Raw genomic sequence first — 72,089 nt, 5'->3', positions numbered from 1 at the left:
TGTTATAAAACCACTATATAAAAATACCTCCACTAAAAGGAACCTCCATATCTACAAATAAAACATTCACCTCAATAGAAGACTTGTCCAACTCCATCTTCACAAAAAATGTCTCCACCTCTAAAGAAGATTACACCACCTCTATAGGAATTGTGAAAAAAGAAGCAAGTTGTGGATACCATGCCCCTCTCTTGATTAGTGTTGGTGTAAATAAGTATTTACTATTTACACTTACTTAAGTTTACTTAGGTTAATGCATTATTTTATTATTTATTTGTTAGTCACCTAGGAGTATGTGTACTCTTGTGAGTTTTCATGTTGACAACACAGGAGTTAGCACTCTAATTATGCACATGGTGTCTACAACACAGAAATTAGCACACTAATTAAGTACATGGTGTCTACAACATCTCCACTTGAGATACACCTTGTCATTCTTATCCTCTCATCTACAATGAAGCATAAGACATTTGCTTAGTTGTCATGCTTATCTTATCTCCTAGCACCTTCTAGATGCATCTTGGAGGCCTTTATATGTAGGCACTCCTAGTGTGTATGTACATAGAACATTGAACAGCAATAAATCAATTTTGAATATTGTTATTCTGATCATAACTTTGGTCTACAATTGTGTTTGTGCTTGAGTTCCTAGATCTTGGGTAAATTTTTTCCTAAGGAAAATTTTTACATGGTATTAGAGCTATACCAAATTCTTACAATTAGCAACACACTACTAAAAACCACAGTGTTGGGAAAGACTTGCAAGCTAGTTCTAAGTCTTAATAAAAAACAAGGGTCAAAAGTGTGCCCTTAAAAACTATCAACAATCACCTAGACATAAAGAGAAATGAAGCCACCACCCCAACTCATTTAAATGGATGGTCAAACACAAAGCCAAAGGAACCAAAAGTCCACCAACATCATATCAAAGAAAAAGAAAAAAGTCATACTTAGGCTAAAAGAAGCCTATTGTCCAATCTAACTCTCTAGGTTGAAAAGTTATCTTCCTGGTATAAACACCAACCCCAACATAAAGGACATTAACAAAAAAAAATAAGAGAATGACCCCATTTGTTGGTTATCACCACACTTCTTTTCTAGTAGAGGTCACAGAGAGATCATTCTCTCTATCAGACACACCATCTCCAACACAGGAAATGCAAGAAGAAATATGGAGGACATTACTCCCATAGTAGAAATCCACCACCATAATAGCCAAACCTACAAGAAAGGACCAATAAAAAATAACCCACAAAGAAACAATGTCACTATATTAGTTTAAAACATCCTTCTCCCACAAAGAAAAAAAGGACTCACAAAGACAAAAGGGAATCCAAACAACACACAACAAGGAGAAGGTCATCCACCAATAAAAAAAAAATAGACCCAATTCAAGGTCAAACAAATGAGTTCAATCGACAATTACAAAGAAGAAACATGAGGTGTGCATCGAATAGTGACCCAAAAAAGTTAGACGTGTTACCTTCCAACTTCTCCAAACATGCACTACAAGAAACAATAGACTTTTGACAAACACAAAGGGCCACACAAGACCAATCAAGGGTCTTGGTGAATTACTTAACAGGGGATCCAAACAATACAACCCTCCTGGCATTACAAGGACTGCCAACTTAACAATAAATCACAGTGAAGGAAAACTCCCCAAAAAAGAAAACCCCAATCAAGAGACAATACCCACTTATGAGTCAAAAGTAGAAAACTCCCACGACGAGCATGTGGCATGGGAGACCATAAAAAACTAGTTAAAAAGAGCATGCATCCAGAGACAAAAAGATAAACTGTTTGTAGGGAACAACAATCCCAAACTGAACCAAACGAACAACAAGCGAAGTATATGAAGTCATAGGAATGAGGAAGACCTCATCACAAAAATTCCCTGAGACCACAAAAGGGAGTAACACGTTGTCATAGCCACTAGGATTGTCATCTTCATATGCCCCCTCACTCTCACAACTCTCAAATTTGAAAATCTCCGCCTGCTCATAGCAACTATATTGAATTTAGTTGAATATTTGTTACCTAATCAAATATAACAATAATTACAATAACTAATACCACATATAATTATACATGTAATAATTGATCTATATTATAATAATGATAATAGACATATAGTAATGACTTCTTATAATATTAGTTATCCTTAACACCTATTATTATTCATCTTAATGATTCTACTATTTATTATGAATTACTATAAATTTATAATGATAAGTATTAATTATATTTAATGTATAAATAATTAATATATTGTAATTATTTCATTAACATGTATAAAATATGGTACATTATTATTTATTATTTATTATATTTACATTTCTAATATAATATTATATAGAAAATCGTGATCTTCTCATTCTTATATAAACTAATTAAAACAATAACTAACTTTTTTATGTTTCAAATTTGCAATTGTATGTATATGTTAAATTGTTATTACAAAAATTTAAATAATTTTATCACCCACAAAATATAATTGTATATATTTGTTGAATAATTATAATAAATATAAATGAATTATAATCCACATATCGGACAAAATGAAATAATGTAATGAATATAAAAAAATTCAAGCATTACAGAGTTGGTCAATCTATTTTGTTTTTTTTCCTCATTGGTAGATACTTTGAAAGCACATTCAACTTAGGACACTTAATTATTCCCAAACATTCAATATTTACAGAGTCAATATTGATACCCCTTATGTTCCTCAATTTACACCAATAATTACTTGATAGGCTTTTAATGTGGAATTGCCCTTGTACTTTTTATTGAAAAAATTGTCTCACATCGTGAAACTACTTTAGAATCTTCAAAATAACCTTTAGGAAACGGTGAAACCATTTTGTTGCAGTTAAAAAATTTGTTTATGTTAAGAAAATGATGTTCAACATTATATGTTTATAATTTTAATTAATTTTTTGACAATAAAAAATAAAACAATCTCGTTATTTATTTTTTATTAAGTAAAATAATCATAATTAATTAATTTTTTTACATATTTCTAATTTTAATTAATATTTTGACAATAAAACTCCAAAAAAAATCCTTTTTTAATCAAGTAAAACAATTGTTACTAATCATCTTTTTTATTATAAAAATGATATATATAAATAAATCATAATCAAGGAAAAAGAAATTATTAAATAGAATAAACATTGCTAATTTTATTTTTTTCTAAATTTAATTGATATTCAGACCAAAAATAAAGAAAATATTTTTCTATATTAATTATAGAGAGTTCAAAAAAGGATTTTACAATGAAAATGGGAGGCTAAGCCTCAAACCAAAAGAATATGAGTAAACAATTACATTAAGAGTAAAAAAATAAAATAGTCAAAAAAGATACTACGAACAACTAATGCAAGAGGTCAACGTATGACTAAGCCCAAGTTATCCATCCTTGAGGGCCCTCCATCCAAACAACGGTCATCATGTTCTGGATTTGATCAAGCATGACAATTTTCTCATCAGAAGCATTCTTCTTCTTTTTTATTTCTTTGTTCATCTTTTTTACGATGTCTTCAAAAACAACATAGTTATCCACAGTCTTGCGCCAATCACAACCATCCTTCATCTCGAAAATGAACATGGCATCGTACCCCACTTTTGGTAATCTCTTCATCATCTCACAATCTATCATCATGGTAATCATAACCTGCAATTTTTTTATAATACATGAGTCTTCTAAAAGACTCAGTAAAAAACCTAGGATTGTGTTGATACTTATCTTCATTTCTGATTTTCCAAATCTACCATAAAATAATAGATGAAAGAATACTCCATAAAAGATCCATCTGGCCATTTCCACATTACAAGAAGATGGAAGATTTTTACAAGCTTTGACTATCATATTATAAGTCTTCTTTTGAGATTGAGGAAGGCTGAAAGTGGAACTGAGAGTCTCCTAAGTTATAAGTTTATCATGCTCAAATGGACTTATAAGTTGGGTGATTCTCAACCCAACCCAAATCCCAGTAGAGCAACATTGTGAGAGGGCAAGGGGCTTGCCTCGAAGACAAAGGTTCCACCAGATGGAACTCTCCCCATACAAAAGGTTATGATCATGGAAGGCCCTGGAGGAGATGTGAATTATGACGTGCTCCCATGCCTTCCAAATAGATTTAAAAATAGTAGACCCCTACATAGAAATAGAGAAATTTCCCTCAATAATATGCCCAAGTGGGAGATCTTTCCAAGAGTTAGCTTATCTTGGGAAGCCACATTGAATTTTGTTCCTAACCAGGACCTTCCATGGTTCAGAACCTTCAAGGGAGTGAAATATCCATTTAGCAGCAATGGAGATCCGTTGAATTTTGAGATCTTTCATCCCCAACCCTCCCAAATGTTTATTAATGTGACACCAATCCCACTTAACAGAATGCATTTTTTTATTACCTCTTTCATTAGACCAAAGGAAGTTCCTAATGGCCTTTTCAATTTCTAAGATTTGATAATTACTAAACATCCAGGCAGAGGAATAATATATATTGTAAGAGGAGAGAATCTTCTAGCAAACTTGGACCCTACCCACAGAGATAGAGATCTATTATGCCACTTGTTTAATTTCTTATTAATCTTGTCTTTGATCCAAAACCACATCTCTTTTAAGGAAGGCTCCATAGGAAATGGTATATCAAGATACCAGACAATTTTCGGATGTCCTTCCCATGGATAATCAAACTTTCTAATCCATCTTGGTGGTTGGTTATTTCATCCAAGCAGAATAGACTTGGAATAGGATAACAAGGCACCAGAAATTGAGCAGAAGAACTTTAGCTTATTATGCAGGTTATTAAAGTTAGTTTCATTGAGCTCAAAGAATAGAGTAGTATCATCAGTAAATTGGCAATGAATGAGGTCAAAATATTTAGGTAAGGTGATGCCTTTAATAGAAGGAGAGAGAGAATTATCTCTCAAGATATAAGACAAAGCATCAGAAGCAATAACAAATAGGGTAGGTGCCAATGGGTACCCCTGCCTGATAGATCTGCTAAGTTGAATGGGAGCCAAGAGGGAGCCATTAATGTCAATTTGATTAGTAGCATCCTTGAGTAACATCATAATCATGTTGCAAAAGGAAGTGGGAAATCCAAAAGCCTCAAGCATCATTGAGATAAAATCTCATTCAACTTGTTTATAGGCTTTTTCAAAATCCAAAAGGAACATAGCAGAGTCTTGGTTGGAGTGCCTAGCCCAATCCATGGCTTCCCTACTAGTAACAAGGTTCTCAAGAATATATTTGCCTTAAATGAACCTCGTCTGAGTGGAAAAAATAAACTTAAGAAGAATCCCTTCAAGTTTAATGGCAAGAATCTTAGCTAGAATTTTGTAATAAACATTAAGGAGAGTGATGGGCCTCTAGTTTTTATGAGAGCCTTATCACCATCTTTAGGAATTGACTTTTTGATACTTTTTGTTAATGGAGTCCCCTAAAGAGCATTTATTTAACACTTCAGAGTAGATATCAAGGAGATCATTACAAATCCAACTAATGTTGTCTTTATAGAATTTGATGGGTAGGCCATCGGAACCAGGGGCTTTATCATCTTTTAAGAAAATGATGGCTTTCTGGATCTCATCAAGATTTATGTCTTTGCTAAGAATATCCATGTCATAACTATTAATTCTATTAGGTATGATATTTTTGCGCTTATCCCTAAGAGTTTTGTCTTCATTAGTATCTTCAGAAGTAAACAGATCTTGGTAAAATAATGAGAAAGTCATATTAATATCTTTAGGATTGACAACCTCTTGGTCATTCACCAAAAGCCTATCAATTGACTCTTTAATATGCTTATGCCTAAGTAGATTGAAGAAGAACTTGGACCCCCCAATCTCTGTGTTGGAGCCAATGGGCTTGAGATCTAATACTAGCCCCTTTTGTTTTGATTTTTTGATGACTTCTGAGCTTATCCCTAACCTTATAAAGTTGAAGAACAAGATTATGATCAAAAGGGTTGGACTAGATGTTATTTTCAGCCACAAGCAAATCAGCAAAAAATTTATTTTCGATGAATCTAAAGTCCTTAGCATTCTTCCTACCAATGGTTTGAAGGAAGTTCTGCCAGGCAGCAAGATTATGGTTCCATTTGGTAATGTGAGAGTGGAGAGTAGGATCATTTTTATTGGAAAGTCTTATGAGATTAATAGCAGCAAGAATGTCATATCCCTTAACAGACTAGTGTTAAGCATGAACTTAGGGTTGCATAGTTTTCCTTGAATAGGTTGGTTATTAATCCTAATGCAAATCAAAATTGGGTGGTGATCTAAGAGAGAAATAGGAGTAATAGTAACATAATTGCCTTGAAGGTTAGGGATAAAAGAAAAAATTAGTTAGAATTAGCATAGAATTTTCCAATCTGGAGTGGATTCTGGAGGCATCATTCTAGCAGTTACACCAGGTATATAATAAATCAAAATTAGATGATTTCCCCTCACTAAGAGGATCAAAGAGAGATTTAAGATGTTTCAAATGATTCCAATGAACTTTTTCCATATCTCTCCAAGTGAAGGGATTGCCACCACTTTTGTCAAACTAAGACTCGATCATGTTAAAATCACCCTCAAAGATCCAAGGGATGTCATGAAGGGTCATATGCCAAGACCACAAATCAGCCCCCTCTTTAAAACCATTAGAAGCATACATAGAACAAATACCAAAAGTAAAGCCCTAATGGTTAAAAGTAATCCAGATGGCCCTGTTGCAAGGAGAGATACCATGCCCCGAGATCATGTTTTCCCATTTAGGGTTGATAAGGATACCCACTCCATCGCTACCTCTAGGATGATTAGTATAAAATTTGATCACATCTTTCCAAATGTATTCCAAATTAACATCTAAGAAGAAGCTAGTAGATTTAAGCTCTTGTAGCATAAGCACATCAATGAAATTCACAATTTTAAGAAAATTTTAACAATTTGTTTCTATCTAGGGATTCGAGAGCCCTAATATTTTGCACCCTTGAAGAAGCAAAATGGCTCGCAAGACATGTAGCTGGTAAAAAAAAGAAAACCTTGTTATTTATTTTCTATGAAGTAAAACTAGTATAGATATCTTAAATAAATATATCTAAAGAAATGTCGATAGATATCCACTATAAATTGATTAAAATTTAGTTTATTGCAAAAAAAAAAATTATATTTAACTAACTCTATTTATTTTATTTTTTGCGCTAACTTAAGCTTTTTATTTTAATTTCTAAATAAATTTGATATTTATATCTCTAAAGATTATAATTTTAATAAATATTTTGTGTGGTGTTTATTAATTAATTTTTAAAATTGTACTATGTTTATAATTCAATTTAAGATTTGGCATGTAGATGGTTGTCAAATTTAACCTAAAAAATCAAAGTTAACATTAACACACTCACACCATCCCACTCCACCCTTTTTGTCATTGTAGAATGCCTATCAACATTAATAATCATTACTAAATTTTTTATTTATTAAAATTTGACAAAAGCAAAAAAATAAAAAATATAAATTAAGTGAAAAAATATAAATAAATTATAATCAATAGATTTTTTTATTCACAATAATAAAAATTCTAAATCTCTAAAATAATTAATAAAAAAGATATGTATAAATAAAAGAAAGTATTAAATAAAATGATAGTATAAAAAAGTTTGTATATTTTTTTGCGAATAAAACAGACTTGTATTAATTGAGAAAATTGTAAAACTTCTAGATAAAATGATAATATAACAAGTTTATTTATTCTTAATTTTGATTTTTTTACCAATAAAAAATAAAATTACCTACTTTTTTATAAGTAAAATATTCATTATAAATATTTTTTTATTAATTAAATAATAATAATATGTTTAAGTTAATAAAATAGAAAAATTAAAATTACGATAATAATATCTTCACATTTTTAAAAAAATTATAATAATATCTTCAAAGCGTTTATATACTAATTTTTTAAAAATATATATTAAAAATTAAATATCTTTTTTCAATATCTTTTATTTCATAATAAAATAAATATCTATTTAATTAATTTAAAAACACCTCCACAAATAGGCTCTATAGAAATGACAAATTTTGCGAAAAAATCAATTCTTTTGAGAAAAGCAGGATTTAATAAAAATCCTTATCACCACTCACAAGCGAACAATATCGTACACTATAAATACCCTAAGATGGCATTGAAACCTCAAGCGAAAAAAATAGAGATATCCAACGCTCTCAGAACAAAAAATAGCTTTGAAGCACTAGCAACAAAACCAAAAGAAAGATGATGCACCAAACCAACAGAAAAGATGAATACATTCGAAACCCTAGTTCAACTTCATGAAATTTGTAACTCAGCCATCGTCGTTAACCAGCCGAACACCAAATATTGAAATGAAGGCAATTGGCAGAGGATAACAAATCATGGGGTAAAGGAAAAAGGCTCTATCCTACTCACTTCAAACCAAGGCATTAACAACAAAGCAGTAGAAGTGTGTTTGAAGAATCAAGAAGCTTTTTTAAGCCAAACCAAGTACACTAAAGCGGGAGAAAACTAGGCAAAAATACCCAAATAGGAGGCACCCGAAAATCTTGTTTGACCCCTTGTATGGCTCCACGACCTGCAAAGGTTTCGGAGGCTAAGAATGTTCCTATAGGCAATTTGAAGCCTAATCCCACTCAGCTTGAAGATCTAGCTAAAAGGTTGAATAAATTACCAGCTAGCTTCACCAAACCCTTAGTTTACATCCCTCCGCATAATAAAAAACAACTAATCTTAAGCAAGCAAGATAAATCTAGAAACTATCATCCAAAAGAAATTAACACTAATGACACTATCATTATTAGTAATGAAATTAGTGAGCCAAAATGGCACGAATGCTTTGATCTAGGAGCATATGCGATCTAGAACAGGCCGAAAAAATACAAAGCTAAACTAGTAAGGAATCTAGCAAAGATATGTGGTGCCCAGGTAAGTATCATCACCTCTCTTGATAATCATTCCTTGTATATTAAATGTCAAAATCATAGATCTAGGAATGACTTGATAAGAATATCTAATTTTTTTTATAAAGGATATCAAGTTAAATTCATAGCATGGATGCCGAATTTTAATGATAGCAGCAATCAGAAAACATTAGTAGAAAAATGGTTAGAATGCGTAAACTTTCCTCGAAAATTAAATGACATTAACATCATTAAAAGGATACAGCATTCTCTAGGAAATCTTATAGGTATTGAAGCAAACTTCAAAAACTCTAGTAAGATCATATTTTTCTGAACTGAAATTGAAAAAAATCATAACTAATAGATCAATTTATATTTTAACCTTCACACATTACGAAGGAGAAATAAATGGAGTAATTGGAGGAAACTTCATAATAGATAACACCAAGAACAATCTGAAAGAATCCCTAAGGAACATTAGTAAATGGGAGAAAAAGGCAGAGGACAGCAAGAAGAAAGGAAATTGAATTAACAAAGAATGTCCAAATATTCAAGCAAGGGGGATGAAAGAAACAAAGCAAGAAGAACAAAGGATAAATACAAGGAAAACAAAGAATTCAAAAAGTGAACTAAAGAAATTATGGATAACCAACTTGCATTAGCAAAATTCTAAAAACGTGAAGACTGCAGAAAAGAAAAGGAAAATCTAGAAGAAATGGTACTCAATATAAAAAATTTGAATATGCTGACTCATGAGGTCTTGCTCCTTCAAAATGATTTAGAAGATCAAATTATAATAGTAGAATGTAATCACACAAAGCACACAAGAAAGACTAATAAGGACCTAGATGCAAAAAAGATTATAGAAGAAGTAAGAGAAATAGAAATTAAAGAGACAGATAGAGAGATAAATAAAGAGTAGAGTATACTAGAAAGCAACCTGGATCTAGAAGTAGACAAGAGCAATAGTGGGGAATCAAATAGACACATAACAAAGGGAAAGAATCAAACAGACATGGAAGAGGAAAATACAAATAACCAAAAACAGATCTTAAACATTCCAATAGCAGATTCAAGTCAATGGAGCAATGTGACCATCAAGAAAAAGCAAAGAAAAAGAGCTACAAATCTAGCAAACACCAGCTAATGGAAAGGATATATTTGATCTGAATGAGGAAAAGGATAGTAGTACGAAAAAAGAACTAACTAAGAAACCTTGGATCCCATTGGAGATAGAAACCATCATTAAAGAAGCATAATTAATAGACAGCCAATTCTGTATTCAAAAAGAAGATCAGGATAATCAGCGAGGGAGCAACCATATTTGGCAAGAATTTAGAATTCTAGAAGAGAGAATCCATATGCACAAAGAAGAAGAAAACTTAGGCAATGGTGACGAAGGTAAGAACATACAAGAAGAAGAAACTTCATTAGAAAATCAGATGATTAGAGAGTTACTAATTGAGGAAGAACAAAGAATAGAGGAATTAGATGTCACAGTTAAAACCATAGAGTAGACAAAGTTGGAAAATCTGGGAATATCTATCAATCAGGAACATCTAAAAACACCAAATTGTGGAAAACAAAAACCTAAAAGAGGAAGGAAATCACTAAAAGAACTAAGGGAGGTAGTAGGACAAGTAAAGGAGAAAACAAAGATAAGTGAAATCCCACAAGAAGGGAAGCAGAAGATCCTTCCCAAGGACCAATGAGAATAACAACCTAGAATGCTAGGGGTCTAAATGCCCCTAGCAAAAAATGCTTACTAAATCGTAACCCTACATTATTTGAATCAGAAGTCATATTAATTCAAGGAACAAAACTTTTTTTTTTAAAAGGAAATAAGTTAGGACTAAAGTTAGGTCCATGGAACTCAAAACTTAAAGAGTTAAATGAAGCCTCAAGAGAATTGGGAATAATCTGGAATCCTTGAAAGATAGATTTGAAGATAATGTCCACAAATACTAATTGGATGGGATGCAGAGCTTCAAGATTATATTGGAATAACCTTCAAATTATATTGATAAATGTATATATGGGCCTATCCAAACAATAGATAAAATGGTAGTATGGAATGAGATCAACACCTTTATAGTAAATCAACAGAATGAAGATTTTATCCTTAGAGGAGATTTCAATGCAACAATAAAAAGAGAAGAAGAATATGGGGGTCTTTAGACAACCTCATAGGAAATAATAGATTTCAGAGAATGGGTAGGAAAAAATCATTAATAGATATTCCAACCAAGAATGGAATCTTCAATTGGAATAATATAAGGAAGGACTTCAGCTACAAAGTAGAGAGGTTGGACAGATTCTTCTTCAAAGGAGATCTAAGTAGCATAGACATGGAGATCAAGGCAAAGATTCTGCCACTAGCAGGTTCGGATCACTTTCCTATAAAACTAGATATCATTAAACTATCCAAACCTATGAAAAACCCATTTAAATTCAAAAAAATGTGGTTCCTAGATAAAAATTTCATGGAAATTGTTAAAAACTGGTGGCAAGGATAAAAAAATGTTTTGCTTTGTGTCTAAATTAAAAATGATCAAAGAATTTTTTTTAAAGGAAAAAATCACAATTTAACAATATATTTAAAGAAAAACTTGATAGAGAAGAAAAACTAGATAAATTGAATCAAGAAGTCATAAAATACGAAATGAACAATGAGAAATATATACGAGAAAAAGAACTAATATCTAAACAAGAAGATATTCTTGTGAAAGAGGAAGTGTTTTGGAAACAAAATCCTAGGGAGAAATGGTTGGTAGGAGACTAAAATATAAAATATTTCCACTCCAGCACCATTCAACATAGAGCAATAAATAAAATTTTGAGTATTAAAAATAAAGAGGGAAATATGGAAGATAACCTAGCCAAAATTGCATAAATTTTTTTAGATTGTTTTTTAAATATCTTAAATAACTATGAATCCTCAAGTCGAGTAGCTCAAGAGGAGATGTTGAAAGCAGTCCCCAAAATTATCATAGAAGAAGATAATAATGCCCTCAACAAACCCTTCTCACTCAATGAAATCAAAACAACTCTTTTAATATTAATCCTAACAAATCACCAAGACCGAACGGATTCTAGGCATTTTTTTTCAAAAATGTTGGGAAATTATAGGGGAAGACTTATGAAAAGCAATTGAAGCAACTAGAAACGGAGGATCATTACTAACAGAAATTAATCACACATTCTTAACTTTAATTCCAAAAAAAAAAAAAAAATGTTGAGGAACCAAGAGATTTCAGACCAATAGCTCTTTGCAATAAGATCTATAAAATATTATCTACATCTTTAGCAAATTGTTTAAAAGGTTTTTTCCCCAAACTTATATTGGAAGAGCAAACAAGGTTTGTCCCGAGGAGATCCATTCTAGATGGCATTTCAATTATCCTAGAAACTATTCATTCCACATCAAAGAATAAGGAGGCATGCATGTTGATGAAACTAGACATACAAAAAGCAAACGATAAGGTAGATTGGAGATTCCTATGCAAAAACTTAGAAGCATTTGGATTTTTGAATCAATGGATTAACATCATATATCAATGTATCTCAACTCTGAAAATATCACTGTTTTAGATTAAGATAAAAGCAAGTTTTGAAGGGGCCCCGAAACCCTTTACATCAAAAAGAAAGATAAACCATTAAGCACAACCAGGTTTTAAAAGGACCTGAAACTAGCTAAACAACTAAACCAAGTTTTACAGGGACCTGAGACCAACAGATGTGACCAGAAAAATTAACCATAAAAAGACTGGAACCTAGAAAGACAACAGACTGGAGCAAAGCAACCTAAAAAGCCTCCCAAACCAATATCCAGCAAACCATTAACGCAACCAATTCACCATCACAGAGAAACTAGTTAGCATAAGGGAACATAAGATTTTCCTTTTGATTTGAAGTTTCCCTTACACGACCGAAGGGTCATATCTAAGGGGGGAGTAGAAGGCTTAGTCTTCTTCCTTTTAACTGCAATCCAACCATCCTCAATTTTCGCTGCCTCGGCCACCCAAGCCTCAGAGGACAAAGACCCATGGAACCCAGGGGACGTAGAAGCCATAACAAACTCCCTGTGAGAATCAGACGATGTCTGGCCCCTAGGAGGATCATCTGAAGCAGGGAAGAGACCAAAGCATCCTCCTCAACCACCAGCTCAGAATGATCGCTATCCTCAGCCACAAAATCCGCAGGAGCATCCAAAGAATGATTCACCAAAGCAACCTCCTCAACCACTAGCTCAAAATGATCGCTAACCTCAACCTCAGAATCTGTAGGAGTTTCCAAGGATTGTTTCACCGTGTAGTGCTCAAAGGAGGCCCTTGACCACCAAGAAGGTGATTGCCTAGATTTGGATTTCCCAGCAACACAATGAGCAGCAATGTGACCCGTCAAGTGGTATTTCCTGCAACGAAAAGGGATACCCTCGAAATCCAACATTTGTGTCCAAGAACCCCTCAGAGAATCCAAGAAAATCACCTCAGGAAGGCCCTTAGAAACATCCAAGTCAACAAGGAAGTGTGCACAGGTCAAGTGGAGAATACCCGAAGTGTCAGCATCCATATATAAGAAATCCCCAATAGCATTCCCAATAGTTTCAAAAATTGAATCATGCCAAAGATGTATCGGAAGATTAGGGAGCCGGACCCAAATAGGGAACTTATTAAAGGATTCCAAGAGTGGATTAAAATCCATATACCACGGTTTGGCCATAAGTGGATATCTGCCCTGCCAAGAGAAATTATTGTGACATAAAATAATCTTCCTGTCATTGGTACTTTGAAACTTAGCTGTAAAAAAATATTTTGCACATGGGAAGATGTGGACATTATTATCTATTAGTGGCATCTAGTTCTTCGAAATCTAGTCATGTAGATCAGCAAGAGAGGGCCAATAGCCACAGAAGTGAAAATTTGTAGCAAAAGAAGAAAGCCCTTTTACCGTATGGAAAATGTCTTCACCTGATTTTGGATCAAGAGAAACCCTAATAGGCTTTAAAGCACTTACAAGAGAAACTTGAGAGGGCCCAGATAAGATGGCTTAAGGGAAAGCACCATGTAACCCGACTTCAAAGGCAGCCATGTCAGCAAAAGTCCTTCCCCCAGAACCAAGAGAGCTTGAACCAAGAGCAGGAGATCCAGAAGCCAAACGAGGGGCAGACAGAACCCTACCCTCATCCGCAAAAGAAGCCCCACCCACAGATGGAACTGAGAGAATGGGAGCATCTCTAGCAGCCACCGGATGAATGCTGGAATAGGAAGGAAAACAAGGAGACGTAAAAGAACCATCACAGGCGCCTTCCACCATGGTCACAGATGCAAACAACGCATCTTGAAAATGCGCTTGGGCGGGAGAGCCTAAAAATGTCACTGTTAATCAAAGGTACACCAAAAGGTTTCTTCAGTATTTCAAGGGGGATTCGACAAGGTGACCCTATTTCACCTTTCCTCTTCATTATTATGGCAGAAACCTTCAAGAGAACTATCAAAATAGCTCAAATAGAGGAAAATATTAAAGGAATTAAGGTCACAGAGAATATCAATAATACTAGTCATCAACAGTTTGCAAATGACACTATCCTAGCTGGAATAAGGTCTAAAAAAGAAGCAGAAAATTTTTTTAAATTTATTTTAAATTACACAAAAGCCTCGGAACAAAAAATTAATGTAGAAAAAATAGAAATCTTCTTCCTTAATACACCATTAGAAAGCGAAGATTATATCTGCAATGAATTACGGTATAAGAAAGGAACCTTTCCATACAAGTACTTAGGAATATATCTAGAAAAATGAGCTAAAAAGAATCAAGGCTAGGAGAAGATCCTAGAAAGAATAGATAATCATATGGAAGCATGGAAAGGAAAATGGTTAACCAAAGCTAGGAGAACTACTAAAATCAAAACAATTCTTTCAGCATTACCCGCTTACCATTTATCATGTCTTCAATTGCTTAAGGACATCAATAAAAAAATTAGAAACAAAACTAAGAAACTTCTTCTGGAAAGGTACATAGGATAAAAAGAAGGCAGCTCTAATTTGATAGGACAAGATTTGTAGGCCTAAAGAAGCAAGGGGATTAGGAGTCAAAAACATAGGATGGTTGAATGAAGTGTTAGGAGCCAAACAAGTCTGGTGGATGTATCAAGAAAGAGACAGCAAATGGGCTAGAATAATGTATAGCAAATATTTGAATGTAGCAAACTGCACATCTCTTCTGAGAACTAGGAACCCTCCTAAAGGATCAATAGCTTGGAATTTCATGCTAGAGTGTCGCCCATTGATTTCAAATTTTGTAACTTCGGATATAGGTAGAGGTGATAAAGCCCTTTTCTAGGGAGATTCTTGGAACGGTCACCCTCCTAGATCAATCAGATGTCTCTATTAATTCTATAAAATCTACTAACTTCATAATGGAGAACTAAGGTAGCGAATTATATCCAAAATGATCCTTTTCATGAAGAAGCTCCATGGAGATGGAAATCCCTAGAGAATGTGGGTCTATTACCGAAAGAGCAAAAGAAATTAGAAACTATCCGTAGAGAGCACCCAATCAACTTCCATAACAGGGAAGAAAAGCTAATTTGGGCGGTCTCCAAAGACAAAACATTTAAGGTAAAGGAAGGATACAATATGATAATCAATTCGCAAAGATGGGAAGCAAGAAGCATGCCATTAAGTCTCTGCTGGGATCCAGCAAGATTACCTAAAGCATGTATTTTCCTAAGGGCAATGTCACAAAATCGAATCCTAATTGTTGATAGATTTAGGAAAATGGGATTTGAAGGCCCATCTAGATGCACACTATGTAAAGAAAATTTTGAAACTGTTGAACATCTCTTTTACCAATGTAAATATGCCAAGGAGTGTTCGGAGTGGATTAAATTGAAACTTAATTGGATAACCCCACTCCTAGGGGATTGGCAAGACCACTTGACAGTGTGGCCTAAAGAACCTAATTACAAAGTGTATGGAAAAATTTGGAATATCAGCCCTGCTATTCTAGTGTGGGAGATCTGGAGAGAAAGAAATAGACAAATTTTTAATAACAAAGAACTTAATGCTTCATCTCTTCTCAACAAAATTGAAACAAGCATCACGGAAGTTATGAAAATAACCTTAGAAAGACTACAAGATAAGAAGGCTCATTCTCAAAGTGGGATACAGAAATTAAAAAGAACTAGCAACATTTGATCAGTCCTCCTCTCACTTATAAAAAAAAAAGAACAACACAGCCAGAAGCGAATGTAGGTGGGAACCCCGACCTAAAGGATGGAAGAAACTTAATTTTGATGGAGCCTCAAGAGGAAACCTGAGGATGGCAGGAATTGGATGTATAATTAGGGAAGATTCTGGGAACTAGATTATGAAGAGAGCTAAACCCCTAGGCATAGCAACTAACAACATCACGGAATTAGAAGCCTTACGTGAAGGTTTAAAACTTAGTATTAAATTAAAAATCAATAAGATTATTATAGGAGAATCTCAAATTATATTAAATGCACTTAGGAAAAGGAAAACTCCTAATTAGGTCTTGAATTCTGAACTAGAGAATATACTTAATCTAATGGATAAGTTTGAAGAAGTCAGATTTAACCATATTTACAGAGAAGGTAACTCAAAAGTCGACCAATTGGCTAATAAAGAAATAGATGGTGAGAATATTCTTGAATTAGCCAATGTCTTAGATAATGTAGCTTATCATTAATCTTTTCTCCTTTTAACCCCTCCCCCTTTGGCACTTGGAAGTATGATTTAATTATCTCATGAAATTTTAATAATGTTTTATACTCATCAATTTGAGTAGCTATGACAAATAGGCAAAACATAGTAATAATAAAACAAATGATGTGTTTTTCTCACAACCCACAATGATCTTCAGATGTCGTCATCGCTCACTTCTCTCTAGATCTTTCCATAGCTCTGAGAGTATTTATAACTCGGCTCTATGTCATTTCTTCACTGTGTTTGCTTTGGGGAGCTTAGACATTGGTAGGTTGGGATAGATTGACTTGTCCATCTCTAATAACATCAAGCATCATCCTTCGTCTTTCTTCTGCGCCTCGTTCCAAACCTAGGTCCCACTATGCAAGTGGCCTTGTAGTTTTCCTCACTGCATCTGCACCTTGCACTTGGCATGATCTCAAGGGCTTCCCCTGATAGAAAAATGTTTTCCCAGGGACCCCAGAATGGTGACATGTGTCACCTTTCCGGTTGTCTTTCCCTATTTATCACCAAAACTTTGAGAAGCTTCCGGATTGGTGATGTGTGTCACCCTTCCAAGAGCTTCCCCTTGATTATGTCTTTTGGCTCCATGGTTCCCCAGATTGGTGACATTTGTCACCATTCTAAGAATTTTTTCTCCAATGCAACCTTGGCAGTCAAGGAGCTCTATAATGGTGACATGTGTCACTATTCCAGGAGCTTGTCTTTTGGTAGGCTTCGGGTCCTTAAGGTGTCCCGAGATGGTGACATGTGTCACCATTTCGGGCGCATGTCTCTGATGCTTCCCTGCAGGGTTTAGGTGCCCCGGAATGGTGATAGGTGTCATTGTTCCAGGTGCTTTCGAGTGTCATATAGGTTCCCATTTAATCTCAGCCTTGTAGGTTCAATATTTCTTTCAACAATACTTATAAGACATCAATAAAAATGTGAACTAGATTTATTAAATATGAATTAAAAATAAAGTGTTATATTTCTAAGACTAATGCTAACATTTCACTTTAGCTATGTGATGAATGAGTTACAGGGAAACAAAGATAGCAAGACAATTGGCAGGAATAAAGATTTGGTAGAAATTAAAAAGAAAAAATCAATCTTTGTCCTCAAATTCAAACTTAAGATGGTATGCCATCAATATAATTTGTAAAAGGAGGAATGCCTCCTTAAAGTTCCTTTTAGGGCATCTATAATATATACAGGACTTTGGTCCCCGACTATCCAAAGGTTTTCTTAGCCACGTTCTTTATTCTCTAGTGCTTGTAGTTGAACAGGGAAAAACTTTTGTAAATTATTTCTGATAATATAATATATGAGCATTTGTCTTTTACCAATAAAAAAAACACCTGCATAAAAATTAACAATAAAAATATTCCTAAATTTTTTTAATTATAAATAAAATAAATTTGTATTAATTTAAAAATAATTTTTTTTATTTTTAAAAATAAAATACAAAAAATCTAATTATCTATTTTTTATTAATTAAAGAATCAATACAAATTAATTTTTATATTAAAAATATCAAAATTGAAATAAATAATAATAAGATTCCTAAATCTCTAATATAATAAAATTTTAAATAAAATAGGCAAGGGCCTACAATGCATTGGTAAATTTTGAGTCTCTCATGGGGAGATCTTGGTTTTAAATCTACTTGAGATTAACATATAATAGTAATTAATCTTAACAATAATAATAAATGAATCATAAAAAATCTAGGCTTTGACCGATTATCCATCTAAAAAATTATTATTATTAAATAACATAAATTTAGATTAATTGAAAATTATTATTTTAATTTTAATTTTCAAAATTGAAATAAACAATAATAAGATTCCTACATCTCAAGAATAATAAATTGTTGAATAAGATATATTTGTAGTAATTGAAAAAATTAATTAATTTTAATTTTGACAATAAAACTAACAAAAAGTTGTTATCTACATTTTCATAATTAATATAAATTGTCTTTTTCATTAAAAATACCAAAATTAAAATAAGCAATAATAAGACTCCTAGATCTATAGAATAATAAATAAAAAAGAAAGAATTTCTTCTTCTATTTTGAGTTTTAAAATTTGTCTAAAAAATAATCCATAATTTTTCTCATATATTTAACTTCTCACTATAAATATATGGACAAAGTATTTGAAAGAACCACAAACTTGAGGAGACTCGCACAAAGGTATTTGACATTCATATGAATGAGGTTTTAATTCAATTTTCAATTGTCATTGTTTTGGTAGTTGTCTATTTTGTATTTAGTGTCAAGTATCAATTGATCATTTAATATACTAAGCATTGTCTTTGCTGATTTTTCTATAGAAAGGGTTTGCATTTATTATTTCAAAGTAGATGAGGTACATACATAGAAGAGGTATATATTTCTCAATCAATCTTTAGAGTAAATGTTTGTTTTATCATTTTGTTATTTCAATGAGGTTGTCTACGTGTTAGGGAACATTTATCTGTCTATTATCTAATGCTCTCTAATTTCAAAATTTTCAACTCTCATTTTGTGTATTCTTTTGATATTCTATTATTTTCAATTCTGCTAATCGAGTGTCTGGTAATGTTTTCAAGTGTTCTTGAAGGTCTTTAATAGCTGTTGGCATATTGGCATCTACCTTTGTTTGGATGAAGACTACTACCAAAGCTTGGATATGGTGGCATGTCATAAGATTGAGAATAAAATGTCCCACTGCCCTTGCATGCAACTACACCTGACATTGTAAGCACAAATAAGACCAATGAACAATAAATACAAAAAAGCATTGATGTGCACAAACAGAACAACACTTTTATCTTTAGAACAACAAAAACACTTACTAACATTACAAATCATTCACTGGAAAACTCTTCCAACCAACCATTATATATGGTCATACAAGGAATAGTGAGATCTAGGAAATCCTATCTCATCAATTGCAGAAACACACTACAAAATCAAGGACAAAAAGAACTAAACCCACTCCTTGTTCTTGCTCCAACAAGAATAGCTGCATTTAATATACAAGCCTCAATAGTACATGCAACCTCTCCAAGCACAACCATTTTAACAACTCTATAAGAAGAGATGAAAAATATACTACACATTCTCGTCAATGAGATGAGCTTCACTGGGCAAAAAAAAAACAAACAAACTTCCATTTATAACAAATATCTATCTGTCCACTAAATACAACCTAGTGTGTGTTCCTTTCTATCTAGACGGAATGGCCTAAACATCACACACTAAGCTTAATTCCTAGACCATAAGTGTAAAATAGTCAAAGTTGACCTTTTTTGTACCCAAAGCTTAATTGTTCCCTATCTGGACAGGCTCGGACTTTCTCAAAAGTAGATGACATAAGGAATCTCCACAACATTTAATCCTATTTATTTTCGTTAATATAGCAGTTTGACTTTTTTCTTTTATTTTTCTTTAATTTTTCTTTCGCCTTTTTTCTCCTTGCATGTTTCGAGGAAAGGACTAAACCTCCCTCCATCATCCTAAAGTTCAGTGCCTGTGTAATTTTAGTCAACATATTATTCAGCATTCATTTTCACATGGTATAGAGGGAAAATTTGAGCTCGCCTGCACTATGATCAATTTAATTCACTCTAGCAAAGGCTCACATTTCATTAGGCACACAGCAATCAAATTCTATGCACTCTGCTCCTCTCTCTATTCTTTAAAATAACTAGTTAGAGCTTGAATTGGAATAACTCGTTAGAGCTTGAACTGGAACTAATGGCATTTTATTCAACATCTAACCAGAAAATTCAGAAATACAATGCATTCTCTGGAATAGAACCTGCTAGAGAACGAAGGAAGGTCTCTGAATCTTTGAGATTGTTTGATGTATTCATCAATCACAGAGGCACTGGCGTCAAATAAACTTCGGCAATTGAGCTTTACAATTCTCTCGGGAAATTGCGAATACATGCATTTCTTGATTCCCAAGAGAAGGAACTTGAGGATTTGTTTCCTTCTACCGTTGAGACTGCCATCCAATCTGCTAAGGTTCACATAGCCATTTTTTCAAAAAGATATGTTGAATCACGATGGTGCCTGGCTGAGCTGGTTCTTATTTTAGAAACTAAGGCCAAAATTATTCCTGCGTTTTATTAAGTGGAGCCACGGGAACTCCGCCACATTGAAAATAGAGTATATGCTGATGCATTCACGAAATATGAAGAAATTGGGAGGTAACTCGAGAAGCTTAGCCAGTGGAAAGAAGCCCTTCAAACTCTTTCATTTATAGCTGGAGAAATATTCCACGGGTAATCTTTTTGTTGTTTTGGTGGTTCTAATGTATCTAATTCTGTTTTCCCTTCAAATCTAGTTTACTATTTTTTACTTTCTCATGGAATTCTGCTTTCATTTTATAAAATTTCGAGGACAGCAATCTCATAGTAGCGGAAATACAGAGGAAACAATGTTTACATGTTGCAAAATATCCAGTAGGGCTTAATAATCTTGTGGAATAGATACGAGTACATGCTGGAAGAAAGAAAAAATAGGCCAAATCTTGGCATGGGTGGCCTGGGGAAGACAACTCTTCCAAAGAGTTGTTTAACCGAAAACATTCAAACTATTCAAAAGCAAGTTTCTTGCTTGATGTGCAAGAAGCCTTCGTGAGAAACATCTGCCTTCTTTGCAAAGCCATCTTGTCAAAGATCCCTTCCACAAAGAACAAATTTTTAGAAGTATAGAGGAAGGAACAAGCTATCTCAGTGATAGTCTACAGAGGACCTTCTTTTTAAACTTCCCAACAGTTGTAGATGACATTGATCATGTGGAGCAGTTAGATGCTCTATTGATTATGGATAATCTTAAATAAATCAGGTAATAGTCAAATTATTGTTACAATGCATGATGTTGGGAGTGGTTATATCAGCAGGGATTACTGTCGGTTATCCTTTAAAAGGAATGGACAGAAACCATGGGATACAACTCTTTTGCTGGCATGCACTTGATCAACCATTTCCATGTGCTGGGTATGAGGTACTGGTTGACCAATTTGTAATCGTGTGTGGAGGGTTACCTCTTTCTCTTCGGGTTTTGGGCCAGCTTGTTCATGGTAGATCTCATAGATATCAGGAGTTAAAATTGATTAAAGCTAGAGAGACACTGCCTCAAGATGTAAAACAAAGATTGAGAATAAGTTTCGATGCATTGGATGAAGGAAAACAGGTTTTCATGGATATTGCTTGTTTCTTTTTAGGAAAATCGAAGCACATAGTCGAAAGAATATTGTTGGAATCAGGATGGGATGCTCAAAATGCACTGGAAACACTAAAAGATAAATGTCTTGTATAAGAGAGACAAATATTCTTTGTTTTCTCGTAAAGAAGGGGACGTTGTATTGAGTATGCACGACCACCTGAGTGACTTGGGAAGAGATATGACACTTGAGCACTGCTCCCCTCCTCGCATGTGTCGTCCTCTAGCTTTGGAATCTTTGGTCTACTTGTTAGCCCTCTAAATTTGTCTTAAGTAGTATACTTTAGTTGTTGCCACATAAATTGAATAATGCACTGCTTGCTTTTGTCTAAGCAGGAATTCATGGGCTTGGAAACTATCCTTGCCAAAACCAATGTCAGGCTTTTCCATTCCATTTTCAACGATTCCACGGACTGTCATTTTACATTCTTTTTAGGCCAATCAGATAGTTGTGTTGAAACATCAGCCTCCTTACTATGACTCGAGCTTGAGCACTATGCCACAGAACAGCCAAGCTTCCCTTCATGGATTCCTCTTCAAAATTTGCTGTGTTTGAAAATATTTAGGGGACAATTCAAAACATTGTGGGACGACCACAAGCAGATATGTTAATCTTTGAAGTCAAAAATGAAATCTTTAGTAAGACTATATAGTGAAATCAGAATGTATTATGTTATGGTTGTATCCTGTCTTTTTTTTTTCTTTTAACATTGAGAGCTTTATAAACACATTTTTTGAATTTCAGTTGTCCTCATGTCTTTGAAAGACTTTCCTGAGTTGATAGGAATACCAGATATATAATTTGCTCTTAGATGCCCAAAGAATGCTAATCCAAGGAGTTGACAAGCCTCTCCAGAGTCCAGACTAAGGAGTGAGGTGGAAATTGAGATTAGCTCTAGTGAGAAGTTATAGAACAACATCTGTGAGTTTGTCTATAGAAACTAAGACCCAACTGTTTTTTGAATTAATTGAAAACCAAAATTAAAGAAAAATAATTTATTACTAATAGTGATGATATATATTTATCATCATAGTAAACCACATTGATATACGGAGAATCCAATTTTTTATCCTTACAAATAGCAAGAGGAAATGCCTTTTTAAAGAGCTTGCAATTCTTGAGAACTACAAAAAAGCTAAAAAACTCATCTTTACCTGCACTTTTGTTAGTGTAAATAAAACAATTTAACACGATAAAATTAGATCTTTAATGCATCTTAAGAAACAATAGAACTAAATGTGATCCTAAAATACAGTTCCAATTCCGTTCATGCAGATTTTTCCTTATCAGCATCAATCATCAACTAGCTGCAAAGATATACAGAGTGTATCAGGGAGTGGTGATCTTATCAACTTAGAGAGCTGGTTATAAAAAACTGTCATGAGCTTGAGGAGCTTCCAAGTACTTGCAGACTGAACCACTTGGAGAATATTAAGATTGACCCTTGTATCAAGATACAGAACATTACGCTGCCAACAACACTCATCAGTCTGTCTGTACAAAGGTGCACAAATTTGAAAAGAGTAGTAGGATGCAGAGATCTTATCAAACTTACAAAGCTGATTATTAGAAATTGTCCTGAGCTTGAGGTGTTGCCAAGTCTTTCCAGACTGAACTCCATGGAGAAGATTGAGATTGACTCTTGTGATAACTTACAGAACATTACACTGCCAACAACACTCGGCAGTTTGTCTATACAACAACGTTGTGAAGATTTGCAAAGAGTGGGAATATCCAGTGGTCTTATGAATCTTAGAGAACTGATTATTAGAAACTGTCCTGATCTTGAGGAGTTGCAAAGCCTTTTCAGACTGTGAACTACATGGATAAAATTGACATTGACTCTTGTGACAACCTACAGAGCATTACACTGCAAATACACTCATCAATTTATCTATACAAAGTTGTACGGATTTGCGGAGAGTAATAGGATGCAGTGATCTTATCAAACTTACAAAGCTGACCATCAATAAGAATCCCAAGCTTGAGGAGTTGCCAAGTTTCTCCCCAGCGAGCTGGAGTTAGAATATTGAGATTGGCTCTTGTGAAAGTTACAGAAGATTACACTGCTAGCAACACTCGTCAGTCTGTCTGTCTAAGTTGCAATGATTTCCAAAAGCTAATAGGATCCAGCGATCTTATCAAACTTACAGAGCTGATTATTAAAGAGTGTCCTCAGCGTCAGGAGTTACTGGTTCTTTCCAAACTGAGCTGCATGAAGAATTTTAAGATCGAGTCTTGTAACAAGCTACAGAAAATTACGCTGCCAAATACACTCATCAGTTTGTCTCTACAAAGTTGCAGAGGTTAGCAAAGAGTATCAGGATTGGTGACCTCAAACTTAAAGACCTGATTGTCACTGAGTGTCCTGAGCTTGCAGAGTTGCCAAGTATCTTCAGATACCTGGAGAAGATTGATATTGACGCTTGTGACAAGCTGGAGAGAATATCAGGTATGGAAGAGTTGGGCGCATTACAATGGATGCAACTCAATCATTGCAGCAATATGGTAATACGAAATTGTATTCATAAGTTGAAGGTAATGATTTCAATACTCCGTTTTAACATGCAATTATAAGTATTCTTTTGAAATTTAAATAGTAGTAGTTTTACTTCACTTTTGTGTGATGTCCCCAAAGTGGGCCCCTAACGGAAGGTGACGTAAGTCTGTCTGTGCGGTTTGTCGCTACCACGTGTTTGGGGTCCTCGCCAGTGAGGCTATCCTGGGGTTGCCCCCTTAACGCAAGGAGGTGCCGTTTACTAATAGTTTGGGCTTTTGGTGCAACAGTTACTAACTTGGTATCAGAGCCGAAGGTCTCGAGGTCGAGACCCGCGGAGCGTGGTGGGTTGTGATGTCCCCAGAGTGGGCCCCTAACGGAAGGTGACATAGGTCTGTCCGTGCGGTTTGTTGCTACCACGTGTTTGGGGTCCTCGCCAGTGAGGCTATCCTAGGGTTGTTCCCTTAACGCAGGGAGGTGCCGTTTACTAATAGTCCGGGCTTTTGGTGCAATGGTTACTAACTTCCTGTAATGTCCCTATTTTTGGAGGAGTTAATTATTAACTTAATAAAGTGATATATTTTATAAAGTCATTAAATAAAACAATCTTCTAGAGGTTGCCGGAAGGAGCAGCGAAATAATTAAAAAAGAGGCCGACCTATCGGGGAAAAAAGAATAAATAGGCATTGAGGGCTCATTGCCTATCATCGAGATTTATTATTTCTTTTTGCTACTGTGCGTTGTGGAGCCTCGGGTTTCTGCAAGTAGTCACAATTGACCATTGAGAACGAAAACTCTCAATTGGTACGCAATTTTGAGGGTGTGAAAGATCACCTGAATTATTGCAGCTATGGGAAGGATATTTCAGTCCTTTCACTTGTGCTTCATTGCTGGTTTGGAGTTTCAAGTGGAGTTGCACTATCACCATATCATCTTCAGCAGTCAGTCTCCAATATCTGACCAATCCAGGTTCTTCATTTCAATTTGTAGTTGTAACAAATTCTCAATTGTATACAGCCAATTAGGGTTTGTCTGTAATGTGCCATGTCATAATGTTTCAGTGCTGAAAATTGCATATCATATGTAAAAACATTTTGGTGATCATTGAATGAATATATTGGCACTATTTTACATCAGTTATTTAAGCAGAAAAATTTCTTAATTCAGCAATATACTTTCAGCAATGTATTAAATTTAGGGTTTTTTAGTGGCCTATTGCTAAGGGTCATTACAGTGGTATCAGAGCAAGTTTCCTGCCAGCCTAATAGGGTTTATCTAGCCAATTTACACAAGGAACCAGCATAACTAAGAATATGGCTAAGAGACATTCTCAAAGCCCATCCAAAAGTGTGCGAGATGATGAGACTTTACAGCATCAGGAGAGGCTTCTACAGTCAATAGAGGCAAGTACATAGGCAATGATGGTTATGATGCAACATTTGATTGGGAAAAATAGGAGAGATAATCATAATAATGATCAAGATGACAGAAGCATAGCAGGATCACAACATAGGACACGGTCTGGAACAGCTGATAGACCCACACGTCCTACATTTAGAGAAGAAACTCCAGCACACACACCTAATGCTATGGTAACAGATATTGTAGATGAACTCCGACAAGCGAGGAATGAGTGGGATTCATTACCAGAATATGTACAGGATGGATGGACATTTGACAGGTACCTGAACTATAGAGTTGCCAGGCAGAAGCAAGTAGATAAACACAGTGAGTTGCAACAGGTTACCAAGAAGTTGGTATTACCCACATTTGATGGCAATGGCAAAATGACTGCTCATGCTTGGATTCATAAGGTGGATACTTTCCTATCTCTGAAGACTATGACAGAATTTGAAGCACTCAAGTATGCCACTTTACACTTAGATGGGGCAGTACATGATTGGTGGACACATGGCATGATCACATTGCAACACAATCAGGTAACCACTTATCAGGAGTTTGTGGATAGATTGATAGAAAGGTTTGATAAAAAAAAATTTGAAGTTTATTTCCGAGAGTTAGCCCAGTTGAGACAATCGGGAGGCTTAGAACAATTTATCAACAACTTCCAGAAGCTTGCAGTGATGGTGCTTGACATTTCAGAAAGGAGGCTAGTCATTTTATTCACAGAGGGATTAACTGAACCACTCAAGGGGTGGGTAAAGGCCTTTGATCCTCCTACATTACAGGAAGCCATGAAGAAAACCCGCAGTATGGAGCTGCAGGAAGCCATGAAGAAAGCCCGCAGTATGGAACTTGCAGCTCCAGCAAACTGGTTAAGTTCAAAGGGTTCTTCATCATTGAGAGATAACAAAGGGGAATTCAACAAGGGTAAAGAGAAGGTTAGTGACTCAAAAGGCAAGCTAGCTACACCTTGGGATAAGGAAACACTTAATGACTTGCGCAGGAAAAAGCTATGCCTCTTTTACAAAGGTCCCTATGAGTTTGGTAATGATTGTCCTATGAGGCCTAAGGGAAAGGCTAATCGGGCGATGTGGGCTTATTACGAAGGTTCAGATTCAGACATCTTAGAGCACCATGATGAGGATCCTGATGAGGCAGAGGGTGAACAAGAGGTAGATAGTGCTGAGAAAAAAGAGGCTCCAGAGATACATTTACAGGAGGCACATCTGTCTAGTATTCAAAGAGAGGGATCTTTCAGATTTCGGGGAGTCTTGGCAGGACATAAGGTTATTACTCTATTGGATACAGGTGCCACGCATAATTTCATTGATGCACGATTTGTGAAGAGGTGTGGACTCATTACTGAGGAGTTTGAGGGACTGAGAGTCAAGGTAGTCGATGGATATACTCTTCATTGTGATAGGATGGTGCGAGATCTACCTTTGCGCCTAAACAACTATGAGTTTAAGGCGAACTATCATGTGGTCAACATGGGTGACATGGACATAGTACTTGGTATGCAATAGCTACATTCTTTGAAGGAGGTCGCCCTGAGATTGGAGGATATAGAGATACGATTCGTGGTGGATGGTAGGACTCATGTGTTGAAGGCTATCCGTAATGGTGATGTCAGGACTATCTCATTTAGGCGGTTGGAGAGATTAGCCAGGCATAATAATATAGAGTAGGCGGCAATATGCGCCTTGATGCCTACCCAGGAAGAGCAGCATAAGACTGAATATTATCCAGATATTCAGAAATTGAGAATCAAGTATGAGAAGGATTTTAGCGAGATTCCACCAAGTAGGCCACCAAACAGAGGCATTGAGCACATTATTGAGCTGGAGGAAGGCGCTAAGCCTATCATGATCACACCATGCTGGCACCCAAAACGACTCAAAGATGAGATCGAGAGGACCATCAAAGAGTTTCTAGCAATGGGACACATCAAACCAAGTAAGTCACCTTTTGCATCTTATGTTGTTTTGGTAAAAAAGAAGGATGGTACTCTACGAATGTGTATTGATTACAGGGTGTTGAATAAGAGAACTATAAAGAATAGGTATCCCATCCCACGCATTGATGAGTTGATAGACGAATTGCATGGGGCTTGTTATTTCACAAAAATTGATTTGAGATCAGGCTATCACCAGATTAGAGTTCGAGAGCAGGATATTGAGAAAATTGCTTTCAGGTGTCATTATGGGCACTTTGAGTTTGTAGTCATGCCTTTTGGTTTGACTAATGCACCTGCCACTTTTCAATCCACTATGAACAAGGTCTTCCACCATCAGTTGAGGAAATTTGTGCTGGTATTCTTCGATGATATTTTGATCTATAGCAAGACATGGCAGGAACATTTAGAGCACTTGGAGACAGTATTGAACATTTTACAGAGGGAGTCCTTGTATGCCAAGGAGTCCAAATGTGATTTGGGGATGACAGAATTGTTGTATTTTGGACACATCATTAGTGCCGAAGGAGTGCGAATGGATCCTAAAAAGATCTGTGCTATTGTTGATTGGCCACCACCAGAGAACCTTACACAGTTAAGAGGGTTCCTTGGTCTATGTGCATTCTATCACAAGTTTTTCAGTGGCTACTCACGACATGCAGCGCCCATGACAATTTGCTGAAGAAAGGGGCATTTGTGTGGACTTGGGAGGCACAGGAGTGTTTTATGTGGTTCAAGGAAATAATGACTAGATGCCCAGTATTAGCACTGCCTGATTTCATGAAGCCATTTGAACTTCAATGTGATGCTTTTGGAGAGGGAGTTGGTGTTGTACTCATGCAGGACAAGCATCCTATAGCGTATGAGAGTAGGAAACTCAGAGGGCTTGAGAGATCATTCAACATATATGATAAGGAGATGTTGGCCATCATGCATGCCTTGGCCAAATTCAGACAGTATCTTGTGAGCAGCAAATTTTGTATTAAAACTGATCATAATAGTTTGAGGCACCTTTTAGGACAGCAGGACCTGAATGATCGTCAAGAGAAGTGGGTGAGTAAGTTACAAGCATATGATTTTGATATCACATATGTTAAGGGGATACAGAATATTGTTGCAGATGCTTTATCTCGTAGGCCACACCTTACTATGATTCAGATATTAGAGGATTGGCGACACTTGATTGTAGCAGAATATGCCAAAGACATGTAGGCCTCTGCTATAGTGGAGGGAACAACAATCGACACCAGATACACTCTCATAGAGGATTTGATCATTTACAAGAACAAGATTTACTTAGTCCCAGGATTGAAAGTGAAGCAGTTGATTTTGAGAGCATTCCATAATTCACCTACAGCAGGCCATCCTGGGTATTTCAAGACTTACAGGTTAGTACAAGAACGGTTCACTTGGAAGGGACTTAAGGCTAATGTTTTGCAGTATGTGCGTGAGTGTCATGTTTGCCAGCAGAATAAACAAGAGCACACTTATCCAGCAGGGCTCCTATAGCCACTTTCTATTCCTGACAGGAAGTGGGAGTGCATCTCTATGGATTTTATCACGGGCTTGCCCAGGGCCCAGGGGCGCAATTGTATTTATGTGGTGGTGGATAAGCTAACAAAATATGCTCACTTCTTCCCTATCGCTACTACATACTCAGCAACTCAAGTGGCAGAGGTCTTCTTTAGAGAGGTTTTTAGATTACATGGTTTGCCTCAGAGCATTGTGAGTGACAGGGACAGCCGCTTCATGAGTCACTTTTGCCAGGAGATATTTCGATTATGTGGCACTGAGCTTACACCTAGCACCAATTATCACCCACAGACCGATGGTCAAACGGAGATTGTAAACAAATGGGTGGAAGGGTATTTGAGGAATTATGTGGCAGATCAACAATGAGCTTGAGTCAAATGGATATATCTCTGTGAGTATTGTTACAATACTACATATCATATGACTATACAAATGACACCCTTCATGGCACTTTATGGTTATGAGGCACCTAGTTTCTTAGATTTGTTGTTGGGAGACAGTCGAGTACCCCGTGCAGGTGAACTATTACAAGAAAGTAAGGATATAGTTGCTACTCTCAGAGACAACATTGCTAGAGCTCAAAACCAGCAAAAGCAATATGCAGACAAGAAGAGGACTGAGCGTAGCTTCGAGGTAAATGAGATGGTTTACCTCATGTTGCAGCCATATAAGCAGTCCACTCTCAAGAAGAGTGGTGCAAAGAAACTCAAGCCACGCTATTATGGACCATTTAGGATCATCAGGCGAGTGGGTGAGGTGGCTTATGAGTTGGAGCTTCCCATAGATAGTAGAGTGCACAATGTGTTTCATGTATCACGCCTCAAAAAGGCGTTGGGTCAGAATGTGATGCCTTCTACAGTATTACCTCCCTTGGATAATGAGGGGAAACTGATCTTAGTGCCAGAATCCATTTTGGATAGTAGAGAGAAGCAGCTTCGCAGGAGAGTAATCAGAGAGTATCTAGTTAAGTGGAAAGATTTACCTGTTGAAGATGCTACTTGGGAGGGAGAAATGATTTTGCAGCATCTAGCATTAAGATTGCTTGAGGCCAAGCAATTTTAGGAGGGGTGGACCTGTAATGTCCCTATTTTTGGAGGAGTTTATTATTTACTTAATAAAGTGATATATTTTATAAAGTCATTAAATAAAACAATCTTCTGGAGGTTGCTGGAAGGAGCAGAGAAATAATTAAAAAAGAGGCCAACCTATCAGGGAAAAAAGAATAAATAGGCACTGAGGGCTCATTGCCTATCATCGAGATTTATTATTTCTTTTTGCTGATGTGCGTTGTGGAGCCTAGGGTTTCTGCAAGTAGTCACAATTGGCCATTGAGAACGAAAACTCTCAATTGGTACGCAATTTTGAGGGTGTGAAAGATCACCTGAATTATTGCAGCTGTGAGAAGGATATTTCAGTCCTTTCACTTGTGCTTAATTGTTGGTTTGGAGTTTCAAGTGGAGTTGCACTTTCACCATATCATCTTCAGCAGTCAATCTCCAGCATCTGATCAATCCAGGTTCTTCATTTCAGTTTGTAGTTGTAACAAGTTCTCAATTGTATACAGCCAGTTAGGGTTTGTCTGTAATGTGCCATGTTATAATGTTTCAGTGCTGAAAATTGCATATCATATGTAAAAACATTGATTATTGAATGAATATATTAGCACTACTTTACATCAGTTATTTAAGCAGAAAAAATTCTTAATTCAGCAATATACTTTCAGCAATGTATTAAATTTAGGGTTTTTTAGTGGCCTATTGGAAAGGGTCATTACATTTTGACCTTCAGTTTTATTGTCATTTTTTCTTACAAGATAATCTATATTTTTCCTTTTGATGGAGGATTTTTCATATTCAAATTTGTTTTAGCTGTCCATTTGTCAAATTCGCCTAGGGCACAATAACAGCCTCATATGTTATGATGTTGGAGCCTTGCATTTATCAAGGACTTGATCATTAAGAGATTTTCAGTAATGTCCCCTTTTTGGGACATTAGAAAACTTAAGGACACATTTATATGATATTAAAATTGACTATGAAAGCATGACTCAAAATATAAAAGGGTCAATTTAATATTATAAAATGGACTAAAAAGGAGGAGAGATAAGACGAAAAGCCAAGAGGGGAGTCGAAGAGTCACAGCTATGAGGATAAAAGGAGAAGAGACTCTTTCATTTGGCATGCTTGACTTATGATTCAGATTTCAGTTCTCTCTTGCGAGAGTTATTCAAGAAAGCTTCAACTTTCAGCCAGTGTGAGAATGTAGCCCCTTGTACCGGTAGACAATGGACGCAAACCCATTGTCCGTGGAGACATCACTTCAAATGTCTCTTATGCGCTTACATGTTCTTCTCTTAGTGTTCCAATCTGACTATAAAACTGTGTTTAAGATTGGATTCTGAATGTTGGTTATTGTATTGCTGTTGTCTAATGTAATAACATGCTTTTGATGAATTTTATGAGAGTTGTCTAGTTTTATATTGTGGGTCTGTAATGCATTTCATATGCTTGAATCTTGTGTATCTTTTGAGAAAGAACAATTCAATATCTATTGGAAAATCGACTGTTTCTTTTGTTGTTTCGTAATATATCTGCCTATGTTTAGATGTTGATTATATGTTGAGAAAGAAAAATCGGGTATCTGTTTGGGATATTTCAGTGGTATCAGAGCATCGAACTACCAACCTATGGGGTTAAGAAATAAATATACAAGCTCTGAGTTTGGTAAAATCTCATCAAACCGACATATTTGTAAGGAGCTGGTTTGATTCAGAAATATCACTAAAGAATTTAAGATTGTTTTTATCTAAGGTTTGGTACTCTAAAGATTACTCTCAAAACTTTAAAGGAGTAAATGAAGTTGACAATGCTGGATAGATTTTCTACAGATAGTTTTACATTTAGAATTCATACAGGGATGTTTCTACATCCAGGGTTTTCCCATATTTATAGAGCCAGTATTCCTTGTGAGGTTACATCAGATTCAATTGATTGGCAGTAGTTGTGCACGATTTTCTATTAAACAACTAGAAAGCAGTATGGTGCCCTTTGAAGACTTACGGCTGACAGCAGAGCATAAGCAGTTGTAGTGAATGGTTTCCTAAACGGAGTCTTATTCAGGGTGGGTAATAAGTAATAGCATGTTAGTATCAGTATAAATCTCCTTGGATTTGGCAAATAGACAGGATACAGGCAGTCGAGGGACAAGCTCTTGGGTCCAAAACATGGGTGTTTGGATACAAGCTCAGTGGACGGCAATTGAAGCTAGTTGTTCAAGGAACCGTCAGCATAGTGCCATTATAACAACAGGTAATCTCTAGGTCTCATCTACAGTTGCGTTAAATACCAATCGAGTGACATGGTTATCTTCTCATAGACTCAGGTAGAAATCCAAGGTTACTAACAAGGTTGGAGACTGCATTTTCGTGGTCTATGTTCAGTGGTAGGAGTAGGGAAATCAACTACACCCAGTCAACAATATCTGAACTGAACATATAGAAGATATCAACAAGCGTAGAAGAGATATATTCGAATGGAGAAGGATAGATGACTGCTTAACAAAACCATTATCGAATTGGCCATGAGAAGTTATAGTGACGAATTGGAATAGTCGAGCTTGGGCGAGATAAGATTCTAAGAATTCGGAACTGTTGCATGCCTAAACTGTAGGCGAGTGGTTCTAGAAACAAATTTTAGTTGCCAAGCGCAATAGTAGGTCACCAAAATCAAAATCACGAGTCAAGGAGCACACTAGTTGTAATGCCTGAGTAGAGCAGAGAAACTGTTACCATGGGAATCGTGAAAAGAATACTACCTTTCTATTCGAACAACATCTTGTATTCCAGGCGAATTAGGGGAATAGTCTTGAATAGAAGGAAACATAATAGCTCTAACGGTAAGAATATTTGGTAACGAGTTGTTTGGTAACCGTTATGGTATGTAGAAGAAATGTCGCTGAAAAATACGCTTGTCATTAAGAATTTGCAGAAGGCAAACATTGAGTCTGTATACGTGGATGGATAAAGATGCATTAGGGAAATACTGAGAAGTTAAGTATTGAACATCTATAGGAGATTCAAGGGTGTTGATGTACCAGCCAGTGTGGTAAAGAGTGCTCCAAGTTTTTGTATTGTTTGACATATCAAAAGGAAAGCTCACTTCAGTTCGCTCAGCTTCTTCCACATTATCCACAAGTGGCAACACCAAAGATGCTTACAAGGACCTCAGTATACCAAGTGAAATCAATATCAATGGCAAAGTTCACTTCACATGAAGTGATTTATCTTCAACGAGGCGACAATGAGAAAGCGAAAGAAATATATTTTAAAGAATTTGATCCACAATGCCATCAACTCTCTGACAACAGCAATGTTGACAGGCTTCGAGACTTTATAAAGCACGATTATGTGGAAAAGGTATACGGCTGACAGAGGTGGTGATAAACCGCCGTAAGGAAAAATGGGTGATAGAGATGATGCCTATGAAAATAGGCGACCTAATTCATACAAGGAAAACTCTCGTAGTCCTCCTTATGAGGATCAATATGCAGAGCATCGTTATAGTAATCAATGATCGAGGTCAGTACAATGATAGAGGATATGACAATAGAAGAAATAGTTACAATGAAAAAAGAAGTCTAGAGCAATATGAATCAAATAGAAGCAGGAATGATGGAAGTTATTAGGACAATCGACAATATGATGATACTTACAAGACAAGTCCAGGACAGGATACTCGGCGATATCATGATAACTATAGGAAAACTCTAAAAAACTTTGACAGTATGGGTGATAGAAAGAAATTTGAAGACCATCATTATCCTGATGCACCTGATAGACATCGACCTGAGGAGCGATCACCAAATTACCAGAGGGATTTCAGCCCACCTCCTATTCAACCTATAAGGGATATTTTGGGTGAAAATGGTATTGCTTCACAAATGGCTTTTCACAAGATTACAGATCAACATCACCACTTACTAGATCCAAGTAATGGTGCTTGGACACCATACTCTGTTGAAGGTTAAAGCGTTACAATGTCTAGTCAATTTGCAGCAAGTGTCAATTTCGTTGAACAGTGTATACCACCTTAGAATGTATTGTCTTCTGCCTTAGCACTTGGTACTGAACGAATTGTAATGAATTCCCTTCAATCATAGTTTGATACCCAAATTCTGGGCCCTTATCCTCATTTCCAAAATGATTGTATTGGACAAATTCATAATGAGTATCTGCACCAGTATGTTGAAGATCAATGTGTTGAGCTCTGTGTTAGTCAAGCTAGTTGGAATGTAGTTTATCATGAAGGATTGGAGGATCTCTCCTTCACTAAATATGGTGGAAAATGGTCTTCTTTAATTCAGCACGAGACATGTAATATAGAGAAAATGCAACACCCTAAAACAAAACTAGAAAAGAAAGCAGCCTCCTTAAAATTGGAGAATATTTGGGAAAAGAATGAAGATACTTCACCCATCACGTCTAGTGTTCAGAAAATCGAAAACCAAAAATGGTATTACAAAACAGAGGTACTTGATATGTATGTTGATGACAAAAAACTCCCTCCAAAGATTCAAAAAGAATTAGCTTTCAGTGATTTCATGAATTTCCATCCAAAACTCCAAAATAAGACCGAAATGGCAAAAAGAAAGTATTTTGTATTAGCTCAAGATCTCCTTGCAAAAGACCAGTGCAAAGATGTGTGTGAAGAATTTCTAGCAGACCAAAATCATCTAATAGAGGATCTTGAAAAAGAAGAGCAGTCAACCACTATTGATTTGCAGCCATCTCGTGATCACGTAGAAGATGTTACACAAGATACAAGTTTCTACGTTGGTGAATTGGACGTTAGCTTTGACAAGCAAGTTGATGAGGTCGGTTGCACACGAGATAATAGCAAGTAGGAATCTTTGTATGATGAACCATATATTTCTGACACTCGTGACATGAATTTAGGCGAACAATCTAAGATGACACTACAAGACAATGAACCACTTCAACATGATAATAATGAAATGCATAGCTTAAAGAACCAGCTTAAGGTTAGTGAAGACACGGTTGTGGTATCTTTGGTACGTTATGACAGCACTCACAAGATGGTTGAAAATCTTTATAGGAAGGCTCAAAGGAAGTGTTAGGAGATTGACCCATTGCTAATTTGCAGGTGGTCAAACAGCTTTTGAAACTATGAAACCAGATTATTTATGTTTGTTTTCCGACAGGGATTATATTCTTAATGTTGTTGAAATATATGTGGATCAATCGAATAGAGAAAGGGATGAGATTAAGGACTCAACAGGAAGCTTAAGTATGCTCGTGAGACATTGGATGATACTCAGTTTTCACTTCAGGAAGCAGAAAATCAGATCAAGATCCCGAACCATTTTTGGGAACATGAGGATAAAGAGAGGCAGGAGTTTTTCCACGTAGTAATTGATGAACTTGATAGCATTCAGCAAACGTATGACTTGGATAGCTGCCCCAAACGATCAAGTACCAAAACTTCAAATCACATTCAACTTGTAGACAACCCTTTGTTTGAAGTAGATGTTGACTGGACTTCTAATAATCCTCTTTTTGGGATAAATGAGGGAACTCCTTTTGATTGCCATGAAGAGGATGATTCTGATTGCAAGATATGGAATCCTGGTATGGTTCCTAGCAGTGAATCTTGGTCACAGGATGGGAGTAGTGATTTGACTACTAACGCTTATCATTGGATCAGTCCAAATATGGTTTCCTATTTCATCCCATACAGGAGTTAGATGGATTTCCTACATCAGCCATTGGATAGATCTTGGTGGAGTATTGATGAGAGTTATGTTTCAATCACAAGGAACGGTTTTTTAGCTTCACTCTTATTCATAGTACCTATATACCCAGAGGTTCTCCAGATTGATGATGATAGTATGGTATTTGATGCTCTCATGGTGTTATTTTCAATATTTGAGCAGCTTGTTTCTTACATCATCCATTTAGGTCTAGGTGTCACCATCTACTGGGTTATGCATAGCTCATTGATACATTTCTATCTTATCATATCAGCTGGTTACGACAATGGGGGTTTGGGATCTAAGTGTTGATCATTTGTATCTATGGCTTGTTGAGGACTTTCTTGTAGTTCTATTCAGTTTGAAGCTGGATGCAATGATGATCAGAGTTGTACAATTTACAGGTGCAGCGATATTTATAGACTTAAATGGGATCCAAGGAGCCAGTTAATGGATGAACTGCAGACTGACACCTTGCTTCACAATGTGGCAGGACTTGTTTTCATATTGGACTACACCTATAGAGTCATATAGGATCCTGGTACTGATTGCTTGAGGACAAGCAATCTCGAGGAGGGAAGATTTGTAATGTCCCCTTTTTTGGACATTAGAAAACTTAAAGGACACATTTATATGATATTAAAATTGACTATGAAAGCATGACTCAAAATATAAAAGGGTCAATTTAATATCATAAAGTGAGTTAAAAAGGACAAGGAGAGATAAAGTCGAAAATCCAGGAGGGGAGTCGAAGAGAGGAGAAGAGACTCTTTCAATTGGCATGCTTGATTTATGATTCAGATTTCAATTCTCTCTTGTGAGAGTTATTCAAGAAAGCTTCAGCTTTCAGCCAATATAAGGGCGTAGCCCCTCGTACCAGTAGGCAGTGGATGCAAACCTATTGTCTGTGGAGATGTCACTTCAGATGTCTCGTATGTGCTTATAGGTTCTTCTCTTAGTGTTCCAATCTGACTATAAAACTGTGTTTAAGATTGGATTCTGAATGTTGGTTATTGTATTGCTGTTGTATAATGCAATAACATGTTTTTGATGAAATTTATGAGAGTTGTATGGTTTTATATTGTGGGTCTGTAATGCATTTTTATATGGTTGAATCCTGAGTATCATTTTGAGAAAGAAGATTTAATTTCTATTGAAAAATCAACTGGTTTTTTTGCCGTTTCGTAATATATCTGCCTATGTTTAAATGTTGATTATATGTTGAGAAAGAAAAATAGGATCATATCCGTTTGGAATATTTCATTTTCAACTACTAACAAACCAAGAACCCATTAACATAGTATATACTTTCATTAACCAATGTTTTAAATGAATGTAACTGAAAAGAATTTACCATGGATGAACTGAACTTTTTTTGGCTTTTATTTCAGAGTATGCCATGGAAACTGAACGTGATTGGAAGAGCAGTGGATGGAGCCGAATCAAGTTTAAACAAATATCTGTTTTCTGAAGCTCGTATTGACGCCTATGCAGTCACTGATATTCTTACTCAAAATGATATTCTTACTCAAAAGGAGGCTGGAATGGACAAAGAGGATTGGCACAAAACATGGGAAGTAATGAGGGCAGCTGTTATTAGATGCTATGTGGTTGTGGTTGATGGCTCTAATTCAGTAGAGGGTATAAATAACAACCTTAAACTCTTTTGTAACAAGGAAAATATCTATGAGACCTGGCCTCAGGTAGGTGAAGGAGAATGGATATTTACAATGCTAAAAAGTGATGATTTCAAAGATGATGATTATATAACTTTTTATGTGGAATATATTTTAATTAGCCAAGGAATACTGAAGAAAGCGTTTCGAGTAGAGGTGATGAAAGGTGAAGAGTGGAAAGGTTTGGATGTGTTGCATATGATCATTGATAGGCTACATCAATAAGGGGTTTTAAATAGAAGTTAAGAAAGGTACAGAGAGTTGAAGAGCTAAAAAGAGTGGGTGTGTTATATACAATTGCTGATAAGCTACCTCCTCTTCTCATTTATGTGCATCAAATGTTTAAGCATGAAAAGGGAAGGCCAAAAAATGCAGTGACAGCAATCCAGAAAGCCCAAGATTCTGCAACCATGTAAAGGATGTGTCACTGTTTTCATATGGAAGATTAAGGCCTAGCGCCAAAAAGAGTCTTGATCCTCTTTCTGGAGATTAGTGAGGCCCGAAACAAGTGCCAGTAATTCGAAGGGGACAATTGAGTACAAAAAAAGGTTTATCAGATGAGGCATTTATAGTTTCTGTTATGGTCAATGGAGTATAGATTATTACAAATAGTATATGAAATCCAGAATTTGCAGTAAATTAGTAGCTTTTTTGTTTACCACCCTAATGTCTTGAGAACTAGCTTCCAAGAATTGTTTGTAATCTCAAAACTTGTTTTTTTTTACAGACATTATAACATGTGCTATGATATTTTGACTTCTGAAGGTTAACCACAAAAGATACCTTTTTGGGTGGGATACTCAATGCCAGCCCCTAAGCCAATCTGAAAATCATTTTAATTTGCTGACCTCACAGATCAATATTATGCCTTCTCTTGCTTCATAGTGCAAGCAGGCCCTCTGGCAATCTGGAGAGCCATCTCAAATGCCAAACATACAGCAACCAAAAATATTCACCCAACACTTGCACTAAAAAATGAGCAATTTATCAGATGTTCTCTCTTAATTGTTTTTACATTCCGACTAAAAAAATCTTTCATCATCTAATTAATATCTTTTTCCTTAGGAAAGGAAGGGGAAAAAAGGATAGATATCCAGATTCAGTTTTATTCATGTGGTGCACCCAATGAAAATGCAAAGTAAGACACATAATATCAACATGTGCGATGCTCATCTTTGAATGGATGTTGATAAGGGGAACAGGTTAAAGGTTAAAGGTTCATGGAGAAATGTTGTGGCAATTCCTAAGACATCTCTTGTCTATCCCTAATTTAATGCTGTACGGTATGCCAATCTAAATGTCAAAATAAGAGTCAATTTTAGTTACATGGTGAACCCCAATAAAATGCTGGAATGTGAAACCCATAATAATAACATGTGAAACGCTTCTCTTTGAATTGTTATTGGGAAGAAGAACAGGTCAAATGATCCAAGATAACCAGGGAATGTTATGGCAATTTCTAAAACATGTATTCTTTAATCCTGCCATAATGATGAATAATATGCCCAAGTATCAAAATAATGAGAAGTATTAATTCACAGGTATCTGACAAAAGTGAATATCATATAAGGGGAAACACTATACTGGATATGACATTAAATCCTCAGTGGCAACAACCAAGCTTCCAATTGTAATCCATGGAAATGTCAACTTTCAAGCACATATCTAAATGTGAGATTTATTCTCAACCCCTGGATTTTCATTCTTTTGGGAACTGAATGTTCCCAGTCTCTCTGGGTGTAACCTTTCATTGCAAAAAGCGAGCCATGCTTTAGCATAAAGGAGTAATGATCTTCTGAATGTTTTGACTGAACAACTCTCTGTCCTGCTTTCAATTTATCAAATATGTTAGTAGATACTGACAAAGCTGAGTCATAATCTCTCTTTACGCTTGAGGAAGGTTCTGATCCAACTGAAATAAGGTTTGGTCTAGCTTTCACAAGTTTCAGTTCACTAGCATTTGTGTTTATTTTTTCTGTGTTATGAATACTTTTGTTTAATGCATTTATACCCTCCCCTCTTGACATCTTTGTTTTCTTCCTCCTCATTAAAAATTCACGCTCTGTGCCAAGTGTTACAGATGCTATTGTTGGAGTGGGACCATACAAGGGCTCATTATCAGAGTGCCAACCAACATAGTCGCTCCCATGTTTGTACCGATTCAACAACAAACTATTAAAAGTAGTCCCTGGAAGTGCTTCATGAACCTGCACATGAAAATTGCTAATAAATGAACATAATTTTGTAGATTTAAGTAATTCACAAATCTATACATGAAAATTGATGACAAAAAGCTCGCCACTATTTGGGCATGAAAATCCATCATAAACTTCTTACTCACAAAATGCATGCAACACACTTCCACCAGTGCCGTTTCACATACATCCATATCACAATTTGGACATCAAAATCAATCCCAAACTTCTTACACATAGCATAAAAGCAATCCACCTCCACCAATGCCATTTCACAAACATCTATGAGACAAATAAAAATGTAAAACTCCATGGAAATCACAATTTAACCAATGCCTCTACTGTGAAAACAGGATTCATGACAAACACATAACAGCAATGAACTTTAAAATATGAAAAAGGTATCGGTTAACTTACAGCTTTTAGTATATTTTTAATTGGAGGATAATCATCCCATGAATGAATTTCAGGCTCATATCCACTGTATTTGTATACTGGCAAGCCATCTTTGGCTATATAGCATGTTTCTCTTGGCTGCAGAGAGAAAAGCCAAACTATAAGAAAACACGTAGGGATATATGTGAGAGATGTTTATTGGTGTACATTGTAAATCAATCTTGTAAAGATTCCATTAAAAGCAGGCTGAATTATGTCTCATGGCATGTGGAAATTAGTACCTAATTGATATCAAGCACTACATGCAAATAATAAATAAGCCCAACCCTACACAAAAAACAAACAATTTCAACTATAAACAGAACTGCAGTATAGAGATTGTTAAGACACACACTTGCAAATTATAACCAAAACGAAATGCAAATGAGTTCAATTACAAACCTGGTTGTGAAACTCAAGAATGCACTTCTAGGTTCCATTTTAAAGGGTAAAAATTCAATAAAATATTAAAAAGAACACACTTGAAATTACTGATATTTCATCAATTTGGTATTAAAACAATTTGTGAAGTTGCAGGTTTCAGTAAAATAAACTACTTGTTCCTCCTTTTCATATTCTCATTTTGAATGCATGCTGCTGATAGCAGAAAAAAAAAATTTAGCCAATTAAATTAATTTCTGATTTGCATACCTGTGCAAGTTCATGTTTACAAGGCAGACAGTGACAAGCAAGAAATGTTATGCTTACATGTAACTTGTCAAAACCGCATTACATAAGCACAAATGAAATTAAACTAAGCATCTAACAAGCCACGACTCTTATTACATCATCCTTGGTTTGAGAGGGCTTCACATCGCTAGATTGACAGTGTCAAGTCGGGAATATTTCAAACGCAAAACGAGGATTTGAAACATGGAAGAGAAAATTCAGAGCCAAGACCTATGACTATGAATAAAGTTTGTTGAAAGCAAAAATGAACATAAATGATGGCTTGGCATTTTACTCCGAACTCGACGTCTTCCTAAACTCAAACAACAGTTTGAAAACTCCATTATAGAGCTCAGCATTTTGTAAACTCGCACTTCCATTAATGGTGATTTCTCATTTTATTTGTTATATTACAATTCTTTGTAATATGGAATACCAAATAAAAAGGCCACATATGTTTTTCGGGCTTTTGAGTTTGCTTTACACATATAACTGCATGCAAAGGCATATACAACAATGCCCAAAAGGTCCAATAGCATATCTTTCGGGGTATTTTGAATGTTTTACAAACAAAACACTTGTATTATAACATGCAACAGCCTTTCAAAGGCCAGACCAAAGACATTTTGGGTTTTAATAATAAATTACATAAAACAGGACATGTAATGACCCTTAGAAGCCTTGACTTAATACCTTTTAAGTGCACTTCAGAATTTTTAGAATGTGTTGCACAATATATCAATTGTAACCTTCCAATTAGATTTGAAAAAATCAGAATCCTAAAGGAAAAAATTAGGACTAAAAGAAAAACATATAAAAACTTATTGAAAACAAAAGAAATGAAAATAGAAAAACACTATCCTTCAAAAACAAAATGAATCAAAAACAAAAATGTTTCCAAAAACATACTTTTAGTGTTTATACCGTAGTAAAACGGAGACGCATCCCCCTCCCTATTTGCCCCACATCCCGGAGACAGGAACACACCGGGGACTTGGGGACTTTGTCACCCCATCCCCAGTGGTGCCACCAATTTCCGCCACCTCCGCCGAGGATGAGAGATGTCACAGTGTTTACTATTTGCTGATTCGACTATTTATGTTCAATGTTTGATGTTCCAATTCAATGCAATGTTCAAGTATTTACTCTTTTACATCTTTGTATCTTATATTGCAATACATATTTTCATAACTAGCATTTTAAGTACCATATGTATAGTATATACATCTCCCCTTGTCCCACGCCACCGTGCCCCCGCCATCCCCTTGCCGTCACCAAATTAAGGCCCCTTTTTCGCCCCATCCCAGAAACTTGTCCCCCCGTTCCACCATTCCCTTGTCCCCCAGGGCGATGTAACTATGGCTTATACAAAGTACTAAGAGTATATAACCATGCTTTTAATCGAATTTTCAATAAGTTTTATAGGGTTGATCATTAATTTCTCCAAAACAAAAATAATGACAACACAAACAATGATGCTGAAGATGCAACATTAAGAAAATGACATAAAATATGCTAAAATCTAAACCACAAGAATATCAAAGGGGACTCAACCACTGTTATAAATACAATGACATCTAGAGTGGCACCCAGCCTGAATTCATAACTTGGAATGTTGAAATCTGCAGCCTGCGCTTGGGAATCTAGAACCGCACTCTTAACTCATGTATTCAAAAAAGCTAACTGTGCAGAGGACTTTCTAAGTGACTCGAAAAGAAAATTGAAAGATCCCACACAATGGGGAGATTTGGAAAAACGGTCAAAATAGAGTCCTCAAACAGACTGGAAGGGCACAAAAGAACATAACACCAATATCAAGCTTATAGAATCGCTATATTGTTGTTTTTAGGAGGATTGTTTGCAGATGTAGTAACATTGCCTTCTTGGTATTTGTTTTTTAAATGCAACATTCTCTTATATTTATATGAAAGTGAGTTAAGTATAGACATGTCCCTTCGTGGGACATGTTTGCTCATTAACATAATCACAATCTTATAGTTATTTATAATTTTATATATATGATATCTCAAATATATTTTTTATTTATATATATATTTGCTACAATTTATCTCAGAGAAGCTAAAAATACATTAACACTCCCTCTTAACTAGGGAGGATAAACACATGACATATATTACACCATTAGTAATATTAGGAATGACAAATTTTAAGGATAATTTTGATCATAAGATATCCACCATTTGATATCAAGAGTATTGGTCTTGCAAAATATGAACATATGATATTCACCAAATACACTAAGTAACATTTTGATATTACATTTGATATCATGAGTATTGCTCTTCTAGAATATCAACACATGATATTCACGAAGTACTCAAATAAGGTTTGTTATCACCTTTGATATCATGAGTATTGGTCTTCTAGAATATCACCACATGATATTCACCAAATACTCTTTTGAGTAATGGTTTTACAGAATGTTGAGATGCAAGATATTCACCAAGTACTGTGATTAATGGCCTCTAGAACATCAAGTCGCATGATATTCACCAATACTCTGTGTAATGGCCCTCCAGAACATCAATTTGCATAACATTCACCATGTACTAAAAAAACAAATTATAAGGTATGTGCACACACATTCTCATAATGTTTGTCATATAAACATCCACCATGCAAAGTATAATCTATCATGATCTGCATAGACATTGTAAGATATCTTCATAATAGAAAATTAAATTATTGTAAGATTGTCACCTTTCATTAACTTCTGCAAATACAAGTGACATCATTTGGAAGCCATCACCTCCTCATGATGTACACAAGGGGTAGGCCCTTTAGAATCACATAGTCACGAGGTATATTCATGAATCATAGTCCTCTTGACAGCTACAATTTATTGATCACTGGATAATCCATCTCAACGTGGTTTACTCCCTTTGAATCTATATGACCAAGATCACTAAAAGTTGATTGAACAATATCCCCTATATGCTCCCTCTATTTCAAGGTTGCCTCTAAAGGAATGTCAGGCTCCCTCTAAATCTCAATCAATGTTCCTTATCTTGAATTAACATTCCTAAAGAAGAAAAGATCAAGGCACATAGCTCTTATAGTATGTATAGAAACACAATAAATAAGAGATTAAGTACAAAAGTAAATAAAGGTAGTTCTCATGATATAACAATCAAAAGATATGTATCTCAATTAATATCGTTGATGTAGATTACTCCAATGAGGGTCCATATAGTTCTTGGACTTGAATCTCCAAGATTTTAATCAATGGTTGACTGTAAGTCACATACTTTGATGAAAAACACTGCCCATGGAATTTTAGTGCCATCTATGGTAAAAGACTCCTCCCCTTTATCGATTTCATATATATATTCTCATTATAAGACCATGGGGAGGATATTTCAATCACTTGTATCATATTTCTTAATTCTTCAATATAGATTTATATTGATACATCGTAATTATATCCCATGATTTGGGATTTCCGATATACCCAAGATCCCTATAAACATAAAAATTCCATTATTAGGCTATCTGCCTTTCCCAATACGACCGAGAGTAATTAACTTTGTCTTATCCGATACACATGAGAGTACTTCCTATCTTCCCATTTGACCAACTAAGAAGACTCCTCCCCTTCGTAGAACAATCGTTGTTCGATCAAATCATCTTCCCTTCTGTTAGATTGTGCTATCATATCCTACTATCGCATAAGTCTTCCAATCACTACCACTTCCTTATTGCATTCTAGGTCAATCCACTTCCAATTGACTTTTTCATCTTCTGTCCTGAGCAAAAATCCTGATCTCTTCTAATATGTCGTGTGCTTTTAACATTATCGAGCATCCACCTTCCTTATATTGGTCACAACTTATCTCCTTACGTAAGCGCTTTAAATCATTCATTCCTTGAATCTGCTTTGTTTTCCTTTCGGTACTAGCCCGTAACCGTCCTTGGGATTGCTCTTCGACACATGTGCCTCCCTAGTGGTTGGTCAATGGTCCTTATCCTGTGCCATATCTGCATTTACAATCGTTATGTTAATCTTTCCTTTGTAAGTTTTTTGACATGTCATTTATTATTTTTATTCCTATCGTAGATTTGTTGACTTGTTTGTCCAAATGAATCCATTCTTCGAGTTGTCCATTTCAGATATGATATGTTCAATTCTATATATCTGCGATTTTTTTCCTCCACCTTTGCACTTCATAGATCATCTTATGATCTTTGATTAAACTCTAAAAAGATCCGATACTAAACTGAAATATGACTCCCTTAGATATAGTTTGAAGGCAATGATGGGGCCCATGCGTATCGATCTCATAAAAATGTGCCAAAATTGTTTTCCCAATGTCCTCAAAGCTCAAAAGGAGTTGACTTTCTATATGAAGCCTCAATGAAGCTCATCCATGATCTTTCATAGTTTTGCATATATGTGTTTGATCTATTTCAATATCTCCAAGGCTCAGAACTTCATGCTAACAATTTTTTAGAAGGGGTATGATAACCGAAAACTCATTCTAATCTAGATGATTACCACATGGACAACAAAGTTAGAAGTAACAACTCAAGAGATACCCGTTATGATTGATATTTTTGTGACTAAAAAATTGTGTAATGTATGACCATATGTTAGTGATATTTTTCAACTATATTGCAATCATTTCCTGTGTTGTTCCTATAAATAATTCTCAAAACTTTTATAGTCAAGTTATAAATACCCCTCTACTTATTACACAGTCCATGCAGATCTTGGTCTTTCTCGGGAACTTAGGAAGGAAACAATTCTGGCCAAATGAGCCCAAGTAATTCAGTTCTACACAACTCTGCAAGGGCTACATTCAAGAACAATGTGGTCTTCTCACTAACCATCCTAAAATCTCTTATCCCAGGAATTCGCAGCTGCTCTGATACCATGTTGTTTTTAGGAGGATCACTTGCAAATGTAGGAACATTGCCTTTTGGTATGTGTTTTTCAAATGCAACATCCTCTTATATTTATATGAAAGTGAGTAAAGAATAGACGCATCCCTTCATGGGACATGTCCGTTTCATTAACATAATCATAATCTTATAACTATTTATATATTTAATATCTCTAATATATTATTTATTTATTTATTTATATTTGCTACAGTTTATTTCAGAGAAGCTACAAAACATTATCATTTATATTTGAATGGACTTCTTTTATAAAATGGTTCACAAAGCATCACCTCCTTGTGGAAACTCAATAGAAAGAAAAGAAGATCGTAGAGATTACCATAGTAGTGTCATAAGAATGTTTCAATCCCGGCATAAATTGAAAAATGCAAGACCATATGTTTCTTATGAATCTCTCTCTAAGTTCAAATAAGGAGAGCTACCCCCTCAAGTAGTAGTTTGCCAAAAAACAAAAAAGGAATATCGTTTTTTAACTTCCAATATGATTAAAGATGAAAGATAAATAAAACTTAAATTTACATTAAATATTAAGACAAAGAACAAACTATACAAACTTCAGCAAAGAGGCAATTGCCTCTCCCAAACAACACTCATGGTGGAGACAGTTGGCAACTAGTCGAAGGCAAGAAGAAAAATTGTCAAGGAAAACCCCAAGGAATGGAGCAAATCAATCTAGATGTAGCTTTAGGAGCCAATTGGATTCTATTATGGAAAAGCCAATGGATCATGTTGGCTAAGGAGAAATTGAGGCAGCAAGAAGCCATTAGGGCTTCCGAACAAAGGATGCATCAAGAAAATTTTAACAAAAGAAGACAACAGAATAAAGGCATACTCACAAATAGGATATTTTTCCCAAATTTTCTCGCAAATAATTTTCATGAAATAGCATATAGCTTTTGCAATTAAAACCTGCAAAATAAACCAAATAACCAATAAATATTCATTAAAATACCTCAAAATACGTTATTGCATTATACATCAACAATACAATAACCATATATCAAAAATCCAATTTTGAATACAGTTACACAATCAAACTAGAGAGAAAATATAAAATGCACCTGTAATCCCAAATGTGAATTCTGATGCAAATCCACCACAAATGATGAATTGGAGCTATGTCCAATCCACACAGAAGATATTGTAGGTTTTCGTCCTCAAGCTTCAACAAGAGGAGGCTAGAAGCTTCCCAAGGTTTTCCAAAGAGAAACCAGAAAATCAATCTCAAATCCAAGCATGCCCAAAAACGAAAAAGACTTCCTCTTTTAATGCTCAACAATGACTCTTCAGATTCTCATTCTTTCGTCTTATTTCCCCCTTGTCACCTTTTCCCCTCTTTAATTAAAAGAGACTTTTTAACTAGTTTTAATTTAACTCCAAAGTCACTTTTAATTATTTTATAGGATGGACTTGTAATTTTCCAATGTCCCTGAAAAAGAGACATTAAAGTCCTCCCTCCTCAAGATTGCTTGTCCTCAAGCAATCAGTACCGGGATCCCATATAAATCTGTAGGTAGCTTTAAAGCCCATTATGAGAAAACATTTTGGCACATTGCGAAGCAAGGTGTCCAAATGCAACTCATCCATCAACCAGATCCTTGGTCCCATGTCAATCTATAAAGTATTGTTGCATCTGTAGGATGCGTGACTCTAATCATAAATTTGTGACTGTGAAGCATCACAACATAATCCACAAAAATTGTAAAAAATATATCCTATTAATACCTAGATCCCAAACCAACCTATCAGCATGATCCTAGGTGTAGGAATTGATGATTGATGAACCTCCAACCTCCTGAATTAGTCAGTTGAATGAATGGAGGCCAAACACACTGCCCACTACCAAGGAAGTCAGCCCATCATGTCTTGAGATCAAAGAGCCAAAAAACGTGGCGATTCATGCAAATTTGATGATTCGGCAATTCGAGCAAGCCCAAGCGATTTTTTTGACTTGGCAACTCATCTTAGCGATTTTGTCAAAGATCACCAAAAATTGACAAAATTAACCCCACAAATTGTTAATATGGTAAAAAATTACCAATTTTTTTAATGTATATGAAGGATTTATTGTTCATGTTCCTTCTTTATATATGTTAGGCTTTATCTTCTATTTGATGATATTATAATGTATTTAAGTAATATTCAATAAAGGGTGCATGAAATAAGCTTTGTATCATTACAATTCCAGGGTTTTTTCACTTTGTTGATTCATAGCCGATTCACAAGTCAAGTCAACCTTGCCAATTCTAATATGATTCTGAATTTTGGTTCTTTGCTTGAGATGTCTATTACATCCCAATTTTTGACCTAATTTGAAATATAGTCGTTGAGGTTCACATGAAGTCAATTGGCAGTTTAATTTGTTATAATCTGGCAAAATGGTAAGATAATTAGTCATTATGATTTCAAGCGAAGATAACATGCTAGTTGATCGTTAATCACGAATTCATGGAATTGAGAAGATGGTTAACCGTTATGATTAATTATGATTAAATAATTTATTATGATAATATAATTTAACTGCGGGGGATTTCCTTGCAAGAAACACGTCGAAGGGGTGGAAGCATTATCAGAAAAGAATTAGGTAGAAGCATCACCATCACTGGGCAGATGGGTAGAGGACCTAGCAACTTGAAACAGGATACATATGTGGGACCCACATGAGTTATTTAAATAAATAATTTAATTAAAATAATTGAGTTAAAATATAAAACATATCTCAAAGGATTCTAATTTATCTTTCATCATATTATTTTAATAAATATTTATGTACGTGCAAAAATGATTTGGCACCATTATCATTTAATAATTTAATAGAGGATGTTTATTTGTACATGTAAGATTATAATAATATTCAAAATTATAATAACATTTAAATTATTATAATTTTCAAATTATAATCTTCCAACTCTCTCTCCATGCTTTTTATTTTAATATGCTTGCTTTTAACCAATTAACACTTGGCATGATTAATTGATTTTATATTTGGCAATTCGAATTGTCTTAATCTTTCCAACTTCTCTTCCAACCTTTTTATTTTCTTTTCCCTCTTTATTTCTTTCCTTTTCAATTCGAATTTATGATGTATTCGAAGAGTCTTCTTGAAAACCGATGGTAGCCAAAGGGTCACGGCTGACCATTATAAAGAGTATCATGAATCGTATCCAAGACGACTCTTTTTTCTTTTTGCATTACATCTACCTTTAGACCCTTCTACTTCGGCGTTTCTCTACTCTCCCCCCAAAAAATCTGCTATGCTTATTATCGAGAATGTGACGGGCATTGCATCCAGCAAGCTGGAGATGCGCTACTATTAAATTGCCCTTTCTGTGATGTTTGTAGTTTCAAATTATATTCAAAGCCCTTCCAATCAACGTTAAGGCTGGGGCTGGATAAGAACATGTGATCAGCTCTTCTGCATTACTAGTCTAAGTTAATTGAAAATCCGGATTGAAAACATGGCTGATGTGATGAATCAACCCTCCATTCTAGAGGAGCTTCAGCTACCTGGCTATGTTCCCATTTTTTTCACCCGAACTTACATTGTTGGTGTCTTTTTTTTTGGCTGCCTCCTCTTGGTTTTTTCTATTGATTTGGATTTCATCAAGTATGCTTTTTTTATATCACTTAATTTTATGTGGGCATATTTTATGAGGTACATCGATCATGAAAACTGATAGTTATCTATCATGCAAATTGTTAGCTATTTGTTTCCACAACTTATGAAATAAATGCACTTGTCAAAATCCAAAATAGCATAATACAATTTGAAGAATACCCTTAGATATTGATATAAGAGATCTGATTTTGTCAAGATTTGCAGTTTTCGATTGCTACTAAGTGATCTGCCCAAACGAGATTTGATGTTGCTTTGTATTGGTGTTGATCTACATCTTGATATTCTCAAAAAAATAGTGTATGCGTTACATAGGCATTATGGGACTTTGGCCTGATGAAACATATATGCAGATAAGTATTTTTGATCTGGTGATTATCTTGAGCAGAGAAATGAATAGAAAATGTACGCGAAATCGCATCTCACAACCACAATCAGCTTTACAAATAGCCCAATGTCTTGCTCTTGATTTACATTTGATTAACCACGAAAATACTTAAATTCTAGATTTGGAGGACAGAGATTTCGTTGTAGTATAAAACAATATCTATGCACCACATGTGTTTCCTCTTCTTTTTCAATCTGATTCGACATATTCTCCTCAGTCGGTTAAGACTGAATTAATAGAGATAATCCTTTGTGCTATCTATTGATATTTGAAGTATTTATGATTTTTTCCATTAATAAAATGATCCTAAGTTCACACCAATTATACAGCCCATTCAAAAGGTTAACCATTCACTATTTGATACTGAAATTATGCTTCCAGTCAGGGAACGAGGGCCCACAATTTTGCATGCACCAAGTCCAATGGCGAAAACAATTAGGAAAAAAAATTTCTACACATCCCTAACCCAGTCTGTCTGCTTGTGTAACCAAGTTCCAATGAGAAAACCATGCAATTCCCTGAGTTTGTTTTAAGATTTTTTTAACTCTGTTGTAATGAAATATGAAGATGCCTTCCTGTCAGTACATCCCGCAGAATATAACCTCCAATCAGCATTTATGAGCATTCACTCTCAACACCTTCGATAGGTAACTTCTTCCTCACCATGTTGTTTCACGTTACTTTGCCTTCAAATTTTCCCCACTTGCAAAACTAAAAGTATACAACTCGGTTTACATCTTTGCATTCATAACTTCCACCAATATTGGATTGTCCTGTTTGAAGTTTTAATTAATGAAGCGCCTCTTTAAACAATGTGAATAGTTAAGAAAATTAATTCTTAAAAATTACACCTAGAACCTTACGTTGTTAGTATTGAAGGAGAATTGTTTGAACCCAAATATATTCATGCCCCAAAAAATTTCCAGTCACGACCACCTTTAAGAAATTGCCAAAACCAGGAAAGACATTCGATGGAAATGATTAATATAACACCTCCAATCAACCCATATTCCTGTTCCAACTATCAACCCAATTTAGAAACAGATTACTCCTTGCAGAGATGGTGAACGCATGTTCAACTAACATATATAGTCCACCAATTTAATAATCAAACTTGCATCCTTAATTAGTATCATATTCTCCCCCCAAGTATAACTTGCGGTCCCCACACACACATGGCCATAAACGCTAACATTATAAGCCATTGTTAAATATTTGCTCCATGACTAAAGTTGGGCATAGATGCAAAATTTGAATTCTTTCATTAACATGGCACCAAAATAGTCACTATGGGAAACTTATAGACGCCACCCTTACATTCACGCCATGCTCATCTTTTGTATTGACGACAAAGTCGGGTGTTTTGTTCTCAAACTGGTCAATGTAATTCCAACTACATGTAAGGACAATGACAGAAAAAATCTCCTGTTGTTACTGATTTCTATACCATGTGTGGTAAATTGGACGTAGCAGACACTCAATTGGCTTGTTTTTCCTAGCTTAAGACGACGCAACTTCAATCGCTAGTGCTTAAATGAAGTTTCTTCAAAACAAAATATAACACTTGCACCAAGACTATATTGTCATAATCTTGGAGAGATAGTTGCAGCCACTTGTCTGAGGCTACATGGGTTCTTGGGTGTTGCAGCTAACCGATCAAGCCGATGATAACAAGGAAGCATTAAAACGTTACCATCTCTCCAGTTAATCGTCAAAACTTACTCAGAATGTAGAAATGTCTAATGTACTATAGACAATGAAACATTTATTTCCAAAACATCTTCTGTCACTCGTATTCTTATTATTTATTATTTAATTGTTTAATTATTTAGTTTTATAATTTAGTTTTGACTCAAATATTTTGTTTACATTAATGCAAATCAGTGAGAAAATTGTATCTCTCCTACGAACTGCTGATGGGGAGAAGCCCTCTATAGGCTACATATATAAGGGCATGGATAGGACCAAGGAGGCCATTAGAGCCCAATATGCAGGAGTGTCGGAGAAGTATGGGCCCGTTTGGGACATTACTAGTGGGAGATGGCAGATCCAGCTCCATAGGCCCATCCATGCAGTTGCCTATTACCTAAATCCAACATATCGTTTCCTTCTTGGCTTCAGGGCAAATGAGGAGGTTCTAACCGGCCTATACACAGTCATGCAGGGGTTGAGTGGTGATGGCAATGCCTCCACTACAACCATTAAGTTGGACAAATTCAATAATAAGGAGGGTCCACTTTTCTCTAGTAGGATAGCCATAGAGGCTCACACATCATTACAAACAAGTGAGAATAATATATTCTTAAAGTTAAATGTTATGACTTATGCATTTTAGTTTTTGATTTTGTAATTTAGCCTTAAAGTTGTGCTTGTAAATGAGACTACTTATTTTTCTTTTCCCTTATTTCACATAGATGGTGGCAAATGTTTGGGCAATCAACCCCACATCTTCAGAAGATTGTCGTCCTTATTTTGAGTCAACCTAGCAGCGCTTCTAGATGTGAATGCAGTTGGTCCATGTTTGAGCATATCTACTTGAAGAGGCGAAACAAGTTGTCTGTGCAGAGGTTGAATGATCTTGTATTTGTTCATTAGAATCTCCACTATAGGACTGGACAAATTTTGGCCGTTGACTCTATGAAAAATCAGGCCAACAAACTTCGTCCAATCATTCTAGAGGAGATTCATCCAGAGTCAAAGTGGCTCACTAAGGCTATAGATGTAGCAATCTTCACTGAGGAAGACCATGAGTGGGTTGACCAGGTAGATAGAGAGGTTGAGGTTGTGGCCATGGCAGAGGAGGAAGCTAGAGCATGTTCAGGCACTAGCAAACGCACACGTGCATGCACAAAGCACGTCATAGACACATGCCCTAGTGATGTTCATGCACCCATCTCACATGCGGGGGCTATGGCTCATCGGTCTTCTAGGACCTACATTAGATGCCTTTGTAGAAGGCATATAGGATACTCAGAGGCTGAGGGTGAGGCTGCGGCCGAGCTTGAGGATGATGATGAGGCTTGAGCTAGAACCTTGTTTTTTCATTTTCTTTACAAATAGACATACATTTCATGGATCTTCATCTTACATAAATTTATGATTTGATGTCATTGGTTTTATGGATCTTAATCTTACATACATTTATGATTTGACAACATTTATAATTCTTTATATCTATGTCATGACTCATTATGATCCTATGATTTCTATTTACTTAAGCTACAACTTACATTTTACGTATGTGATGATTTATCAATTAGGTTTCTTGTTTATGTATGTTAACTTCTATTTGATGATGTTATAGTGTTTTTAAAATTATATTCAATTAAGGGTGCATGAAATAAGTTTTAAATCATTAAAAATAATTAATGTCAAACGGTTTTTTCACTTTGCCAATTCATAAGTGATTCACAATTTGAGTATGTTAAGTTCTTGAGATCATTGCTGCAAATGTACTTAACATTGCCTGTAATAAGGTATATGTTTTCCATATGCAACATCCTCTCATTTATATTGAGCATGGGTGAATGAATAGACATGTCTATTCAATAAACAAATAATTAATAATACAATCTTATATATATATATATATATATATATATATATATATATATATATATAAAATAATAAGCTTATATCTCACATAATATTATATCTCATATATAATCATATGAATAACCATATTGTTATCCGACAAAAGCTACCAAACATTAACACTCCCTCTTAGCAAGGGAGGATAAACACAAAACAAATATTACACCATTGGTAATATTAGGAATTTAAGAATATCTCAGAAGTTTTCCACCATTAATATTGCATACAATATCAAGAGTATTGATCTCCAAAATATCAACATATGATATTCATCAATTATTCAAACTGAGGGTAAGATATCACATTTGATATCAAAAGTCTTGATCTCCCAAAATATCGACATCTGATATTCATCAAGTACTCAAAAATAAGGTTTGATATCACATTTGATATCAAGACTATTGGCCTCCCAGAATATTATTGATATTCACAACTTACTCAAAACGTTTAGATATCACATTTGATATCAAGAGTATTGGCCTCCCAGAATATCAATGATATTCACCACTTACTCAAAACGTTTAGATATCACATTTGATATCAAGAGTATTGGCCTCCCAGAATATCAATGATATTCACCAAGTACTCTAAGAGTAATGGCCTCCTAGAATGTTGAGATACAAGACATTCACTATTTACTCAATTTATTAGATCTCATAATACAAGTTGATTGTAAGATCGTCACCTTACAACAACTTCTCCCAAATACAAGTGATGATCATTTGGAAGTCATCACTTCCTCATGATATACATAGGGGATAGGCCCAGACAAATGTCACATGGTCACAGTCCTCTTGACTGTGACAACTCTTTAAACATTAAAAAAACATCTTAGCAGGATCTACTCCCTCTTAATCAATAAGATCGGGTTTACTGAAGGTTTAACCAAATAGGATCCTCAGTCTTCTCCCTCTGAATCTTAATCTCCCTCTTTTTCTTGCAAGAACATTCTGGGAGGAAAAGATCAAAGCAAATAGCTCTTGTAAATAAAATTTATTTTAAACATATATGCATATATTCAAACTTCTATATAAATATTAAATTGATATTTTAAACATATTATTTCATTATTAATGCCACATATAATCTAAAGTGACCAAAAAAATTTAATACATATTAAACAAACATCTTTGTTAATAGAGAATTTATCATACATACCTTACAAAGGGTCTACAATACCCTTATGATATTTTTAAAAAAGGAGCAATTTGAAAACAATAATCTTTCATTCTATTTGATATCAATATTGTAATAAAAATAATAATAAATATTATTTCTTTTCTTCCAACAATATAATTAGTCTATTGTTTAAAATGATATTCTTTTTGCATCACTATATAATGATTTTCACTTTATTTTATATTCTTAACAAAAAGAATATCATATTAATTAATTATAAACAATAATATGTTTCTACATACCCTCATGATAAGCTCATCTTACCTTTTATGGTGATCAATGAGATGTCTTTTCTATTTTAATTTTCCTACTCAATCTATTGAATCCCAACTGATCATGTGTTCAACATCATTAATTCTTCATTATTGCCATAAGGAGGCATTCGTTAACATCAGAGAAATGCACTAACTCAAAATACATGAGGTGAATGCATTTCAAATAGTCATCCAAGTTATTGTACCAAGTAATTACTCTGATCTCCTTTGGTTTAACAATTGACCAGAGCTCAAACAATTTTTCTTTGAAATACTTGGATTTATTAAGAATATCAGAATGGAGATAAACTGGATTTCTTTCGTATTTCTCATCGTTTGGGCCTATCAACCAAAGTTTGACATCTGCAGTGGTTGTATCTCGAAATTGAATCAGCGACCATATACAAGAAAAAGAAGAGTGGGATCATCCAATGGAACCATAGGGCTCGATTCCCAAAATGTATGACCTTTAGACACGAAAAACCATATGAATTTCTCTCGCACCCGATTTGTCGGCCACTGGATGCCATTGCCGGTTTCTTCTTGAGAGCTTGGCATGGGTGCAAAGGATTATTGCTAATCCGAGCCCCAACAAAATTTATTAAGTTAGCTCTACAATTTATTAGTTAGAATAGCCCAGCAAATTATGCTTTCAAACACTAAACTATTTTCCAAATCTCTGGCACTCGAAATTTCTTTTCGAAATATTGTCACAATGAATTATTTGCCCTGCCTAATACTGGATGTTTTCCTATAACTCTAACCCTAGAAAATTTTACATCTTCAACCCTTGTGAAGGTGGTCTAAGCTTGGACATTTATTTCATAACAGATTGAATGAAGAGAGAATATAAGTTTGGTACATTTGAACCTGCTCTGATACCATGTTAAGTTTTCTGGATCATTGCTACAAATGTACTAAGCATTGCCTTTAATAAGGTATATGTTTTCCATATGCAACATCCTCTCATTTATATTGAGCATAGGTGAATGAATAGACATGTCTATTCAATAAACAAATAATTAATAATACAAACTTAATTATATATATATATATATATATATATATATATATATATATATATATATATATATATATATATATATAAAAGCTTTTATCTCACATAATATTATATCTCATATAATCATATGAATAACCATATCGTTATCCGACAGAAGCTACCAAACATTAACAGAGTAGGCCTTGCCAATTCCCATCTGATTCCAATTTTTGGTTCTTTGCTTTGAATACACAAAGAGATTCTTTTATCAATCGTTGTGAGAGGCTCTATGATGATGTTGAGATACAACTTAGCCACATTCAGAGCCACTTTTGATGACATGGAAGAAGTGCCAACATACATTGACTGTAATGTCCCCTTTTTCTGGGACATTATAATTTTGTGTGGCCAGCTCACTTCGACTAGGTTTCAAGGGCAAAAAATCTTTACGAGTTTAGTTCGAGATTTGGCCTAGACATTTCCAGTTCCAGACCCATCAGAGCAGTTTTGGCAGGTTGTCCAGATACTTACTATTTTTAGTAAGTAGTCAGAGCTCAGTATTTTCGTTACCTCAGTGCTAGGTTGGAAGTGTCTCGTCGAGAGCTTTCCAACGAGCTATTGCACATGCTTATCAGAGGTCATTTGGTCAATTATTTTAATACCTGATGACTATATGATTTACTAACTAAGTGACTATTAAAGTTCATTTAACTCGTAACTTTATTTAAAAGGGTACTATGTTCACTTAAGTGACTAAAGGACAAAAAAAGTGTTTTATCCCACATTGCTTGAATGAGCGTGCATCACATTGGAAAAAGTAATAAAAGCACAACAAGCTTCACATGTGAGGATATATGAAGATTATATTATTTAAAACAAATATTAATCTAGAGCTGGAAAAAGTTGCTGGTTATTTCTTCGAGGACGCAAACCCTTGAAGAAGCATTTGAAGGTTGGATGCAAACCTAGCCTTCTTACAGGTTTATCTACATTTGCCAATCTAAATGTTTTTACTGTTTGTAAGATTGGATAATTTGGATATTTGCATGTTATTGTATTGCTGTTGTATAATACAGTAACGCATTTGATGGTTATCTGAGTTAACTCCTAGTTTTAATATGTATTTTTGAATATTGGTGGAAATAAATACACTTTTTTTTCCTTTATTTTCTCATATGCTTATCTGCTGATTATGAAAGATTAATATTCTGGAATTTGGATTAAATATTGGTTTACTGTTCGGATTTGAATCTGCACTTAAATATCAAAGGTTTGGGGAAAATATTCGTAAAGGGATATTACTGTAGTATCAGAGCCAAGAATCCTGCCATCTTGTGGAAACATACACGAATATTTATGAAAAGAAAGCTCTTTAAGCCTGGTTGCTTATTGTGACTAGTTTAAGACTGGGAGGACGAAATCCCTTTAAGTCCGGAAACATTCTAAGGAGTTGGATGTTACCCCAGCTCCCTTCTTTCAAGTTTTACAATGGTATAGGGCAGGAAAATCGGCAACTAAGTAAGTGCATTTGTCTTTTTTTTTAAGAAGTAAGAGCATAGTGAGTCTACAGTGAGAGAAATTTGCCAAGGTGGATGTCCAGGCAGATTTGAGCAGAATATACAGACCTTTGGGTTTGAGCTCTAAGTTTTGAGTTTTTTAAAAACAAAAAAAACTCTCCTAGCTTGCACGAGTTTCAAAACTTACAAAGGCGTTTTCCTTCCATTCATACATTGCAAGAGTTTACCTTAGCAGCTGATACACAGACGTGTTGTTGGAAGTGAAACCTAGCCATTCTTATACAGTCGGCAGCCAACTGGAAAGGTGAATCACATGAAGGAAGGTTTGCACGATTGACATCAGTAAAACGCTTGAACAAAGGGTAGGTTGCGACCACACCAGTCGAATTTAGTCCAGAACAGATGCAAACTCCATTCTTAGGCTGAGTTAGGGATCAGTCGGTGTATCACTCCAAAGTGAGACTCGCGCAGTTTAAAACCCGTGTGCAGGTTATAATTTGGCAGACATTGGTATCACGTGTTTTCCAAATCGTCACAATATGGCTCATTCGCACAGCTTTAGGAGGGTTTTAAGATAGTGTGAAAGCCCTGGTGTGCTACGGAAGCCATCTTAGGAGGAATTCCGAACAGGAGAAGTCTACCACGTCGAACAGTGGGATAATTTCTGGGCGTTCAATAGTGGCTAAGTCTGCTACAAGGAAAAAGTGAACCTTCTATGCATTTATCAAGATTGAGCTCGACTCCAAGTGGTGTTCTCAAGTAATCGGGTTTTGGCGTTGAAGTTCCAGTCAAGACGTTTGAAACGTGGGTTGCCTCCAATGTTTTCCAACCACATTACAACTATGGGTCTTTTGCTATATATCCCTACTTTTCATTGATTAACAGACTTGTGATTTAATGTGTATTTCTGGGCACCAATTGTTGTATGTGGAGATATAATGTAAAACGATGTCTCTGAATACTACCTTTTTCAAAATACAAGGAAACATTTAATGTCTTGCTGTGCGTAGTTTGATTTAGTCTTGGTTTTCAAATTCGGTCTGAGACTTTCATAATAGGTTGGATTTCTTAGTTTTTTGCTGAAGTATCATCTTCCATTTAAAAACTTAAACAGTGATTTGGATTTAATTGAATAGCCTGGTTGAAGGGGTCATATGGTGTTTTGGGGTGGCAACTGTTTGATGTAATGTTCAGATACTAAACATACAGCATTTTGAGGAAAAAATCAAGTGCAAAATATTACAATGGAATCTTACAGGGTTCGTGGTGAGAAGAAACAAAGCTGAGAAGGGCTTTGGAATCACTTGCAGCTAAGGAAGCTGAACTCGAACACTTAAAGAAGACAAGTCTATCAGATGCAAATCCAACATCACCAAGTACGAGGACCCTATACAGCAGTTGGTCACAACAGATCTTAATGAACGGATGTTATCATTCTCCCCTCATAATTGTATTTTTCTGAGAATTCATGAAAAGCAATGAAGGGAAATTGCACAGTAAGTGCTAAATGGGCATATTGAAAGTGCTAAATGGGCATATTGAAAGGAGTCAAGGAAAATTCAAGAAAAGGTAGTTTGTAAATGGGCATAATACCAGATGCTCCACCTTATTGCCCATGTAAAAGGGAACCTTTAAATGAATGCACCTGGGTGCTTTAAAGATAGATTCTATGCTGATATTTTCAGTGAATGCCAAAATGACGAATTTGAGACAAATTTGAGTTTGCAAAGAGGTGACAACATGGTGACATGTGAAATGGTTTCGAAAGAATGAACAAAATTGTATGGCAGGATAGTGTTGCTTAATCTCCATCAAAATGAGGTGAAAGCCAAACAGGACAAAGCACTAAATGTTTGAACAAACAACTCGAGCAATTGCACGTAATTCTAAATGGATTATTCATGGCAACTATTTGACGTAAATCTCCAGTTACAGATTTCAGAACTATGCTATTGAATGCAGTAAAGATTATTACAGTGGTATCCCATAGTGTGCTTTTTAAATTTGTAGAATGCATTATTTTACATGCAATTTAACATGTTTGAAAATCTAGGCCTATGCAATTTAAGTATTGGGACATAAATTGTAAATGGGAGTTACTGCAAAGACATCCTAGCAGTCCAAACAAAAACATACATTATCACTGCACAAACTGAAGCATCGTATCAACAAGCTTGCAAACTGCTTACCAAGATTAAAATGGGGAAAATACCCGGCTATAAGTTGCAACAGCAGTTAGCCCAAAATTTCCAATCCGATATGAGGGCCGAAATAATGAGCATATATGATGAGTACAACAGATTTCCTCCACAAATTCAGAAAGAATTGCCCTTCATTAATTATGTGGACTTTCAGCTAGAACTGCAAAACAAGACGGATATGATGAGAAACAAATATTATGAATTGGCTCGAGATCTCCTTGCAGAGGACAATTACAGAGATTTGCAGAGGGAAGATATCAATCAACCTGATAGTAGCACTAATAATGACACAAGTATATTAATAGGTAATTGGGAGACAGAAGTAACTTATGGAGTTGTTTACACTAGTCCTTCTGATGAGCAGGTTAATGGCCCATGCAGTAGAGTTGACTAAACCACCAATATTGGCAACTCCAACATCTTATTTGGTGACATTGAAATTAACTTGGATGAATTTTATGATGATACTAGGCTGGAAATTATGTCAAATTTCGAGGAGGAGCAAATGGACCGCAATGTTGGCAAGATAGATGATCTAGCACACGTTGAGTTAGAGGATATATCTAAAAATGTTGTTCCCCTGAGTGATGAAAAATCAAAAAATTCTATGGGGAACAGCCCACTTGTGTTTGAAGGAGATGGTCAAAAACCATTATCACTCCTTGACTTATTGGATATGCTTTTGGTCAAAGAGGACAAGATTGTCCAAGTGTTGACGAGAATGGATGATTCTTCCAATTTGATTGAGGATCTCATACGGAAGATTGTGATACAAGAGAGGCATGGGAATGTATGTGGTGTCACAAGTACTCTTCTACATACAATTTTTTAAACTTTAAAAATGATAAAATATGAGTACTTGCAACTATTAATGGATAGAGATCTAGCGATAAAATTTGGAAGGCACAAGGAGAGTGAGGCAGCCACTTCTGAAGAAGATAACCAGGATTCAAGGGCACAAGAAATCACGCAAATCATTGAAGGAATTTATAAAGTGGGTAGATGTGAAGGCAAACAATGTGATTCAATCACATGTTCCCCATTTGAGGCTTTCCATGGTGAGAAAAATTCTATAGATCAGCAAGTTGATGAATCTGAAAATTCTAATTTTTATGACAGCAGCTGTACATTTTCACAGGAGCACATGGTTAATGATACAACAAGTGAGGATAATTCAAAGATTACAATTAATGGTGAACCTTCTTTTTACGAAGACTTTGACGTAAGCAAGGGTACTTATGGTGGAGTAGGAAGTTCAGATTTATCCTTAGCATGCTTTGAGGGATTTTTCAGCTTACTCAAAGTTTTATCACCTAGCTCTTATGAGATGGTCACGAGCTACTTGTTGATTGATGATTTTACTTGGTATATTCCAGCTATCAGTGGTTTGTCTGTGTATGTGGTAGTATATTCACCAATTCTATTTGGCCATTAGGGGTTAATGAGTTATTTACAGATGAATGGGGAGAGCATACATTACCCTACATACCACATGAGGTGTCTACATTTTTTACTCAGCTGTATACTAGAGACAGTGTTAGCATGCATGATGTTGGTGATTCACCAACCACTCTTTCCTTTACCCAGGATCATATTGTTTGGGAAGTCAGGGATCCAGGTGTTAATAGTATCTTACATCTGGCAGACTATGATCTGTTGCTACACAGACACATGATCATGATCTGTGTGTTTCAGCTTTTTAACATATCAGAGTTCCAGAGATTAGGACTACTCCTCTTTCACCAGAGTGATATGGCGATGGAGTCGGATTAGTCGGGTCTATCATTGTCATTGGTATAGTTATCGCCGGAGTGGTACAGTAGTACAATGGTACAGATATCATAGGAGCTGGTCAGTGGTATCTCAGTCAGCACACGAGTTCTCATTTGGGATCTAGGGGGAGCATCCCTATGCATTGCCTTTTATCGAGGAGCTAGGAGGAGAGTTTGGTCATTATCATCTTGGGATGGATATTGGTATATTGTCGAGCTCCCATCATCACTTGACAGTAGAGACTCGCAGGGTCACTCATGGAGTGAGGCATTCATTCTAACTAAGGGTAGTGGCACACGGGGTAGCAGCACATGGCCGTTGGTGTCCCTTTTTGGTGAGACTTGGGATCCTCACATTCAGTTATTTGGCACATTGATTCCTATTGTACTGTTTCACCACTCTGAGTTTGGGAAGATGCATGGTGGGGTACATCGGCTAAGGAGTAAAACCGCATTCTCAAGGCGAGTATGGGATCCTGGCATTTGGTTTCTACAGGTATGAGCGGATTGCTTGAGGGCAAGCAATCTTTGAGAGGGGAGACTTTGTAATGTCCCCTTTTTCTGGGACATTATAATTGTGTGGCCAGCTCACTTCGCCTAGGTTTCAAGGGCAAAAAGGTTCTTTACGAGGTTTAGTTCGAGATTTAGCCTAGACATTTCTAGTTCCAGACCCATCAAAGTAGTTTTGGCAGGTTGTCCAAATGCTTACTATTTTTAGTAAGCAGTCAGAGCTCAGTATTTTCGGTACCTTAGTGCTGGGTTGGAAGCGTCTCGCCGAGAGCTTTCCAACGAGCTATTGCACATGCTTATCAGAGTTCATTTGCTCAGTTATTTTAATACCTAATGACTATATGGTTTACTGACTAAGTGACTATTAAAGTTCATTTAACTTGTCACTTTATTTAAAAGGGTACTATGTTCACTTAAGTGACTAAAGGACAAAAAAGGTGCTTTATCCCACATTGCTTGAATGAGCGTGCATCACATTGGGAAAAGTAATAAAGGTACAACAAGCTTCACACATGAGTATATATGAAGATTATATTATTTAAAACAAATATTAATCTGGAGCTGAAAACAGTTGCTGGTTATTTCTTCGAAGACGCAAACCCTTGAAGAAGCATTTGATGGTTATCTGAGTTAACTCCTGGTTTTAATATGCATTTCTGAATATTGGAGAAAATATATACACTTTTTTTTTCTGGATTTTCTTGTATGCTTATCTCCTGGTTATGAAAGATTAATATTCTGGAATTTGGATTAAATATTGGTTTATTGTTCGGATTTGAATCTGCACTTAAATATCAAGGGTTTGGGGAAAATATCCGTAAAGGGATATTACATTGACACATCACACATCTGATGGAGACTCGTATCACAATATAAATAAATGTTAAAAATGAAATATCATGCTCAGCATCCTGAGCAAGAACAACCACCAGCAAGTAGAAATTTATTTTCAAGCTACCAGCTTCAACACTTGCACAATGTATTCACTGTAAGTAACCTTGCAATTGAGTATGAAAACATCTAACTTTGAAAGGAAAAAATTAAGAATTAATAAAATCCTATAATTATTGAAAAGAAAATAAATGAAAACAGAAAAACACTATCCTTTGATGACAAAAAGACTCAAAAAAAAAAAAAAAGTTTGTGAAAACAAACTATTAACGTTTATAAAAAGTACTTAGTATATAACCATGTTTCAATCATCTTTCCAATTAAATTTAGCTTTTAATCAAATTTCCAATTAAATTTTGTGGGGTAGTTGCAGCATTAAGAGAATGACTCAAAATATGCAAAAATCTAATCCTAAGGCTAAGCAATACGAATATTGAAGGGGACTCAACCCAAATTGAAAGATTGCACACAATAGGAAGAGTTGGAAAACAAGTTAAAATAGAAAATCAGGTAAGGGCATGAATGAACATACCATCACCAAGATCAAGATTATGGAGTCGCTATATATTTGAATGGACTTCTTTCATACAATGGCTCATGAGGCACCGCCTCCATGTGGAAACTCAATAGAATGAAAAGAAGATTGTAGAGATCACCAAAGTACTGTCATAGGAATGTTTCAATCCTGTCATAGAATGAGCAATGCAGATCCATATGCTTCCTATGCCTCTCTCTATGCTCATGTTTGTAATTTTCCAATGTTATAAATAAGGGGAGCAGCCACCCCTCAAGTAGCAGTTTGCAAAAAAAATATCACTTTTTTATTTTCCAATATGATTAAAGATGAAATTTAATGTAGCATAATCTTTAGGTTTTAAATATGTACAAATTCATGTTTTTTATAATTTATTTTTAGTATGAAGTTACCTAAAATGTATTCAATCCTCACAAAAAAATTTGGTGCAACGGCTTACTGTGTCCAAGTCCCTATATCTAAGTTGGTTACTTTGTTTTAAACCAAGCAATCGCACATCTGGCCCTGTTACTAAAAACTGGATACCGACAATTCTCTCACTGCCCATGGGGTGGACATGGATGTTACAAAACCTACTAAAGCTTGGTGTATCATGCAAATTCAAATTCTTTTTGAAGTTAAATTGTTTTCATACACTAGTTTTGTGTATGATTAGAGTTATAAGGTAATATCCTCTCGAGGTGGAAGAAAAGACAGGAGTCTCATAGTGTCCATGTTGCAGGAATTTACTAACCTTCCCTACATGCAAAGGTAGGGAACTGTTGTCTTTAAAGGAAAACCACCTAAGCCCGTAGAGTTATGAGATATAGGTTAAGCAAATATGTGACTAATAATCATATTAATTTAAATGGCAAAATTTATTATGTTTATTAAGAAAGATAGCTATTGGGCTGCATACATTTAGAGCTGCATTTAGGAATACTTCTCAGCACTAACTGTTGGATTTCTTCGTTAAATCTCATTGCCTGAGCCTCCCCAACGCCACCCCTGTTACACCCTGACTTGTCAGCAGCTCACTTTGTTTTTGTCAGTATTATCCCAACTAGCACCTAACGTAACAGTCAGTTGGATTTACTCCAGCAGATAAGATTAAATCTGATTTTAATGCTTTGGACAGCAGAGGTTATCAATAAAAGAACGTTTCCAAATTTGGATAGAGAGAGAGAGAGAGAGAGAGCAGCCAGTTTGTACCTTGTTAGCAGCAGCAAGGAAAGTTTTTTCTGTTTGTACTCTGACTTTTGGGAGGCAGCAGTTGTTGGTATTTGCCCTGTTGAGCACTGATTGCTCAAGGCATTTCTGAGAGAGCTCTTAGCAGCTCCAGGCAATATAGTAAGCAGCCTCAAATTGCTGCAAGTTTAGTTTGAAGTTTGTAGTTGCAAACATTAATTTTTTTCTGAGTTTATATTTTCCATATTTGTAAGTGTAGAATTTTGTTTCAGATTTGTAATAAAAAGCAAGAAGATAAATTGCATATCTCCAACTCTGTATTTTGGTTCTCTCCATTTACGTTTTATTCCGCTGTGCATTCTAGTAATTGGAAAAAAAGTTGCAATCTCTATGTGTATGCTCTATTTTGCTCTGCCCTGTTTTTGGGCGAACTGATTGTATTTGCTAATTACAGAGCATCTTAGTGTGAGTTTTCATTTTTACTGTGCTCCTACTATAACGTGATTATAGTTGTGCTAATGTTTCAGTTGGGAAGACCAGTCCTACTGCTTGTCGTCAAGAGACGATAACTCATGTGACATATTCAATAGAAAAAAATTCATCTTGAACTGCTGGGTACACTTCTCGAATTCAACTTGCGCTTATTAGCATGATCGCATTGAGAGCCAAGTTCCAGAAAATATAGGAGTTAATGCCGTTGACCAAGATGAGGCATCCCCTTTGATCTAGAGTTGCAGCACGAATCACCCTAGCACTGCAAACGATGAAAGCCCAATAGACTCACATCTGCATACCAGGCAAGAGATTTTGTCCTCTGTGCAGGATGCCAAGTGCAGTTGTCAATAATGGGTGACAACTACCTCATGCTCTGAATTTTGGGTTGTCACCCTTGTGTGCAAAGAACAACGCCGGGCTGTTTGAGGCCTCAAAACAGAACATCGGTATTTCTACATAGCTAAAACATTGGGCTTTGTGAAGAGTGCTCTGTTGTATTTCTAAAGTGGTGGATTTAAATAATGTACAGGCAGGCCCAATTTTTGGTGGCTCCATTAACCTTGTTGAACCTCTAGGATTGCAGCTTGAGCTTTAACCCAAAGATGACGACAGGCTTGTCAAACTTCCTCGACATAATTCTTGATTAGTTGTATGGCACTAACGAAGATCGAAATGCATTTGTTTCCCGCGCATTCAAAAGTAAAGAGCCCTTTATTTTAACGATTATATTACAAAACAAAGCTACTTCTGAGACACTTAATTTTCGGGAGCAACATGCTTCAAAGTGATTACAACATAGAAGAAAGGTGAAGGAATTGAAACCTGAGAACAAATACGACCGAAGATGTGAAGAGAAGGTCTTGTCCAGGGAATGTGTTGATCCAGATAAGTCATCCACTCGAAACTCTCCTTGTGAGGGAAAAATTGGGGAAAATATTCGACCTCCGAACCACCTCCCAGTTCAATCCGAACTCTCTCTTTGGTGCTATACATCTTTCTCTTTCGCTTAAATGCTGCTGTGCAAAGTATATCTGAGAATTGGCTCGTGGAATTAAATTTGCTGTGGGAAGTATGAGAAGATGCCTCGCCGTTTTTTAAACTGACAATAGCAAACCATTTTGAAAATGTATTCCTTTTTCTCAAACGTCGCTCCACTATTGAGAGGAGCGAGAACATGCACATCCTAATTTTGGGGTTCTAATTTCGGGGATCATGTGGGTTGGCAAATGGTTTGAGGATCTAATATGTTTTATCACTTACTTAGATTCGAATTGAAAAGTATTTTTTGATAGTTCTATGATTTCTCATATGTTCTAAATTCATTTGTCCAACATATTCACATCTTGTCATTTTGATGTATTGACTAAAACATGTGTGAGCCCACACTTTGAACCCGCCCATTGTATTATCTAAATTAGATAGGGTAGGGTGGTCATGTGACTTTTCACCACATGGCCACCCAATCCACCACCCTCATCACCATTACTTCTTGTCAATACCTTACATGTCATTTGTAGTGACATTAACTATGCATCACCTCTCCTTACTTGTACATAATGACTTGCATTTTTCAAGCAAAACTACATTCAATATGTTTTGCTCCTCGTGGATTGAGCAATGTTTCATTCCATTGTATCCCACCAACTTTGGGGTGTTCAATTATTTTCGCAACACAATGTATTTGAGAGATGACTCTACAACTTCACCTTCTCATGAGAACATGCTCACTCGTTCACAAGCAACATCATTATTCACAAAGATATTTGTGTGGTTATTTCTTCGTGTTGGTTAGTATTCAATAGTTTTTTGGCATGTAGGGATACCATTATTTTGCATTTCCTTCCTTTCATGTTTGTTTTGCAAGTATGGAGGGGATATGCAATTTAATGAGACATTGGGCCTTTGCATCCTTATCCTCGTAGCATAAGTGAGAGGAGTTATACAAGGTTTACTCTCGATTCATGTTCACTTCGGCTTTTCTTATATGTTTTTTTTCCATTTTTTTTTTTTTTTTCCAAATCTAATGTTCATCATTTTTTTGTTTGTTGTTTCTTACAATGTTTTTAAAGAGTTTATGTTTATGAACACTACTACCACTTATAAACACTTGTAAATGAAAAAGGGAATTGTATTCATGTGTTCTAGCTTCACTAGCATCTTATTAGTGATATGTATTACAGAAAATGGTTATTTCAATATTTAGTTTATGGGTCTCGTTTTCACTATTTAAGATTTAAAAATCGGCTCTTAATATTCGATTTGAGGTTTCCAATTTCATTGTTTAATGGGTTCTACTTCACAGCTTAAGGTTTTAATATATGGGTTTAAGGGATTATATATAATTGATTATGGGTTTTGATTTCATCGTTTATGGGTTCCAATTCAATGTCACACTTTCAATTTATGTGTTTAAGGAATTTGGTATTGTTGTATATGGGTTTCCAATTTCAATTGCTTGTGTTAGGGATTAAGAGTTCCAATTTTACTATTGGTGGGTTTCTTGAATGTCAAAAGGTTTCCATTTTACTATTACTATAGGGTTTAAGGGTTTCAAGTTCATTATGTGAGCGATTCAATTTCATAAGTATTCACAATTTCACTAAAAATGTATAAGGATTTAAGGACATCAATTTTTTTATGTTTCAATTTAGTTTAAGGGTTTCAATTTTATTTTAACTATTTTAGAGATCCAATTTCACAATTTAAGGTTTTTCCAATTCAATATACATCAATTTCCATTGAGTGTTTAAGGGATTCAATTTTATTATCTAAAGAAATCCAAATTCACTGTTTATGTTAAGGGTTTTAATTTCTCTACTAATGGGTTTCCAATTTCAGTATTATTGTCTAAGGGTTTCCATTGTATTGTTAGTATATGGTTAAAGTGTTCCATGTTCACTATAGAAGTGTTTCAATTTCATTGTTTAAGGGTTCACAATTTCAGTAAAAATGTATAAGGGTTTGAGGCCATCAATTTCAATGTTTCAATTTGGTTTAAGGTTTTCAATTTCAATTTTAGAGGCTTTAAAGATAACTATTTGAGGGATTTGAATTCACAATTTAACAAGTTCAATTTTATTGTGTAAGGTTTCCAATTCAATGTGCAATAGTTCTCATTTTAAGTGTTTGCGAGATTCAATTTTATTATTCAAGGGTTTCCAAATTCACTATTTATGATAGGGCTTAAGGGTTTCAATTTCATTGTTGGTGGGTTCCCAATTACTTTGTTACTGTCTAAGAGTTTTCATTTTATAATTATAGGGTTTCAATTTCATAGTTTATGAGATCCAATTTCACTCTTTAAAGATTTACTATTTTGATGTTACTTTTGTAATGGTTTATAACTGATAAGTAGGAGGTAATTTCCATAGCAAGTCAAATTGTGATATTGTTATCAAGATTTAACTATGTGATTTTTGAGTCAAACTCCTTGACCCATATTTCATGAGTATTATGATTCAACATAAACCCATCTATCATGAGAATAAATGTAACATTTAGCAGTCATTGGATCTAGGTGATGCTCACAGGGGTGAAGCATCGGGACTTCCTGGGAGGTCACCCATCCCAGTACTACTCTAGCCTAAGCATTGATAGATGGATTCATGTTGAATCGCTACTCATGAAATATGGATCAAAGAGATTGAATCAAAAATCACACAGTTAAATCCTGATAGCAATATCACAATGGTTTATAACTCCAATTTCATTGTTTCAATGTTGTAAGGTTTCACTTTATTTGTTTTAGGGATTTTATTTGATTGTTTAAGGGATCTTCATTTTCGTTGATTTGGGGATTCAATATAGGTTTTACAATTTTTGTTTTAACTATTTTAGGGATTTAATTTCATGGTTTAAGGGTTTCAATTTCACTCTTGAAGGGTTTACAATTTAAATATTAAAGGGGTGCAGGACTTTTGAATCATTATTTCAATCAGGTTAAAGTGTTTTAATTTTAATGTTACTGCTTTCAATATGATTATTTTAGGGTTTTAATTGTAACCATTTGAAGGAAATAATTTCACTATTTATGTGTTTACAATTTCACCATTTAAGCATTTACAATTTCACCATTTAAGTGTTTACAATTTCATTGCACAATGACTTAGGAGTTCAATTTAATTATTTTAGTTTAGTTTAAGGGATTCAATTTCAATGTTTTAGGGTTTGAATTAGAGTGTTTTAGGTTTCCATTTAATAGGTTAAGAGATTCAATTTCATTCTTTAAGGGTTTGCAATCTCATTGTTAATGTTTAAGAGGTTAAGGGCATTGATATCACTATTTCAATTGGGTCTAAGGGTTTTGATTTCAATGTTGTAAGGTTTCACTTTAACTATTTTAGGGATTAAATTTATAATGTTGTATGATTTTTTGTATGGGTAATGGGTTGAGGCCGAGATTAATTATTAGTATTATTTAAGATTAATTATTTTTATTATTTATTAAGCTTGAGTAGACTTGAACCCAAGACCTCCCAAATGAGAGGCTCACAACTTTGCTAGTATGTTATAATATTGTACAATTGGCCATTGATTGTTTGTTAGTATATCTCTCTCTTTTTTGCTTACTTGCATTCAATTATTCTGATTTACTTACATTGAAATATGTAGTGATGTTCCTATATTAAATTTCCTTGATGGGTTATTCAATTACTATATATGTTACTCCAAAACTAATATTAAAAGTGACATTTAAACCCTTTAGGTATGGAATTAATACCCTTAAACACAATATTACACCTCTCCTTACTTACACCTAAAGGTTTTAATTTATCAAGAATAAATCCATTAATATGCCTAACTCCTCGTGGATCAATTCATGTTCTATTCCTTTCTATCACTAATTTTTGAACTACATTTACTATTTATTTGGCTTTCATTACTACCATTATTTTGCATTTACTTCCTTTGGTTTACATCTATCATAATTGAACTTGGTATGTCATCTTTGCACCATATACTTAATTGCACTCAATTAGTATCCCTTGGTATCATTGAGTTGTTCAGCCAACTTCCTTTAATATTTGTCATAAAAGGGTCTTCAATTGATATATATACACTATTCTAAACCCAATATTAGTAGTGAAATGTTAACCATTTTGAAATGTAATCAAATCCCTTAAACACAGTATTATACCCTTCCTTGCACTAGCTCAATGTTTAAGGGTTTCAATTTATTTCTTAATATAGAAATGAAGGTTTTGACTTCACTATTTTGGGGTTTTATTTTCCTTTTTTAAGGGTTTTAGTTTTACTCTTGAAAAGGGGGTTATGAGTTTCCACTTCACTTTTTAAAGGGCTTTACTTTCATTGTTCCAATTCGGTTTAAGGGTTTCAATTTATATTTTTAAGAGTGTGATAGAAGTATTATAAATAAATAAACAAATTATCAATGGACAATAGGAGTGAATTGAATTACATAGGAACTTTATCTGTTATACAAAAGATATGCATTCAAATATATAAGAAGATAACATTATAAATTTAATGCATGTTGGAATTGGTGGACTTAATTGAGGCCATTAATGTATAACAACTAAGTAGGATATAATGATGCATTCCCTAACTAGGAGTGAATACATTCAATAATCATATATATGCATTAAAAATAATGTTTCCTTTGCATGTATTTGAAGATTTTGTGAGACATATAAACCCTTAGGTGAGATGTAATCCTTAAACCCTTACATATTGATTTACATCCTAACAATTTTTTAACTTCACATATTGCACTTTGTATTGTTTCCTTCATGTTCAATTTATTTTCAATTTCTTACTAACTGCTTTATATTCTCATGGTTTACATAGTTCCTATATTATCATTTTTTGTTCAATTCATTTCCAATTACCTATTATTTCTACTATTATTTTGATGTAATCCTAAAATAGATGTTGAAACCTTTAATAGTGAAATGGAAATCCTTACACATAATATTGCATGCAAAAATAATGAGTCTATTAATTGCAATTATATTAAAATGTATACTTGCCCTAGAGTGGTTGTATATGTCATGCAATCAACCATTCATATATAAATGTCATTCTTTGAAACCAATAACTGATTAATGTGCTTGTCCTAGATGTTCAAAATTAATTTGTAGTCTAAATTGGAGTGACTTTTGCATTGAATTTTCATTATTGTATATACATACTTCACACCTCAAATGCACAATTGTTCACATTCTATAAAATACATGGAATGTTGCATTCAACCATGTACTACATGCCAAAAATAAAGAGTGTTATAATTTTTATTGTCAAAAAATGTACACTTGTCCTAGGTGTGGCTATATATGCCCTGTAATCAACTTGTAGATGTTGAAAATAAGTTAACACCTATGGTGTCTCCTTTTTTACACATTGGCATAATTTTGAAAGACTTTTTTCCATTGTTCTAATTGTTCTTCTATGTTCCACATTTGATCTTTATCAATTGTTATTAGTAATTCCCTAATCCTCATCATGCATTATTAATTAGAATTTTTCACCATGTCTGATTATGTGATTTTGTCAATTTTATTATTGATCATTTAATCATGTTGATTGATTAATTATTCTCTTTAGGAGCGAACAACCAATAATTTGTCTCCTATTCCTAAGTCTTATGTCATAATAAATAGTTTGTGTTTATTTACCCTATTTTTTCATTATCCTATAGTTAATTAATTGCTTAAATTATCCTAAATGTGAGAATTATTAATTTTTAATTCACAACATTCCTCCATTTTCCTAATCCCGCTATTTAAGTTTTTTTTCCACTAATTGGGCTTTTATCCCTTGATTTTGGCTTCCACCAACTAAAACCCATATTCCCCTTAAATTGTGGTTTTGATTTCTCCTTTTAATTATACAAGTAATATGTCAAAAAATGTCATGAGGTGTATTTTTCTCAAATGCAACTCTTATCTCATCATTTTCCAATTTTGAGTTTTTAGATGCAATCATAATTGTCGATTGAACTTTGATCCTAAACATCAATTTGTGTCTTAGGATTCTATAAATTAAACTCAAAATCCTCATTTTCTGCAACCACATTCCTAATATTCTCATAATC

The 72,089-nt window shown here is 35.0% G+C and overlaps 2 protein-coding genes across 2 annotated transcripts; one reads left to right on the top strand and one right to left on the bottom strand.

The window, feature by feature from the left end:
• Window positions 1-21,513: 21,513 nt before the first annotated feature.
• On the top strand, window positions 21,514-21,957 carry LOC149568052 (disease resistance-like protein DSC2). The gene has a single exon (XM_089816675.1). The coding sequence runs from the start codon at window positions 21,514-21,516 to the stop codon at window positions 21,955-21,957; it is 444 nt and encodes a 147-aa protein (XP_089672801.1).
• Window positions 21,958-39,061: 17,104 nt separating this feature from the next.
• On the bottom strand, window positions 39,062-66,249 carry ALKBH2 (oxidoreductase, 2OG-Fe(II) oxygenase family protein). The gene is made up of 3 exons (XM_089817513.1): window positions 65,858-66,249; window positions 40,307-40,423; window positions 39,062-39,901 (listed from the first exon to the last, which is right to left on the bottom strand). The coding sequence occupies exons 1-3, from the start codon at window positions 66,215-66,217 to the stop codon at window positions 39,341-39,343; spliced, it is 1,038 nt and encodes a 345-aa protein (XP_089673639.1). The 5' UTR covers window positions 66,218-66,249; the 3' UTR covers window positions 39,062-39,340.
• Window positions 66,250-72,089: the final 5,840 nt, after the last annotated feature.

The sequence above is a fragment of the Cupressus sempervirens genome, chromosome 3 (genome assembly GCF_028749045.1).
Source record: "Cupressus sempervirens isolate cs-2001-9-10 chromosome 3, ASM2874904v1, whole genome shotgun sequence".
Lineage (NCBI taxonomy): Eukaryota > Viridiplantae > Streptophyta > Pinopsida > Cupressales > Cupressaceae > Cupressus > Cupressus sempervirens.
Note: the sequence above shows the minus strand (reverse complement) of the source record. Positions and strands in the feature narration are given on the sequence as shown.

Excerpts from the sequence above, each read along its gene's own strand:
- LOC149568052 (XM_089816675.1), top strand. The coding sequence starts at position 21,514 with ATGTTGGGAGTGGTTATATCAGCAGGGATTACTGTCGGTTATCCTTTA.
- ALKBH2 (XM_089817513.1), bottom strand. The coding sequence starts at position 66,217 with ATGTGCATGTTCTCGCTCCTCTCAATAGTGGAGCGACGTTTGAGAAAA. Across the intron at positions 40,424-65,857 it reads TCGGTCGTATTTGTTCTCAG|CCAAGAGAAACATGCTATAT; the intron begins GTTTCAATTCCT and ends TTCTCTCTGCAG. Across the intron at positions 39,902-40,306 it reads TTAAAAATATACTAAAAGCT|GTTCATGAAGCACTTCCAGG; the intron begins GTAAGTTAACCG and ends TTTCATGTGCAG.